Source organism: Mytilus edulis, chromosome 6 (genome assembly GCF_963676685.1).
Source record: "Mytilus edulis chromosome 6, xbMytEdul2.2, whole genome shotgun sequence".
NCBI classification, from domain to species: domain Eukaryota; kingdom Metazoa; phylum Mollusca; class Bivalvia; order Mytilida; family Mytilidae; genus Mytilus; species Mytilus edulis.
Window position 1 is genome coordinate 64523944 of NC_092349.1, and position 72089 is coordinate 64596032.

General features: G+C 31.2%; 2 protein-coding genes across 6 annotated transcripts; both read left to right on the plus strand.

The window, feature by feature from the left end:
- The first annotated feature begins 834 nt into the window (after window positions 1-834).
- LOC139528139 (unconventional myosin-Ic-like) lies at window positions 835-50585 on the plus strand. Of its 5 annotated transcripts, none has more exons than XM_071323982.1 (31): window positions 835-923; window positions 12432-12581; window positions 18224-18339; window positions 21784-21982; window positions 22534-22614; window positions 23698-23877; window positions 24804-24902; window positions 25358-25471; window positions 26344-26415; window positions 26966-27085; window positions 27610-27677; window positions 28415-28520; window positions 28995-29075; window positions 30026-30163; window positions 30527-30622; window positions 31447-31527; window positions 32305-32410; window positions 33592-33709; window positions 35975-36088; window positions 37818-37894; window positions 38711-38779; window positions 40082-40166; window positions 40510-40669; window positions 40996-41079; window positions 42304-42397; window positions 43422-43492; window positions 44731-44872; window positions 45446-45516; window positions 46139-46239; window positions 46979-47078; window positions 47998-50585. In XM_071323982.1, the coding sequence occupies exons 2-31, from the start codon at window positions 12456-12458 to the stop codon at window positions 48010-48012; spliced, it is 3084 nt and encodes a 1027-aa protein (XP_071180083.1). In that variant the 5' UTR covers window positions 835-923; window positions 12432-12455; the 3' UTR covers window positions 48013-50585. The 5 variants fall into 5 exon arrangements, with proteins under 5 accessions (XP_071180083.1, XP_071180085.1, XP_071180087.1 ...); XM_071323984.1 differs by lacking the exon at window positions 835-923 and adding an exon at window positions 1066-1224; XM_071323986.1 differs by lacking the exon at window positions 835-923 and adding an exon at window positions 3488-3660.
- Window positions 50586-56419: 5834 nt separating this feature from the next.
- Window positions 56420-67703, plus strand: LOC139528112 (uncharacterized). Its single transcript, XM_071323942.1, has 9 exons — window positions 56420-56481; window positions 57014-57068; window positions 57371-57492; window positions 59457-59565; window positions 62701-62907; window positions 63437-63532; window positions 64406-64477; window positions 66833-67446; window positions 67547-67703. The coding sequence occupies exons 1-8, from the start codon at window positions 56467-56469 to the stop codon at window positions 66880-66882; spliced, it is 726 nt and encodes a 241-aa protein (XP_071180043.1). The 5' UTR covers window positions 56420-56466; the 3' UTR covers window positions 66883-67446; window positions 67547-67703.
- Window positions 67704-72089: the final 4386 nt, after the last annotated feature.

Here is a 72089-nt window from a genome sequence, read left to right on the forward strand (position 1 = left end):
AATAAGAGATGTGGAAAAAGAGAAATCCTATCATATCTAAATTAAATAATCAGCTGTAATAATGGCTATGTCATGCAAAAAGACTACTTTAACCTTGGCTACTTTAACATTAATACCTACTTATGAGGGGCAAATTTAGTCAAAAGTATTTTACTTTATAAGGAACCCATGAAATAGTTCAGGGGACTGTAAATCAATTTCAAGTTGCTCCTAATTAAATATTCATGAATGTCCACAATCATTTCAGGACCTCCACAATTCGATTTGAATAAAGCATCATGGACCTCCTTGAATATTTAAAGATATCCTGAAATTGAATTATGGAGATCTTAGAATATATAATAATGGAGCTGAACAAATATTAAGGATATCCTGAAAATATTTCAGGACCTCATAAACCTTGATAAAATTATGTTGACGAATTATTTTTTAGGCCGCAGTTCTTGAATTATTTTTTTAGAATATCATAAAATTGAATTAATAAGAGCCTGAAAAATTTCGAAAGGTCCTCGATGATTTGAAGATTAATCCTAAAATCTATAGTAATTATGTCGGATGTTTAAAACTGAGACTACTATAACATCATATAGTAGTCTCAGTTTAAAAATACAATAATTTTGACTAAATCATCTCTCCTATTTGTAACCTCCCTTAGCCTGTGTTAAGATTAATTAAAGTATTGATACTGCATGATAAATACATTTTTTTTTATACCTATATGTGCCTTCGACCAGAGAAAAAACAAAGCCTAAATTATAATGTACCAGCTGTGACACAGAATTATCTTAATCCGGAATGTATACACATTCTTTCCGTATTGTTTTATGTTCGCGCCAAAATGTCATTCAAAATCACGTGTGATGATTTATTTACAAACTGACTGGCGGGATATTGCAAGTAAACACAGAAGACAGATTAGAAAGGTAAATTTGCCAGTTTCATGCGATGCATAATAATTTTTTTTGTATAGTGTGCAGGTTTTATACTCATGTTCTGTTGAATTCTCTGATTTATCCCATCGAGTATTTAATTCTCACTCCTAGCTTGACCCCCCCTTTTATCTGTATCCTGTAGCTACATGTCATGTATGACAATGCGTGAGTAACAAACGTTTGTGACAATGAAACCTTCATATGAGTAATAACTACAGCTGACATACTTAAGTAATGTTATGTTTAAGGAAACAGCTTAAGTCAGGAAATAAAAAAAGATGTAAAAAATAGGGTAAATGTAAAAATATAACATTTATATCAATTATGAAGTTATTATTTATTAATAGAATAGCAAAACAATAGAATGTAGCAGCTAAATTAACAATGATACAAAATGTTTGTCTGTTTTAATGTGTTTAAAAAAAATATAAAAAAATGAATAGTTTAACTTCCTATGATCCCTGCTAGTCCAAATAATTATGACGTCTAAGTAAGTAAGTAAATTTTATTTAGAGTCGGCATATATATACATAATAACAGACCAAACGTTAGCTCTGGTGAGCTCTTTAACTAACTATCACATACAAAAATCATGCAGTATCATGCAAATACTATCAAATAAAAATGAAAAAAGCATGCAAGTATATATAATGAAAGCAAATATATTAGATCTGTGAGCCTCCAGAGTCAAAGTTCATGTGGCAAGCGCCTCTATGTGTATGAAATGGAGGAGTCAGCAAATCACTTGAAAATCATAAAATAATAACAAACTAAAAGCATAAAAACAATAAATAAAAGCATATAATATAATAGCCTTTCAAGACGTCGTAAATATTTGGACTACATGTATGATCCCTGCATGACATTTTTGTGTTTCATTAACAGTTAATACATGTATAAACGATTTCAGGATTTTGTTCATTTCCGTTACTGCTAACTTTCCACAATTTCATTTCATTCAAAACTTTCTGTTTCAAATTTGGGTTTTCGATTTCTAAGAGTAATCAAGGATTTGTATAGTATAGTCTTAGGCCGAGAAAAAAAAGATCCGTGTTTCCGGTAACCCGACCGACCCTGTTTTTTTAGCCCCGACCCTAACTTTTTTATTGGATCTTCCAAAAAAAAAAAAAAAAAAAAATTATCAACCGACCCTGTTTTTGACACAGGCTTCTGATAGATGACATAATATTTTTTCTCTCTTGCTTCCTCTTGCATAGAAAGCCAGTAAAACATTTTATTAATGTCAAAAGGTATTTCAAATAGGTTAAAATCCAAGAAATTTGCACAGCAGGTGCTTCAAAAACATTGCAAATGGCACACTTCCGGTTTTTGAAACTAATTACGGATCCGGACTTGGAAAAAACATGATAATTTTCCGGATTTCATTTACGATGTAAAAAAAAAAAAAAAAAAAAAAAAAAAAAAAATTCCGACCTACCGACCCTATTTTTCAAAATGATGTTACCGGAAACATATCTTTTCTTTTTAGGCCTTACTATACAAATCCTTGGAGTAATCTAACCTAAATGATGAAGCTGACATATTCTGCTGCTCTATGATTACAACATCATCTACTGGGAACAGGGATGGATTGTGAGAAAGGCATGAAATATTCTGGCAAAGAGTAATACACTTAGTCCAAGTACGCAAATCACTGAACGTCACAAATTTGATTAATTTCTGTGATTAGAAAACCATGGATTTGTTTATGGTCTTGGCTGTTTAGAGAAGGTCATGGAGATAAAAATTTAGCTGTAGTAGGAACTGTGGAAGCTATGTATTTAGGGTGGGTCTCATTTGGGGTCTAAGTGTGACGTGGGATTGCAGATTTTTTGTAAGCGTGACACGTGAAAGTCAAATTATTGTGCAGTGAAAACGGGAAATGAATCTAGCGGGACACGGGAAATTAAAAAAAAATGAGAATTGCTTACATAACAAGACTATGTACTAACTTAAAAAAATGCTTTACATCAGCTTATCCATACAAATTTTCTACTATATTTTTTACAGGGGGGTCCAAAGAGATGGCTCTTATCTCAATGATGTCTAGTTCATGATGAAGTCATTAAAAAGAGAAGAAATTTACATCAATTTAAAAAAAAAAAATTTTTTTATATATATTTTATTACCTATAATCCAGATTCCTTAAAGATGGTGTGACAACTAATGCCTGACTGTATTTGTCCCCCCTGATTGCAATGTTGACTTGTAATAAACAGGATAAAAAAATTAATAACAGTTAACTTGAAGCTGCCAATTTTCGTGATGTTGTTACAAATAGCTTTAAAAAATTGTGAATTCAAGTTGACCCTTGAAAATATCTTTCATGTCCTTTTACATGGTTTACAGCTAATATTGACATCGGAACACCTTAAAATATAAAAACCTCAAAACAAAGCATTATAGTGTTTAACAGTACATAAAGTTACATTATATAAATTCTGTATAAAGTCAGTAGCAAAGCTTTTACATTATCACAAAACATTTTGTTTGTAACATTTTTAAAAGTGAAATCAAACATTTTAATGATAGCCGTAAAGCACTTAATCCTGATAAAACAAACTTGAGCTTCTCATAAAAGTAGGATTAATTGATAAGAGGAAGGAAGTGTTTATTGGTTTATGGGGACTATCAAGGAATTTGTTGTGGTCTCACCCATAATGTCTACCTGCGCAGGTAACAGTCTATGACAGGTTTACCTGGAAATCAGACTGATAGCTGAATTCAGGTTAGCCTTTTATATATGATATTTTTTCTGTTATAGTTAATTTTTTTTCATATTTTCCATTAATTTCAGTTATAAAATAAAAAGGATATATGTGAAGATCTAAATTAAGGCATTGATTTTTAAGTCTAAAACATATTATTAGACTTTCTTATATATCCTTGATAGATTGGTTTTTAAATTTGAATAAAAATGTAAGTTAATCGTACAACAGGATTAATGTATACTATTTTAAAATTGATCGGACATGCCATTTATCACAATACTTTAAAAGCAACAGCAAAATGTTTATGACTTAATTCTTTCTTCACCACCTATATTGAACAATCTCACTGATATAAAAATTACTCATCGTAGTATTATAGTACATGGCATGTTTCATTCATTCTTTATGTCAAGTATGTTGTTATCTTTTAACAATGTTTAAGATGAAATATAATATGATAAAATCGATATTTAAATTTAAGGCTATGATATGCACGTAGATTTGATTTGATCATTTGATATGTTTTGTTTAAAGCAAAAAGATTAAGTAGTTTTAAAAAAAATCAAGATGAAAGGATTATAAAAACACCATGAAGATCATTTGGCTAGCAGTCTTAGGTATAAAGACAAATTTCTTAAATTGTTTTTTGTAATATGCACCATGTGCACAGTGAAAGTGAATTGTATGCAATTACATGATTATTTAAACCTTGGGATCGGCTGTGATTTTACATTTGTTTAAAAAGCTTCTGATTAATTACTGTTCAGGTCAAATGTCAGTATTTTACAAGTTTAAATAGTTATAATGTATTTTCTTTGCTTCCTGGTTTAATATGTGTCTGCATAAACCCTTTAATTTCATACTTCAAAAGAGAATTTAAAGACTTTATATACAAATGTTTAATAGCTATACATCTAGGAAGAGTAGAGTCTTCATTAAAATTATGATTTTAGATCTTTTAATCTTTATAACATTCCTATGAGGAAAAACAGAAACCAGCATCTGCTGCATTGATATCAGCATTGATAGCCCTGTAAACATATCGACATGTAACATATATTTTAGTAAAAGACTTCTGGACATAGATATCTGTAGTCTGCAACAAAAATGTAAGATATATACTTTTTACTGTTCAATTATTTTGTGAGTTTCATCATGTACATACAAATGACTTTATAGTAAGAAGAATTTAATTTTTGTTATCAAATGAAATTTATCAGAAGGAGGAATCATGAGAACGTACAAATACGTAAATAAAAACAGTTGACTTCAAGAATGAGTCACAAAAAATGAATATTTCATACTATGTATTTTCACTTAAAGAACAATAAGAATTTTATTGGTTCATTCACGCCAAGCATTTTTATGCCCCACCTAGGTGCATAATGGCCTGGCATTATGTTTTTCCGTCTGTTTGTTAGTTCCTTCCTCCATCAGTTCATCCTTCCATCCATTCAGGTTAAAGGTTTTGATCAAGGTAGTTTTTGCTGAAGTTAAAGTCCAATCAATTTGAAAGTAAATTCACATGTTTCTTATGATATGATCTTTCTAATTTTAATTCAAAGATAGAGTTTTTACCCGAATTTCATAGTCCACTGAACTTAGAACATGATTGTGAACCAGTGGCGGATCCAGAACTTTTCCTAAAGGGGGAGGGGCCACTGACTGACCTAAGGGGGGGCCTGCTCCAGTCATGCTTCATTGATTCCCTATATAATCAACCAAATTTTTCCCACGAAAAGGGGGGGGGGGGCTAACCCCCCCCCCCCCCCCCCCCCTGCCCCCCCTGGATCCGCCTATGTGAACTTGTTAAGTTAGGATTGTGGGTAAAATTTCAAATTCTTTGACAAATGTGTGATGTCAGCTTAATGTGATATTGTTAGTTGAAATGTATTTGGATGTGATTAACACATTGAACATATGAAACAATTAAGTGCTCTTTTTATGCCTGTCCAAACAAAGGACAGATGATTTTAAAAATTGTTTTTGTCTTTGGAACTCTTCAGATGTGTGAAAAGGTTCCACTATCAACTATAGAATGTTTGTTTCAATAATAATTAAGTGAAAGACAATGTTTTAGGCAAGTTCAAGTCACAGTGTACCCTTTCACTGGCAGATGTAATATAGATCTATAACTGTGACAGAACAAATTCTGCTACACAATAGTCTGTATGCCAATATTACAAGGAATTGAGTCTGTAATTGGAGATCCCCTTTTCAGTTGTCTCCCTTAGGAGGGACATCAATCTTTATTGACAATGGAGAGCTAACTCAAAAAGCAAATTTATCTTTGAGTATTTTGCATATTACCTTTCTCTTTGCTACATTTTTTTGTATCTCTGATGTGTTAAAATATCCCTTTAACATTTATGTACTTATATCATCTTTTAAATCTTAAAAAAATTGAGTAGGAAGTACTTAGAAGATTTATTTAAATCTTAAATTAATCAGACCTGAAAAAGTCAAATTGTACTTTTATTTTTCATTACCTAAAGCATTTTCAAAGTTGTACGCCCCTTAACTAAGTTAACAAATTGATATTTTGTAAAGAAAAACAAAAACATAAATCTTCAAGGTTGTCCTCATAATATGATATTTTATTGAAAAAATACAATTAAAGCTTTTATTTCAACATGTTCAAAGGATATCATAGAAGCTAATAACTATTTTCTACATATAAAGCATCAGCTGGTGAAAATATAAAGATTTAGATTAAATATTGATTTTATATGAAACCTAAAGACTTAATGAGACCATACATAGGTAAAAAGATATCTACATAGAAAATATATCAAATGTTGAGAGTAGATAATTGATTTCATTGAAATCTGTTGGCTGATTATGTCATTACAATCCTTCAATGAAATAATTTGCTTTGACAGTCATGACTGTCCTTTGAAGGAATTGATTTTATATGAAAACTATATATACAAGCAGAAAACTTGAGAAAAATAGTCCTAATTAAAATCTTTTGTACCTATGAGCTGCTATGTTTGTATATCTAGTTACTGAGGTATCTGAAAAATTTCATGAATTTAAATTTGAAAATACAAGGTTAATGTTATCTGGTTAAATAGGTATTCTGGCTGAAGTAAGGTTAATTAAATGAAAGTCATCTATTTATCATTTATGTGCGTCATATTTCAGTCATCACAATAAACTTTTGTAGCACAGGCTCTTTTTGGGAATTTTTTATACTGTCTATTCTATAACAACGTATTGGCCTGTAAAAGAAATGCTTAAAAGGCTCAAAACAAATTTTTACAAGCCTTCTGCTGAGCTTGAAGGTTGCACTTTGTAAATACAGCTGTTTCTCAAAACACGCCTCTTTTGGGGAGTAATTGAATATTCATAGAAAATTCATTTTGTTTACATACTGGTTCCCAGTTATGCTCTCTGTGTTCCATATCGCAGAGACAGAACTTGGGAATGTTACCAGTAAATAAACACGTGCATATTGTTTACATTGAAATCTGTGGTAACCTTTCATTCGAGGTAGGGGTAGTTAAGAAAATTAGTGTAAGTTTAAACTCAGAGAAGTTCAGGGCATATAAACGTTGAAAATATGCCGCACAGCCCTATATTTTGACCTTTGAAAAAAATTGTGGTGCATATGAACTTTCAATTCTAGGATAAGATTTTTTTCAAAACTTCATAGTAAAAGTGGTACAGTTTTAGCCGTAAAAGGAGTTCCTATGGGAAATTGCATTGTCAATATTTACAGAAATGCAACCTGAAGACTGCATGCTGTCCACCTTTTTCTCCAAGAAAAGTAATAAAGTATAGTATCTATATTGAATGGTCTTATGGACGAATTCAGAAATAGTCATATTGGAAATATTACTATAATTTTAGACTTTCTCACTAGTCGTGCTAGTCAAGCCTACTGTTTAGTGGGTGATGAGACCGTCTTAGGTACGTGATTATAACAACAGATAATGAACGTTTGATTTGGTCCATTATATGTAATTTGAGATGCTTTTTTTTAAGAGTCCAATATTTTGGTATGATCAGATGGCATGGTCACAATAAGCTTGAAATCTTTGGTAAATTCAAATATTTCAGCTTCTTTCAAAAGCGTGATTATTATTTCAAGCTTATCAGTTTGATTTCAATTTTCTCCGTTATCTGCAAATGGACACTCAGCCACTTTGATTTAAATTTTCAGTGGCGGATTCAGAACTTTTCATAAGGGGGGCCCGCTGAATGACCTAAAGGGGGCCTGCTCCAGTCATGCTACAGTAATTCCCTATATAATCAACCAAATTATTCCCACAATGGAGGGGAGGGGAGGGGCTAGGCCCCCAGGACCCTTTTTGGATCTGCCTATTATTTTCCATGATTTATGTAAAAAAATGAAGATACTGATTGATCTTATGTTAATAACTTCATAAAACAAGAGAATAATTTGTTTTTGTAAATAATGGTCCACTCATATGTTCTCGCCCATGGTACATTTGTGATGACTTGGCTACAGTAATAAATCTGTCATATTTTAAGGATCAATACTGATAGGCTGAATCACCATCGCAGATTTTTATAACCTATAGATTTAAGTAAGTTTTATCTTACGTACATGTCTTATGGGATGATTCAGAATTTAAATAAAATACATTAAAAGTACATTAAACCTATAATTATTTAAATATGTTAAACAAGTGCAATGGATCTAACTTGCCCAATTGAATTCATTACAAATATTTGTTTTGATATATATTGATGACTAAATTTGGCCAATTGATTGTTGATGCATTTTTATGTTAAAGAATAATACAATTTTAGAGTATACATGTACATTTCATATGTTTTATACTGAGCATTCTTTAAAAAAACTAAAAAAAAAATAAGTCTTGTGAATCTGACCTTTATAACGTTAGGTTTGTTTTATAATTTTTTTTGTAATAATATTTACAAACATGTAGCTCAACAGATTAGCATGATTAGTTAGATCATTGCCCTGGATGTTTATATCACATTATCTCCTTCATTCTTTCTTTTGCATGTCATGTTATATAAGATTTTAGGGATATTAAATCATGAAAATTTAGAGTTGATGAACCATATAATTATTTTGTACTGAGCATAGACTTTAAAAAAACTTTTCAATAAGACCTGTGAATCTGACTTGCATTAATGAAGGACAGAAAGTTACAGGACAAAAAGTCACAGGAAAAAAGTCACAATTCAGTTTTGAGATTATTTTTCTTTGAAGAAAAATTAATACAATTAAAAACCAATTGTTCAGAGAACAATTGAAGGTCTTTCTACCAGTTAATATCTATTTTGATATTAAAATATTAAAAATCAGTCTAAAATGTCAGTTCATATGGCTTTATGATGTATAGATATGAATTTAAAGCAAAGGTCAAAATCTAGAACGTCAAATTAACCTATGACCTTAACCTCAATTTCAAGGTCACAAACTGAGGATCTCAAATCAAAAGACCCTAGGTCTCTAATATGTATGGTTAATAAGTTATATCACTTTACACATAATTTTAGATATGATAGGGGCAAAAACTCCCATTCATTGTCTACACACCCTTTCAACCAAAATTATTAAGTTACGACATTTCGCAACTAACAATTTAGTCAAAATAATTTGTCGATATCTTATACAGTTTCTGGAAATGAGTGGAAACAAAGCCTAATTCAAAAATTAGAATATGACCATGACCTTTGACCTTGACCTAATTTTCATTTTTTTGGACCAAGATCCTAGGTCTCTATCACTTGTGGTGTTCCAGTTTAAAATACATTTCAAAATTTCAAATACAAAAGGGGAAATAACTCTCATATGGAGCGTTCATATTGCTTCGGTTGAAATTGGACAAATCATGCGAAGGATATAACGAGCAATTCTATAAAATAAATTTGTCGTAATCTTTTACGGTTGCGAAGGAGTCGTGGACACAAGGAAAACAGTGTTTGGGGAGATAACTCCTACAAAGAAAAATATTCGGTTACGCAGGGTAAATTTCAAAAGCACATAAACTGTTCGATATCATATACCAAATATCTAAACGACTTATTGCGAAACAAATATTTATCGCAAGAACAAAATTAGGCGGGAAAAAAAAATAATCAGAAGAAAACAGAAAAGTGGAAAGACCTAATTATTTTAACAAAAATATTTTTGTATTTGTTAAGTTTTAAAAAAAAATTAATGATATTTACAAACAATATATCATTGTATATAGACCAGACATAATTGATTTTTATCAATGATCAACAGATTAGTGGGATCATTCACTCAGATCATATAGATCAGGATGTTTATATCACATTATCACATTCCTTCACCCTTTCTTAGCTTTTGTATGTCAAAGTCATTATAAAAAAGGAAATATTATAGATATACAATAAATTACAATGATATGTCATCACTCAGCTGTCTGCAGCCTCTCTCACCTGGCCAGGTATATATACAATACTAAATACCTGTATTGATTACGGCCAGGTGAGAAACACCTACATGTTTTATCAATGACTTCATCATCTTTATATTACATAGTTTGACGGTGATTTATTATTATGTACTAGTTAAAATTTATTTGTTACATGTTTTCTGTTTAAGGTAAGGTTTTGTTAAATTGTTGAATTTTTTAAATAATTTAGGATTGTTATATATAAATATTTGATATTATAACTGTTGATATTTTATTTATTGATTTGTAAATATCTTTAAATGTTAAAATTATATCACCACTGTCTTTTGTTAAACATTATATCCCCTTAATTCCACAGATGAAATGATTGATATAAACATAAGGAACTGTGGTAAAGATTTCTTAAAAAACTTATAATCCACTTGAGTTCAAAGGACATAAATATAAGCAATATAGGTCACTGTAACTCAATTTTTGGAATATTTCAATTTGAGTTGTGTTAGTTTCACTAAAAAGAGTTCTTCCAGAAAAAAGATGTGTTTTAGGGTGAAGCTTGTTTTTTTTTTGTTGCTTTTTGACCTACATGTATAAATACTATTTTGTAAACCCAACTTTTTTCATGAATAATTTTTCATAAAAGTAAAATATTAAATTATTTTAGCATTCACCATTTCTTTATGAATGTTAAAATAATGAAAATATAGCAAAAAATTGCACAGAAATCGTGCATTTATATTGTCCATTGTGGATAAGAAATGCACAAAATGTTGTATTCCTTCAAGTTGATTAATTGATCATGACAGAAAGTGTTATGCAATAAGTATTCGTCACCGTCATTTTTTGCTATATACATTGATATATTTCATTTTTACAAAAAAACAAAAATAGAGTGACAACTTTCTTAAAGGACTTTAATCGACTTTATATGCAGGTACCAGTAGAAGCAGAAGTCTCTAGGTTTGTTTATTTATTTGCTTGTTGTCAATGTTGAGAGAGGTAAATTTTACTTTCTGATGATAATTTAGTATTCATTTATTTTCGTGGGTATCAATTTTCATGGATTGAGGAAAATTTACGTTTTGTGAATATTTGATTAGGTGGTTTGGCCAATCATTGCATCGATCCAAAACCTATAGAAAATTTGTTAATTGTTGAACATTTGAATTTGTGGTTCACTAATGTACCCACGAAAAGGTATACAACGAATAATAATGAATCTATATAGTATACAGAGAATTTCAACAAAATTAAATTCTAAAAGATAACTATACATTTCTGCACATCAAGAAAACACAATAACAACTTAAGACAAGCCTTTACATCAAATAAACAAATATACCTCAGACAATCCTGTGTCTTTCAACACATGGTTTGATGAAATCTGACCATAAATGACCTTAATATAATCTTTTGAAAACACAGTTTATGTGAAATATATTTTTGGAAAAATTTTGTAGACCATGATGAATACATATTATACATGTAGCATTACAAAATTTCCAGGAAAATTAAATTAAACTAATAACGACTTTTTTTTGTGTTTGATTTATTGAGATTTTATAGGACTTAAGTGCAAATACCTGTAGGAAATTAACACCAGTCCGATTCCAGAAAATACTCATTTGATTGATTGATTAATCATTATTTACTAAGCGCTATAAATACAAATCTGTAATTTAGAAAGTAGCTGATGAGAACAATATTAAGTATTATAGAGTACTACATTGTACTAACTTAGAGTACTGTTACAATAGAATAAAGCTGTTAATATGTTTTGATGTTTTATGTACTTTTTTTTTTAAAACTATTATTTATTGTAGGTAAACATGTTCTTTTAACTTAAGGATATTAAATGTATAATTTAAGAGATTGTTCAGGATTTGAATTAATAGTTTGATATCAACATAATAAAGTTATATGCTATTAAATCTAAAAATAAGACATTTCTTCCTAAGCCTATTATTTTTTTCTGTAATAGATTAAAACCAAGTGTTTCAGACTATCAAGGTCATAAATAAACTCATCATAGATACCAGGATTGAAATTTTATATTTACACCAGACGCACATTTTGTCTACAAAAGAGTCATCATGCAGTGACGCTCGAATAAAAAAAAGTTAAAAAGGCCAAATAAAGTATGAAGTTTAAGAACATTGACAAAGTGCTAGCTATGGCTTTGAATATTCATTATGCCCATAAACCAAATGGATACTGAAATGATACAGTGCAGTCTATGCAAAACTGAATTTAGGGTTTGTCTGGACAATAAAGGAATTTTACCTTTTCTAATATATTGTCAACTAAAAAGGTTGTTGAAATTTGTCCATGATCTTGGCAGTTGCTTAGTATGTTCGTTGTTCAGTTTTTATTGTTCTAAAATTAAACTAAATTTTTTGCAGGTTATGAATTTGAAGTAATCAGCTATGGAAAATGAATTGACTAAGCGTGACCATATTGGTGTCCAGGATTTTGTCTTACTTGAGGATTATGAACACCCTGAAGCCTTCGTAGAGAACTTGAAGAAAAGATTTACAGAAAATCTTATTTATGTAAGATTGAAAGTTAGACAGTTAATTTCAAATTTCTTGATATACATACATACAGCATTTACAGCACACATGATAACTCCTTTAAAGTTCATTCATCAATGGTGCTGGTTTTACACAGTGAATGCTGGTTTATGTTGGGGATTTAGTATCATTTACTCTGAAATACCAGGACAATTTTTGTACTCATTTGTGAAAATGTCAAGAGTATTGATAATTGGCACATAAATTAAAGATTTTCTTGACATGCAATCACTTGCAAATACCCTTCTTCTAGTGAATTCACCCTTGTCAAAGTCATGACATTAACGAGGAGACTGGCATTGGTGTGTTTTTTTAGAAAGTGATTAGGCTCTGTGATTTGGGTATCAACAATGGCAAAAGCATTGTGGTGAAGCTCAATTTTAAAGTCAACACTAATGATACATCAATATTTGGTATGCAGTTGCATTGATTTTAAAACTCTAAAATAGTTTTAAAAATGTTCCTTCGGGCCAGGTGAGCTTTTCTCATCACTTGGCGTCCGTTGTCTGTCGTCCGTCTTCGTTGTCGTTAACTTTTTACATTTTGAACTTCTTCTAGAGAACAACTGAATGGATTGAAACCAAACATGGCATGAATGTTCCTTATGAGGTGCTGACCAAGTGTTGTTACTTTGTAGCCGATCCATCATCCAAGATGGCCGCCAGCGGGGGACTTAGTTTAACATAGGACCCTATGGGAAATGCATACAAATGACTTCTTCTAGAGAACCACTGAATGGAATGAAACCAAACATGGCATGAATGTTCCTTATAAGGTGCTGACCAAGTGTTGTTACTTTGTAGCCGATCCATCATCCAAGATGGCCGCCAGTGGGGGACTTAGTTTAACATAGGACCCTATGAGAAATGCATACAAATGACTTCTTCTACAGAACCACTGAATGGAATGAAACCAAACATGGCATAAATGTTCCTTATGAAGTGCTGACCAAGTGTTGTTACTTAGTAGCCGATCCATCATCCAAGATGGCAGCCAGTGGGGGACTTAGTTTAACATAGGACCCTATGGGAAATGCATACAAATGACTTCTTCTAGAGAACCACTGAATGGAATGAAACCAAACATGGCATGAATGTTCCTTATGAGGTGCTGACCAGGTGTTGTTACTTTGTAGATGATCCATCATCCAAGATTACCGCCAGTGGGGGACTTATTTAACATAGGACGCTATGGGAAATTCATACAAATGACTTCTTCTAGAGAACCACTAAATGAAATGAAACCAAACATGACATTAATGTTCCTAATTATGAGGTGCTGACCAAGTGTTGTTACTTTGTAGCTGATCCATCATCCAAGATGGCCGCCAGCGGGAGGACTTAGTTTAACATAGGACCCTATGGGAAATGCATACAAATGACATCTTTTAGAGAACCACTGAATGGAATCAAACCAAAAATAGCATGAATGTTCCTTATGAGATGCTGACCAAGTGTTGTTACTTTGTCTCCGATCCATCATCCAAGATGGATGCCAGCAGGGGGCTTAGTTTAACATAGGACCCTATGGGAAATGCATACAAAAGTCTTTTTTCTAGAGAACCACGGAATTGAATGAAATCAAACATAACATGAATAGTCCTTTCTTTATGAGTTGCTGGCCAAGTGTTGTTACTTTGTAGCCAAATTTTATCTGTTTTTATATGATTTCAAAAACCCAAGTAGAGTCAGGTGAGCGATACAGGCTCTTGAGAGCCTCTAGTTTATATTTTCATTATACTATTGAAATTACATACAGGCAAGGCATATTACTGTGTCAACAGTTAAACTGCTGAATCACCTTTTGTGTACTGTTCCATTGTCATGATGGTCATAAAATGCATTATTATATAACATTTAAGAATATTTTAGTTGGAAAAGAAGAACAATTAAAATATAGTGGATAATTGATAAATTAATAAAAAGATGCATCTAATTTATAGGTGAGAAGATGGGAGGGTTTTGTAGGAATGATTTGTATAAAATAACCTTCAAGTGTCCTTTTATTTCGCTTATCACCTTCTACAAGATATTTAAGTCAAATATATAAAATTTGATACATATACAGATATTTGTAAGTCAATCAGTTTAAGTTACACTATACATCACTATATAAGATAATAGGTTTACATTCATATTACTAAATACACTAAATATATAAACAGCACGACTACTGACAGGAAATTTGTTGTTTACATTGAAGGTGTATATAGTTACTGTTTAGTCAGGATATTTAGAACAAAAGCAGACAGTATTCACTGTGACCTCACAAACGGTGAAACTGCAATTGTGAAAAATTTGTAACTTCCTGACATCCACTTAACAATGCTAAAAGAAAATATATAAAGTTGGTTATTTTTTATAATCCTATGTATAAAATGGCAGCAGTACACATACTCTTACCTATTCTCTGTTATTATAAAACCATTTTTCTTAATTATGATCTTATGCAGATAGAAAGTAAGCTGACATTTGGTTCACTGCATATCTGAATATGGGCTAATTCAGGAAAAGATGTATGTGAGGTTTGACACCTGTAAATCTCTTTATGTGGTTTAAGGAGGTAGACCTAGGTTAAGGGTGCTATAAACAGTTTCGTACTAAAAACTAGGGGTTATTCCCCGACTAAAAATAACCATGGAGGGAAACCCCTGTTTATTTACTTACTTGGTGAAAAAGTATCATGTTTTTGGTATTTGATTGTAAAAATTAGTTAATTAGCTTGCAATTAAAACAGGTTGAATGATTGAAATAATTTTAAAAATTATATTAAATATACATGTTTCAAGGGGAGACAACACTGTAAACAGTCTGCTTTTTTAGCAGTGAAAATTGAAAACTTATTTGCAGCCACTGTAGCTCTTTTCGGAGCAGGAAACCGTACCCTGAAACAAGATTTTTTTGAAAGGCCAGGTAAAAACCTACAAAATTCATACAGTTTTGATTATGAAAAATGTGCATGGATCATGTCTTCATGGGTGTGCACATGACCTGATTTCAAGTTTTTTATGTTAAAATTATACCTTTTTTCCCCCATGTTCATTGGATGAAATTTTTATAATATATTAAAAGTACACATTATTTTTATTTCATTATAAACTAGAGAACATTCTGATTCTAGTGATATCTAGTTTTATACAAGTATCTTTATTTATCAGTCCACCAGTAAGGGTCACATATGCATGGTCCCTCAAAACATGACGTCATAGAAAAAAACTGTTGATTGCACCCTTAAAGGGACAAACATATAATATAATGATGTTTTAGCAAAGAAATGTGTTAGCAAATGGAGTAAAATTATTTTGAAAAATATTATATGACATGTATACATTAATTTAAAAGCATCAGTTTGGTACATTTAATGCAAATATTACAGATTTGTACATAGCAACCAGAAATAAGAAAACCAGACTCTGTGCGAATATTGAAGTTTTTCGTCTTTTTGCGACGTCATGATATTTTTATTCAATCTCTCATATATTTGAAACTAAAAGTTGCACATGAAAAGTGTAGATTTTTTCTACTTTGACCTGTACTACTGATCAGAGTAACATACATTTTTATTCATTATATTGTATATTTGGTACTTTTTATAGTCAAAAAGGTACAAGTGCCATTCCTAAGAAAAACACCATTTCAATATTTTTCTCAACTCAGCCTTATCTTAGTTCATATAATACTAGGTACAAAATATGCTTTAAGTACCTTTATTCATGCTTATTTCATAGTTTTTATTCTATTTATTCAAAAGAAACCCTGTTTTATGATTTATTTTCTTTGTAAAACTGATGAAAATGTGATACAGGAATTGTTTGCAATTTGCCAGTTAAACTGTTTGCCACTGGCCAAAATGCCATTACTACGCGACATAAAAAAAGAGCTGTAGTTTCACTATTCGTGGTCACAATCCTTAAAGGAAGACATCATTTTAATCGGTATAGTGTACAGATTCAGAAAAGCTGAGAAATTTTAATTTGTCGCATACAAAGTTTTGCCTTAAGGGTGCTATAAACAGTTTCGTACTAAAAACTAGGGGTTATTCCCCGACTAAAAATAACCATGGAGGGAAACCCCTGTTTATTTACTTACTTGGTGAAAAAGTATCATGTTTTTGGTATTTGATTGTAAAAATTAGTTAATTAGCTTGCAATTAAAACAGGTTGAATGATTGAAATAATTTTAAAAATTATATTAAATATACATGTTTCAAGGGGAGACAACACTGTAAACAGTCTGCTTTTTTAGCAGTGAAAATTGAAAACTTATTTGCAGCCACTGTAGCTCTTTTCGGAGCAGGAAACCGTACCCTGAAACAAGATTTTTTTGAAAGGCCAGGTAAAAACCTACAAAATTCATACAGTTTTGATTATGAAAAATGTGCATGGATCATGTCTTCATGGGTGTGCACATGACCTGATTTCAAGTTTTTTATGTTAAAATTATACCTTTTTTCCCCCATGTTCATTGGATGAAATTTTTATAATATATTAAAAGTACACATTATTTTTATTTCATTATAAACTAGAGAACATTCTGATTCTAGTGATATCTAGTTTTATACAAGTATCTTTATTTATCAGTCCACCAGTAAGGGTCACATATGCATGGTCCCTCAAAACATGACGTCATAGAAAAAAACTGTTGATTGCACCCTAAGGGAAATAACTCTTAAAATCATCAGTACGTTTGTGTCAGCCATTTTCATAAATATGTTCTAAGCTTCTTGGATACATAGATTATTTCCAATCTGTTTCAGGTAAATGCTTAAAATTCATTGACGAAACTTGACTTTTACAAACGCATAACTGATTTAAAGAGTTATCTCTCTGAACCAAGGTCTACCCCCTTAAATAGGGAGAAGCAAATACAGTTCAGCTTCAAACATACATGTCAACCTCTGACAATGGGAAATCATGTCATGACATGACATGACATGTCAAAAAGCGTGTGAAAACGCGTGACATAGATGCGGACTTGTTAATATGAATGTGGTAATGTTCATAATTTCATACAAATTTGTGAATATAAAAAAACAATATATATTCTACTGTGAATTTTTTTTGTATTAAACAGTGGTCTGTTACAATGTATGTTGCTTTTAAAGCACCACCACTAGGCACATATTCAAATCAACTGCCAGTTTCAAGTTTAGTTACATTTATTTGATAACAGCACACAATACAAATGTAACATAGTCAAGTTCTGATCAGAATTCAGTGTCAATTTCTTTATAATTGAAAAGGCTCTCCCACAGTAGGAATTGATATTTGACTGAATTAGCTTCATCAAGATTTGAAAGAATGTCATAATGTTGGGTTTTTTTTGGCAATGTATAATGTCATCTATTTTCTCTGCCATTGCTCCCATTGCTATTGCCTGATTAAAACTGGGTAGTTCATCAGAATCAAAGGAAAATAAAAATATTGGTATACATGTATTAATAAGTGTTGACTTCTCTAATTGATTCCTGTATATCCCTTTTACATTTTGCCCTGAAATAGCATTTTGAAAATTTAAATTCATGCTTGATGACAATGATGTTTCTACCTGTGCACTGTTCAGTCTGTGCATTATTGATTTTACAGACAAGATTTTTACTCTTTAAATTCCATTCTATTTCAGACTTACATTGGACCAGTCCTGGTATCAGTTAACCCATACCATCAGTTAGACATATACAACGATGAAATTATACAGACATATAGAAATGTCAACTTCTATGAGTTACCACCACATATGTAAGTTTATTAAGAGTACTACCAGTCCTGGTTTCAGTTAACCCATACCATCAGTTAGACATATACAACGATGAAATTATACAGACATATAGAAATGTCAACTTCTATCAGTTACCACCACATATGTAAGTTTACTAAGAGTACTACCAGTCCTGGTATCAGTTAACCCATACCATCAGTTAGACATATACAATGATGAAATTATACAGACATATAGAAATGTCAACTTCTATCAGTTACCACCACATATGTAAGTTTACTAAGAGTACTACCAGTCCTGGTTTCAGTTAACCCATACCATCAGTTAGACATATACAAAGATGAAATTATACAGACATATAGAAATGTCAACTTCTATGAATTACCTCGACATATGTAAGTTTACTAAGAGTACTACCAGTCCTGGTTTCAGTTAACCCATACCATCAGTTAGACATATACAATGATGAAATTATACAGACATATAGAAATCTCAACTTCTATGAATTACCTCCACATATGTAAGTTTACTAAGAGTACTACCAGTCCTGGTATCAGTTAACCCATACCATCAGTTAGACATATACAAAGATGAAATTATACAGACATATAGAAATGTCAACTTCTATGAGTTACCTCCACACATGTAAGTTACAGGAACTACTGCCAATATTTTTTTAGATTTATACCAAACTTTTACTGGTCACCTGGTTTACTGAAATTTGTCTCTCCTTGACAAAGTTGCTATATATTAAAGTCAGACTTGGGCCTGCTGGGGATTGTCAACAACTTACTAACATTTGTGTATCAGTCAGAACTTTTAGGGAATGGAAAGTCAATGATGTTCGGTATGCAGATGTTTTGGCATTATAACATCATATTAAAATGGATATGATTTGTTCCACCACCTCAGTCAATGACTTCAGTCGTGGAAATATTCAACTTTGAGCCTTTAGCATAGATAACATATGAGCTCAATGATATTTGATATTCAGGGACCAGCTAAAGTCTCGCAGCCTTCAGGTGTGGCATTTTCTCACTGTATTGAAAAGCCATTTGTGGCCTTGGGGTATTTTCTGCTATTTGGTTTGGTAGTTCCCAGTTTCCCTTCTCAATTTCATAGTACTACTTATATGACATGTATGAGCATTGTCATTTCTGTAAACCTGCACTTTTTGTCATGGATCATTGACAATGAATATTACATATTTTACATGTTTAAGTATCATATATTGCCATTTAATTAAAACATTTGCATTTGACTATATAATTACAGACCAGCCTGACATCTCTGTGTCAATAGTTGATTGTATAGTTTGTCAATTTGATTTGAATTTGATCTAGTATATATTAGTATTGTTAAAATGTTTGTTTTGGATTGAAATCAATAATACACTGATGAAACAGCTTGCTTCAATTGACTGAACCTTCAATATACCAGAGTTCCACTTCATCAGTTTGCTTTTAACATCCAGCTCAATTTGTTTATAAAAATACAAAATCTGGGTATATTGATAAAAAAAAAAGACAGGACCAATAGAGTGCAGTATGAACAATAAAAAAAAACTTGACAGAGATTACAACTAAAATAAAAATGCAGGACAAAAGTTTTCATCCTAGCACCCCCACCCCCTGGAATAGTATTAGTCCCAGCACCTCATTAATAATGCCCTATTTATGGGCATTATATTTTCTGGTCTGTGCCTCTGTCCGCTCTTACGTCTGTCCCGCTTCAGGTTAAAGTTTTGGGTCGAGGTAGTTTTTGATGAAGTTGAAGTCCAATCATTTTGAAACTTAGTACACATGTTCCTTCTGGTATAATCTTTCTAATTTTAATGCTAAATAAGAGGTTTTACTCCATTTTCACGGTCCACTGAACATAGAAAATGATAGTGTGGATGGGGCATCTGTGTACTAGGGACACATTCTTGTTGCTTATTGACTTGAGGATATAGTTTATGAATTGATGGGTTGCATTAAGTCAATGATTAAACAACTCTTATATAAGTTTTAGTGTAAAGGTTTAGATTTCCAATATTCAATTGCATGGTTAGACTTTAATTAGAATGAATTATATTTTTCAATAGCCTTGCTGAGTCAAAAATTATGCTCCATGCAAAGTATTTAAATTTGATAAATAAAAATAAAAATAAAGAGAGAAAAAAATCATAAAGGTATTATACAAGTGTTTAAAGTATTAGCAATAAGAAACTGAAACATAAAATAAGGATATAGAACTGTGGCATATATATTTAGGTTATTAATCATTCAAAATTAAGAGTCTCAAATAGCAGATGTTGTATTTTTATCCAGGTGACATGTAGATGTATAGGTAGACCTTATGGAGTTATATGATGGATCGTTCAAATTTTTAATTAAACTCACATGGAAGTAAATTTGGTGATCAATTATTTATTTGGTATCTGGGATTATAATACATAGGATATTTATAGTATTACATTATTTGAAATATGACTGAATAAATTCAAGGAATAAGTCCACATTATTTTTGGTTGTTGAAAATGTACAAAATTTCAAAATAAATTTTTGTGGTTGCAATTAATATTTTCAGGCAATACTTTTATCTCCCTTTTTTTGTGCTTACAAATTATATGTTTTGGTGATGCCTTTCTCTGTCTGTTCATCCTTCCCAAATAAGGTTAAAATTATGGTTAAGATAGCCTATCAAAATCATAGATCTGTAAACATACAACTTAGTACAAATATTCTTTCTGATGTAAATTGTGGTTTAAATGAGGTTAACGTTTTGGTTAGAGGAAGTTGTGGTCACAATAATTAGAAACTACTAAAGTACAAATATTCATTATGCTGTGAACTTTTAAAATTATTTTATGCCACCATACGGTTTGACTAATGTAATAATTTGCTGAACAATGAACTGTGATAGCTAGTGCCATTTAGGCCAAATATATGAATTTGCAATGCCTTTCTTTGTCTGCCCATTCTGTAATTATATAAGTTTCCATTTAAATCGAAACTGATTATGTCACATGTATGCGTGTGAAATATATCTGATAATTTCATTCCTCTGATGTCATATACATCAATTGGACTTGTCATTGTCATGACTTTGCACCAAAACAATGTGGGAATCCTTAGAAAAAGATATAATTCCTTGTATTTTAAAAAAAAAGCATGGTTAATTTTATCAAAAGAATGCCTTTCATTGCATTCATATATATTATTGGGAATTTTAAAGCAAGAACAAAAATACAAAACTAATTATTGCAATTCCTGGAATATTAGCATACAGATGTATGTAGCAGATATTAGAATGCAGGTTCTTGTTATTGCGATACTTATGCAGACAGTTGCTTTATTCACATAAATGAAAACCTCTCAATACAGTATTTGAAGTCTTCAATTAGTTATGCTATAAAATAAATTTGAAAATCAGATTCATTTGTAAGTTTGAGATGCATTAACTTTTTGTTTTTGATATAGATATGCTATCGCTGATGCCGCCTTTAGAACCATGCGATCAGAGACACGTGATGTTTGTGTCCTTATTTCTGGAGAATCTGGTGCAGGGAAGACAGAAGCTTCTAAGAAGATTTTACATTATATAGCAGCTAGCAGTGTTCACTCAAAAGATCTAGAGAGAGTTAAAGAACGTCTTCTGCAGTCTACACCTTTATTAGAGGTTAAGTTCTGTTCATTTTTAGTGACAACAAAACATTACATATAATAACCTTGGGTATGCTAGCATTTAGTTTTCCTGTAAATGTGCATAGAAATTGTCATTTTAATCAATTGTTGATTAATCTGACATAAGTATTAGTGTATTGGTGTAATCTTTCAGCCTTATTGATGTCACAACAGCAAAAGAAGACTTGAATCAACCTTATTCAGGTATACAACATTCCACTGGACTGGTACAGACATTTTTCTCTTTCCACATTAAGCTCTCAGGATGGGATTCAGTAGGCTAAAATTTCATTTTACCTAGCCACATTATTCCAACTCCATTCCAATCAAGTCTTTGGTTTTACATTGAATACTGCAGAAACAAAAAAACAAAACACATACAATTTTGAAGTTCATTTGGTGAATTAGCCTTAAACAAAACAATGCAAAAGGTAGAAATTACAAGTTTTACACTTATCCAACTAATAGAAAACCAGCCAAACTTAATTACTTTTATTATGAAATCCAAACTTTGTCATGAAACATGATCCTTCTTAAAATTTTCAGGCTTTTGGAAATGCCAAGACAAACAGAAATGACAACTCCAGTAGATTTGGAAAATACATGGACATTCAGTTTGATTTTAAGGTATTTATTTATTTAACTTAATGACTTATACGCTGAACAGAGTCTGATTTATACAAAACTCTATTGAAGTTAATCACATTGATAAAAAAGAAAGATTTCTTTGGAAACAATTATAATGTTGAAAGGAATAATAACCATTGCTTTCATTGTCTTTTGCAGGAGACAAATTAGAACAAACATTAAGCAGGTTCATTTTAGAAGGTCAAAATTACCTTTATCAAACAAAATCTCTACCTCAATATCTTCAATAATGTTTTTGGAAGGATAGTGACATATGTCCTAATAATCAATTATCTTGCATATTTGTCCAAATTCAAACAATCCAAATTCACAGAGTTCAGAATTTAGAATAACACTACTTGAAGTTACATAAGTCTAAGATGAAAGAATGTTTTCCTTGCATGTTATAGAAAGATCTTAATGAAAAAGCAGGAATCTGTACATGATTGATAATAAGCAGGAAATATATATTAGTTAGGATAAGCGATGTAGAATTTATTGACTGAAAATTAATTTCCTCTATAGCTGCTTGTTTCATTGATAAGATAGTATTGTATTAGTGTATTTTTGTACCTTTCATTTCCACCATGTGACACAATGCTATTGTCCTTTTTGTCATTCCATATGATTGCATGTCTATTTGAGGAAAAAATTTATAATCAGAATCTAGTATAAAAATGTGGAGTTGGGGTATGAATGCCATTGAGACAACTATCTACCAAAGTTAAAATAAAGTGGTTATGAGCTAGCATTTGTATAGTATCTTTTATCATAGTAGTTTAGCTCCAGTTGTACTGAAACTTAAAATAGTCAACCATCATTAATAGTTTCAATACCAAAATTTCCTATGTGTCCCTTAACTTTATAAGGCTTTTTGTTAACCTTTTTTAAGGTTGTATGTTTCATGGAATAAAAATATTCATAAAAAAACTACAGAAATATGTCCTTGAAGATTGACTTTTATTTTCAGAAATAAAATTTTTCATAAACATTGAACATTATTTTTAGCAGTTTGTTAAATATAGAATATTACTTGTTACTGTAATTTTATATGATCAGTTTATACTTTCATTTTTGATTTAGGGAGGTCCAGTAGGTGGACATATATTGAACTACCTCTTGGAGAAGTCCAGAGTTGTGCATCATTCAGAAGGGGAGAGGAATTTCCACATCTTCTACCAGCTGGTCCAGGGAGCCACACCCATGTTACTGAGTAAACTGAAGATTCAGAAAGATCCTGAATTGTACCATTACTTAAAACAGGTCAGTAAAACTGTATAATTAAGTTAGAAATATTGAAATTTCATATTTAGTATTTTGTTCAAATAATAAGTCAGAAATATTCATTTGATAATACTAAATAAAAATACTTTCAACATGCAGTTCAGCGTTAACACTTCATAATACCAAAATGTGTATTAAATACAGGCATGTTATATGCAGTCAAAAATAAAATATGAAATTGCATTGGTTTTTTTTAAAAACAATATTAACATTTTTTTCCATAGTTTGAAAGGGAGTGAAACTAAGAACACTATTGTTAAGGGGGTTCACGGGTCTAAATCATTTATATAGGATTTCTCTATATTTTTCTATAAATGAACTTTATCTTATAGTTAATAGAAAAATAAAATTAAAAAATGGGGTCACCGTTCATTTGCGCTCACAATCTGCCTTCGAAAGAAGCATACATCTTTGTAAAATTGTTTTTTTTTCTGTTGAACTAATAGGAGACATAAAGGTAATATCGAAATAAAAAAAGAAATTTATTACAGAAATCGCTCAAATTTTACAATTATTTAGTTTAAGTACAGCATATATCGAAATTATATTAAAAAATATAGGTCACGGATGAATTAAAAGAGATATTTCAATTTTAAAGCCAAAAAATGGCATTTTTCCACCAAAGGGAGATAATTTGGAACTTTTTCAATGATGTTTACATTTTAAAAGTCATCTAGGGCCAACGCGAATTAACTGTTTTGAATGTTTTTTGTACCATATGATAAAGTAACAACTACAAAAGGTAATAAATAAAATTTGTAATGAAAAACAAATGTTTAATTTTTTTTGAAATTTTTATACCCTCGAGCCTCCTTAACAGTATCCTATTAATATGTTTAAACCTGTGCCTCATTTTCTGTCAAATCATACGACACTAGATAATTATTTCATGTATATTTATACAGGGAAACAGTACAAAAGTAGATTCCTTGAATGACCATAAAGATTTTCATGCCATGAAAGAAGCTATGGAAGTGTGTGACTTCTCAAAACAAGACCAAGATGTAAGTCGTAATATATTATCTGTATTTATTCAGAAAATCCTAAATGTATAAAGGCTAGAATGCCTTTTATTTTTGCTGGAATTCAGGAATTACACCATTTTCAACTCAAATAAGTATTTTTACCGGCATTTATGAAGTAAATATGGTTTTTGAAAGATTGGAAAAATGGTGTTTCCAGTGATGGCCATGCTATAAGTCAATAATGAACCATTTAACCAAAGCTTTTTAAATTTTAATATGTTGTTACTGATAACAAAATGAAGGTCAAGTTTAACAGCCTCTTGTAACATTCTCAAATTCTAAATGATTAACGTCTCCCCTTAGTTATGGAAAGATTTTTCGAGAGTTATATGCTGGTTGTAATACAATCATAACTATCAATAGATTAATATTAATAGTTAATATTTTCCATAATTTAAATAAGATAAAATTATATTTTTCATTTTCTGTTATAGGCTGTGTTTTCCATAGTTGGATCAGTTTTACACTTGGGTAATGTCAAGTTTGAAGACAAGAAAGATGGTGAAGCATTCATCTGTGATAAAGCTCCAGTAGAAATCATATCACAGGTAAAATTTCTTTCCTCTTGAAAAATTAGTTGATAAAGCCTTTAAGGATGTACTTAGGTTAGGTTTTGGAATTTGTGTCAAATGTTCGGACTCCTTGGTGTTTTTCCATTCAATACAATGTAAAATATTTTGCCCCATAACACCCATTTATTTTTTCATATAAGACTAAATAGCTCATGAAAGGTCATTTACCAAAAATTTAGAAGATTCTTGATTTTCTTTCTGTTGTTTTGAGACCAAATTAAATAATACCAATGCAAATACAAGGTAAAAGTCTGAGTCAGCCTTTTCCCACCATATTTTAAATCTCAAATATCTCGAAAAGGACTTCCATGACCTATCAATATTCTTAGCTTATTTCTATCCTTAAAGGATGCTCTACCAGCTTATAGTATCAATTTTAGATTCTTAATTTTTAATTTTCATCTTACCTCACCTAAGTACATCCTTAATAGTGTAAATGTCTGCTTTCTACCTAAAAAATTCTAATCTCTTTGATTTGAGATTGCTTTCCCTAAAACATTACAGCTCAGTGTTCTCCTTAGAAATTTCTTATATCTTCCTGGCAAACAGTGAATTATGACACACAATCTTGTTTCTAGAAACTAAAGCATCACATCCATAACACTATCTATAAGAAACTCTAATTCAGGTAGCATCTCACATATCCATGATGCTAAAAGCCCCTGGGGAGCACACTTAGCTGCTATGGTTATCCTATCAACTTCATGCACTAACATGCAACATAAAATTGTGAAAAACAAAAACAAATAATATAGAATTAACAAAAATAATTTAGTTTACGGTAATTCTCATTTAAAACATGATGTTCATGAATAAAGTTTTAATTACTTATCTTATTTATTTTCTAGTTACTGGGATGTCCTGAAGAGATATTAGTGTCTGCCTTGCAAAACAAAACTATTGAAGCTATGGGAGAAAAGGTTTGTCCTATAAACATAAGATTTATTGAAACTGAGCTAAGGAACAAAACAGGAGATGATTTAAGAATAAACCTCATTTAAATTAAAATGTATTTTAACACTTGTATAACTCATGCGTCTGTATTTGAATAATGAACTAATTGAATTGCTCATTCTGCTATTATTTATTGTCATATTGTCATATGTATTGTTTTTATTTCTTCAAATAAATAAGTGAAAAAATACTGTTAATTGTGAAGCTTTTGCAATGTTTCAAAGGGGGATTGACAATTGCAAAATGCATTCACCCATTTAAATATGTGAAAGCCATATAATTGCAAATGAGACAACTCTCCCTGAGAGATCAAATGATGTAGAAGTTAAAAACTACCATTCAGCCATCAACAATGAGCATAAACCATACCGCAGTCAACTGGTTTGATAACTATTCTATTGACTTTTTTATTGTACATTGTACATTACATATGATAAATGTGTCTGTAGATTTGTGATACAATACCCAATGACAATGGATAATAATGTATTAAGGTGTCATTATTTTTGACTTCAGATGAAATCGTCATTAACTAAGGAACAAGCATTATATGCCAGAGATGCCTTGGCCAAAGGAGTGTATGACAGACTGTTTACTTGGATTGTCCAGAAAATCAACGAATCATTGAGTAGTAGGGTAAGACAGTTTACTCATTGCTTACTTTATAATTCACAAGAAAGTTTTTTTTTATATACGAAAGATAATTTAAAATAAATACTTTATTGTGGAAAGTCTTTACGAAAAACTTAAGAGAAAAAAACTTTTGTTTAGATTAAACTGAAGGAAGAAATTTCATACACACTTCTTTCAAGAAATTAGGTATACAAAATAAGATTTGGTCAGAAACAAAACTTGTTAATAATAAATTATTTTAAGATATAAACCAAACAGGGCATTAAGTGTTAGACTTGTCTGTTCGTCTACGTTCCAAATTTGGTTGCAGTTCTCTCACTTTAGTTTGCCTTAACCAAATATTATGGAGCTTGTATATAATGGTTAATACAATTGAACACATGGCTGGGGGTCACTTTTTTTTTTTTTTTTTTTTTTTTTTATTACAGTTCTCCAGTTATGTCCCTTTGTAACTTTATATGCAAAAAAAGGGGGGGGGGGGGCATCTTCTGTGTCCCATTGACTCATTCTCTATCTATTTTTTTCAGAGAAGATCAAAATGTAACCTGATGGGATTGCTGGATATTTATGGATTTGAGATTGTTGGAGTTAATAGGTGAGTGCATGGGGAAGTTTTAATGGATTTAACTAGTTCACCTGTTTTCAGTGGTATTATAAGATATCATGTAATGGAGGTTAATGATAAATTATGCTGACAAGTTGAACACTGTCACATTTAGAATAGATTTAATACCCTCACTTGACAGCTGTAGGTTCTGTATGTAGGAATCCTCATAAATCCATATGTCCTGTCCATTATTTTTGGTTTCCTGTTGATCAACAGAGAACCACATTATAAAATTTGAAATTGTTTTAGCACTTTTTAGTTTAAGTTCTGTAAGTTGTTCTCACTTTTATCTTTCCAGTGATATGGTGCTTATTGGAAAAAATCAAATTTGTTTGGTTTCTAGATGATAAAAAGGGAACAACATTTTGAAATTAATTAAAATTGTAATGGAATGTTTTGGAACTCTTTAAGTATCTGAGATCACCTTTCTAGTTAATTACAGCTTTAGTTCCTGTAAAGGAAATGAATTTGAGGGAAATTGGCTCCTATCATATGAAAAAAAAAGGATTTCGAGTTGATGTGCATGAGGTTGTAATCTTAGTTTGTACCGTGACATATTTATAACACTACTTGCAAAATATTGCCAGGCAATATATATAGTACAGGACTGATGGTGAAAATTATCCATGTCAATTTTACTACCAAATTTATTCTTTCATTCTAATTACCCTGGTAAGTGAGATAAACATGTAGTATAATAGATTGTTCTGATTGATATTTTGTAGTTTTGAACAGTTTTGTATTAACTTCTGTAATGAGAAACTACAACAGCTATTTATAGAACTGACATTAAAGTCTGAACAAGAAGAGTATCAGAGAGAAGGAATTGAGGTAAGTGAAGTAAATTTGACCTAAGTTAACCATGTTATAGTTAGGGATATTTGATTGAAATTGATGTCAAGGATATGAAGAGAAGTTTTATTTTTTGGACATGGGTTGTGGTTCATTTATGTTTGTTTGTCTATTTGATGTATGCACCATACTCTTATAAACTTAGGTTCATTGTGGATAGACTTTGAAAGTCCCTAACAACCAGCATCTATTTTATTGGAAAAAACATAAACTCATTTGAATTAATTTCAACCCTATCATTATACATAGGACTGCATATTATTTATTTGGGTCTATTTTCAATTTCAAGGGACGTGTTTTGTTTCAGCAGTAATTTTTCAACTTAACTCTAATTCAAAGAAATGCATATTTAAATTATAATTGGGGACATAGGATCTCTATCTGAAGCCTTTGTATCAACCTTGAGATAAATGTATATTTTCATGTTGATAATTACTTAATTGTTTATTTCAGTGGGAACCAGTACACTATTTTAACAACAAAATAATATGTGATCTGGTGGAAGGTAAACCTATTGGTATCATCACATTACTGGTATGTATACAAATATTTACCTCTTTTGTTAAAATCTTGTAAACTCTGTAATAATATTCTTTCATAATTTCATGAATTAAGACATCCAGGGACTTTAAGTGTAGAAATTATGGTGAAGTTTTTACATCTGTATGTAGATTTTCCTAAAATTGCAAAAAAATTATATTGCATTTTTTTCTATTTATCAAGAATCTCTATAATATATGCAAACAATATTTTTTGAATTTACAGTATTGTCGATAGTCAAAAGAATACACTGACTTAGCTTGCTACAAATTTGAAAGAAAAAAATTAAAATACACTTAAATTTGTTTTAGAATTTTTCAACCTGACCAGGTTATAACATTTTCACACTTACAAGATTATCTACATTTTATGTATTTTAAGATTACAACCCTGCATACTCTTGTATCCCCTTCTTCAGATTTTAGTTCACTCTCGTCTATGAAGATATAATGTAAAAAAAATCCAATGTTTTTAGTTTACATAGATATAAGATGTGATATGAGTGCCAATGAGACAACTCTCCATCCAAGTCGCAATTTATAAAAGTAAAATGTCTTTCTTGAATGATTTAATGTGAAAGAGACAGTGTTATAAGATGGGTAAGAACTGATGCTTATGTTGTGAAACAAACTTTATTTTCGAACGGTCTACAGTTTACACTATAATCAAATGACTGGTTTAACCTTAGCCGTATTTGGCACAACTTTTTGGAATTTTGGATCCTCACTGCTCTTCAACTTTGTACTTGTTTGGCTTTATAAATATTTTGATATGAGCGTCACTGATGAGTCTTATGAAGACAAAACGCGCGTCTGGCGTACTAAATTATAATCCTGGTACCTTTGATAACTATTAAGAATGCTATTGCAGAAAATCATGACTTTAAATCCTTAAACACCAAATTTCACATACAATTAATCATGCTGATAACATTTATTTAACAGGATGAGGAATGTTTGAGACCAGGGGATACTACTGATATAACATTCCTAGACAAGTTATCCGAGACTATTGGGACACATCCACATTTTCTGTGCCATGCAAGAGCAGATAATTCTACCAGGAAGACCATTGCCAGAGATGTAAGTACATATTTATAATGTTTGTTAACCCTCATTTAACCTTGGACAGAACTAGTGTAGTTACAATGAAACACAAGAACAAGCCAAGTGGAACAAGCTATTAAATCAGATTGGTACAAAGCACAATACAAATAACAAGATGTTTTCAATGAAGTTGAATCAAAGTGAGAAAACAGAGAAAAAAAGATAAACTTCTTGCATTTTCTACTGTGTTAAAATTAAAATTCAAAGTGATGAAAAAGGTGTCACTTATTCACAGAGCATATACTTAAAAATACTCAATGATTAACCAAACAAGACACTAGTAGAGATCTCAGTCCCCTTCAACATTTAAATTGATTATTTTATAATTCTTCATTTCAGGAGTTTAGATTGATCCATTATGCTGGGGAAGTAACATACAATGCCAAAGGTTTCTTAGATAAAAACAATGATCTACTATTTAGAGATCTGAAAGAGGTAAGTTATTTGTAGCTCAGAAGTTTTGATAAGTTATGCAACGGTTCAACAAATCAACTTTTACTTCAAAATCAGAGATGTTTTCCATGTGTTAATTATTTTAAAAAATTTTGATTTGACTGGTTTTACAAAAATAAAAAATCTTGCATTTTAATTATTGATAGTTTCAATTCTTAGCAGAATTTCTTGAAATTAAAATAAATAATCTCACAATTTTGTCAGTTATACAACAATGACAATTTATTATAATAAATGTACCAAAATTTTCCATAATTACATTTTTATGCCCCAACTACGATAGTAGAGGGGCATTATGTTTTCTGGTCTGTGGCTCCGTTCGTTTGTCCGTAGTTTTTAATGAAGCTGAAGTCCAATCAACTTGAAACTTAGTAAACTTGTTGCTTATGATATGATCTTTTTAATTTTAAAGCCAAATTAGACTTTTGACCCCAAATTTCACGGTCCACTAAACATAGAAAATGAAAGTGGGAGTTTCAGGTTAAAGTTTTTGGTCAAGGTAGTTTTTGATAAAATTGAAGTCCAATCAACTTGAAACTTAGTACATATGTTCCCTATAGTATAATCTTTCTGATTGGGGCATCCGTGTACTTTGGACACATTCTTGTTTATTCTGTAACTAAACCACAAAGGAAAGAAATTTGTGTTAATACCACAGCTACTTAAACTTAGATTATACCAATGCTTTTAAAATAACTATTAAGAGATTTAGTCTATCTGCTATAAACTTATTCTGTTTCATAATGTTTAAGATATATTATCATGTATTTATAACTAGAATATCCAGTATATGGTTTACATTGCAGGCCATGAGTGAGACGACCAATCCTATCCTGTCCAAATGTTTCCCTAAGTCAGAGCTGTACAACAAGAAGAGACCAGATACGGTAAGTGTAATTGACTGTTTCGAATTCTGAAGGTCTATGGGTAATTTTCTTGTTCCTAACTGAAAATGTGAATAATGTCAAGTAATAGATTGCATTTCCATGGTTTGGTGTACACTTTGGAAAATATGACCAAGAATGAATTTTCAAAAGGTGCATACATATTCCATTCATTCTGCATTTGTTGGTTTTATTTGTGATATTTGCTTTTACTTTCTGAACAACAACAAAAAAAACCAAGTTGCATGAGAGTTCTTTAATTAAGAGAATTAAAACATTTAGAATTTGAAAGTATTTTTGTGCCCATTTATTATGCCCATTTATGGGCATTATGTTTTTTGGTCTGTGCGTCTATTGTCTGTTCGTCCGTCCGTAGTTTTTGATGAAGTTGAAGTCCAATCAACTTAAAACTTGGTACACATGTTCAATATGATATGATCTTTAATGCCAAATTAGAGATTTTCCCTCATTTTCATGGTCCATTGAACATAGAAAATGATAGTGCGAATGGGGCATCTATGTACTTTGCACACATTTTTTTTTTTTTTCCTTTTGATTAAATCTTCCAATTTATCATAAGAAATCTTATTGTCCAATTTCATAGTCTTCAAAACTTTTATTATGTAGTGTGAAAATCAATAGTGCCTTCCATCTACCCCTACATTTATTGCTAGAACAGTTCAGGTACAGTAGCGAGAAATAAAAACGCCATGATAAGGTACGATAAGTAACATTGTCAACAAGTTTTACCTTGTTTTTTAAGTAGACTGTATATTTCAGGCAGGGACCCAGTTTAAGAATAGTTTATCACAGCTGATGGTTATATTGATGTCAAAAGAACCTTCATATGTCAGATGTATAAAACCTAATGACTTCAAAATGAGAGGTTAGTATATAATTATGATGTCAAAAGAACCTTCATATGTCAGATGTATAAAACCTAATGACTTCAAAATGAGAGGTTAGTATACAATTATGATGTCAAAAGAACCTTCATATGTCAGATGTATAAAACCTAATGACTTCAAAATGAGAGGTTAGTATACAATTATGATGTCAAAAGAACCTTCATATGTCAGATGTATAAAACCTAATGACTTCAAAATGAGAGGTTAGTATATAATTATGATGTCAAAAGAACCTTCATATGTCAGATGTATAAAACCTAATGACTTCAAAATGAGAGGTAAGTATACAATTATGATGTCAAAAGAACCTTCATATGTCAGATGTATAAAACCTAATGACTTCAAAATGAGAGGTTAGTATACAATTATGATGTCAAAAGAACCTTCATATGTCAGATGTATAAAACCTAATGACTTCAAAATGAGAGGTTAGTATATAATTATGATGTCAAAAGAACCTTCATATGTCAGATGTATAAAACCTAATGACTTCAAAATGAGAGGTTAGTATATAATTATGATGTCAAAAGAACCTTCATATGTCAGATGTATAAAACCTAATGACTTCAAAATGAGAGGTTAGTATATAATTATGATGTCAAAAGAACCTTCATATGTCAGATGTATAAAACCTAATGACTTCAAAATGAGAGATTAGTATACAATTTAAGATAGCTTTGGCGTTTATAAGTATAGATGAGATTTCCCTTTCCTACAAATAAGTCCACAATATTTAAGTTAATGCTGATATACTAGTATTCATTATTATGTCAGAATTGCCCAACATGATGCTGGTGGTCAATTACCGGAAGAAGAAGAAGTATTCCTGTTTGCCAAATTTTGTGAAATTTGTTGGTACAGGTGAACAAATTTTAATGTTTAAAAAAGTACAAATTTATAGAGGCTTAGTTTAAAAATATTTATTTATATTGGATTGGGAAACAAGTTTTGAAACTTATATTTATCCCTTTCCACTTTGCAGCTTGTATGCTATTTTTTGTAAAATCATGAAGGAATCAAATAAATATTCCTTGAAAGTATAATTTTTCTTCAATTTAAAAAATTTGGTGACCACGAAATTTAATGACTTCTATTTCCTACTAATTATAAGACAATATAATTAATAATTAAATGCTGACATAAATCCTTTTATTTCCAGGTGTTTTTGACGAGAGAATAGTAAATCATCAGGTGAAATATTTAGGTTTGATGGAGAATCTCAGAGTAAGGCGAGCAGGCTTTGCTTACAGGAGACCTTATGAAGTCTTTCTCAAAAGGTAAACACAGTATTTTTAGCTCACCTGGCCCGAAGGGCCAAGTGAGCTTTTCTCATCACTTGGCGTCCGTCGTCCGTCGTCGTCCGTCGTCGTTAACTTTTACAAAAATCTTCTCCTCTGAAACTACTGGGCCAAATCAAACCAAACTTGGCCACAATCATCTTTGGGGTATCTAGTTTAAAAAATGTGTGGCGTGACCCGGTCAACCAACCAAGATGGCCGCCACGGCTAAAAATAGAACATAGGGGTAAAATGCAGTTTTTGGCTTATAACTCAAAAACCAAAGCATTTAGAGCAAATCTGACATGGGGTAAAAATGTTTATCAGGTCAAGATCTATCTGCCCTGAAATTTTCAGATGAATCGGTCAATCGGTTGTTGGGTTGCTGCCCCTGAATTGGTAATTTTGAAGAAATTTTGCTGTTTTTGGTTATTATCTTGAATATTATTATAGTTAGAGATAAACTGTAAACAGCAATAATGTTCAGCAAAGTAAGATCTACAAATAAGTCAACATGACCAAAATGGTCAGTTGACCCGTTTAGGAGTTATTGCCCTTTATAGTCAATTTTTAACCATTTTTCGTTAATTAAAGTAATCTTTTACAAAAATCTTCTCCTCTGAAACTACTTGGCCAAATTAATCCAAACTTGGCCACAATCATCTTTGGGGTATCTAGTTTAAAAAATGTGTGGCGTGACCTGGTCAACCAACCAAGATAGCCGCCACGGCTAAAAATAGAACAAAGGGGTAAAATGCAGTTTTTGGCTTATAACTCAAAAACCAAAGCATTTTGAGGAAATCTGACAGGGGATAAAAATGTTTATCAGGTCAAGATCTATCTGCCCTAAAATTTTCAGATGAATCGGTCAATCGGTTGTTGGGTTGCTGCCCCTGAATTGGTAATTTTGAGGAAATTTTGCTGTTTTTGGTTATTATCTTGAATATTATTATAGATAGAGATAAACTGTAAACAGCAATAATGTTCAGCAAAGTAAGATCTACAAATAAGTCAACATGACCAAAATGGTCAGTTGACCCGTTTAGGAGTTATTGCCCTTTATAATCAATTTTTAACCATTTTTCGTAAATTAAAGTAATCTTTTACAAAAATCTTCTCCTCTGAAACTACTTGGCCAAATTAATCCAAACTTGGCCACAATCATCTTTGGGGTATCTAGTTTAAAAAATGTGTGGCGTGACCTGGTCAACCAACCAAGATGGCCGCCACCGCTAAAAATAGAACATAGGGGTAAAATGCAGTTTTTGGCTTATAACTCAAAAACCAAAGCATTTTGAGGAAATCTGACAGGGGATAAAAATGTTTATCAGGTCAAGAACTATCTGCCCTGAAATTTTCAGATGAATCGGTCAATCGGTTGTTGGGTTGCTGCCCCTGAATTGGTAATTTTGAAGAAATTTTGCTGTTTTTGGTTATTATCTCGAATATTATTATAGTTAGAGATAAACTGTAAACAGCAATAATGTTCAGCAAAGTAAGATCTACAAATAAGTCAACATGACCTAAATGGTCAATTGACCCCTTAAGGAGTTATTGCCCTTTATAGTCAATTTTTAACAATTTTCATTAATTTGGTAAATTTATGTAAATTTTTACCAAATATAGTTCTCTGTTACTAATGGGCAAAGTTCATGATAGATATAATTGTAAGAAGCAAAATCGTTCAGTAAAGTAAGAACTTCAAACACATCACCATCACCAAAATACAATTTTGTCATGAATCCATTTGTGTCCTTTGTTTAATATGCACATAGACCAAGGTGAGCGACACAGGCTCTTTAGAGCCTCTAGTTTTTTTAAATTTGTTTAACCTCACTTATAATTAGGAATTAAATGCAGATTTTGTAGGTTTTTTTGGGATACGATTGCTTTCAAGCAATCTGTAGACTTTTACCGTTGACTCAGGGCTCATTCCCTCACGTCAATCGTTTTATTCTAAACATTCAGCAACATCTCAGATTCTTATGATTGTCTTTCTTTAAAAGGTAAAAACAAGCAAAAGGATTGAACATAAACAACTTTCATGTAACGTTCTTCTCATAACCTTCATGTTTGATTTTTCCCTTGACTTATATGCGTGTTTTTAACAACACGGAAAATCAGAATTAAGCAGTATTTATATTTAGAGTTTTTATAAATTTAGAAACACGTCATGAATCCCATATTTTATTTCTTATTAAAAAACACGATAATGATTATTGAAACCTTAAAAATAAAAGCATTGAAATTAAATTTATTTTTAAGGTATAAATGTTTATGTCCAGAGACATGGCCTCATTACAGAGGTGCACCCAAGGATGGTGTAGAGATATTGGTACGACATCTAGACTATGACCCTGAGGAGTTCAGACTTGGCAAGTATGTATACACCTCTCTATGTTCATAACTTTAGGAATATTTATTTAAAACTAAAATTTCACTATTCAGCCCCATTGTACTATTTAGTCAGATGTCAGGTAATACCAAGATATGGACATATTCCCAATTTCCATTCTCAATTTTATACTGTAAAGTTCTGAAAGGGATTGTAATGTCTTTGATGAGTGGATCATGGCATCATGAACATGTACATTAATACTTTGATGAGTGGATCATGGCATCATGAACATGTACATTAATACTTTGATGAGTGGATCATGGCATCATGAACATGTACATTAATACTTTGATGAGTGGATCATGGCATCATGAACATGTACATTAATACTTTGTTTGCGCTATTTGAATTAATAATGTTGAGTAGTAGTCATTTAAAATAGTCAAATTCGGAATGTCCAGTATATTCCAGTTAATTGCGGACAAAAATTGTATATTCAGACTTACCATTTTGTAGGTAATTTGTTGAGGAAAATGTATTGGATAGAAAAAATGGTTGATAAATCTTGAATTTTTGCAATTTTCAATAATTTTGTCATTTACCAATTAACACAATTTAAAAAAAATTAAAACACATAATAAATTCATGATCTTTTTACTCAGGTTGTTAATTCAGATACTTTAATGACTGTTTAATTTTTTGTACTAGTAAGGCCAGGATTTTTTAATTTGTTGGTTTACGGATCCGCCGACCCGATTTTGCCGATTTCCAGAATAAAAATAAAATTGACTTTTCATGCTTTTTTTATTCCCGCCGACCCTAAGAAATGCATTATCCCTGAAAAATAATTAAAATCATTTTTTTTTATGAAATGAAATGCATTAATCACTAACAAAATTGATAACACTTGCTGTTGTGAAAAAATAAAACTTCCAGTTTACGTTTTTAAATATAGACAAATCAATTATCATAATAACTGACCTTGAAATGTCGTTTGCACAAATAATTTTGCGGAACGGAACTTGTGTTTAAAACCAATTACACAATAAGTTTGTTTCCCTTATTTGTCATCAGTCCGTAAGATGCATCATCTCATAGAAATAGACTTGTCCAAATGTGGATAGGTTGAAGGCATCAAGTTGAAGTATTGAATATTAACAAATCATTTGGAATTTTCTTGTTTCATAGATAATAAAAAAATTATCGTCCATTTGGATAAAAAACGGGATTGCGAGACAACAGATTGACCCGATAATCTCGTTTTTCCAATGGACGAGTCTATTAGGTTTTTGACACGTGTGTTGAAACTTATTTTCGTACGACGTTTTTACATTTTTTTTCTTTATCAGTTTTCGTGCTTAAAGATCATTATTCACCAAGTTTTTTGGAATTGATTAAGAGCTACGCGAATCTATTTTTCTTGTTTCTGAAATGACGACTTAATTTCATCTTTGTCCGTGCACCCCCCCCCCTTTTTTTTTACTGTAACTTATTAGACAATGTCATGCGATGTTTATAACAGCTGAGCAATAATATTTCATTGAACTAAAATTTAAGAAATGATAATAAAATGGCATAACAAACATATTGTTAGAAAGGTGAAATATATATTGATTTTGCATATTTTTCTGTCTTCAAAGATGATTTTTTTTCTTTTTTTTTCCCGACTGACCGACCCGACTTTTTCATGGGGAAAATCCGTAAACCAACAAATTAAAAAACTGTGGCCTAATGTACTAAATTAGATTTATGTTTTTCACATGCTTCTAGGACAAAGTTGTTTATAAGATTTCCTAGAGTACTGTTTGCCACAGAAGATGCCTTCCAGCACAGAAAACATGATTTAGGTAATATGAATTTATGTTTTATATTTTTCAGTTCAAATCTTTCTCTGATAATTCAAGCAAAGTAAGAAACATATACTTGTTCTGCCTCTATTGTTTTCTGGTTTCATTGAATCACAGAACAGCAAATATTTTGCACTTGTATTAAATACTAGGTTTGAATTCTGTTAGACATCAGAGTCTTGGTGACTTTTTTTTGTTCAATGTAAACCTAATAAGATTGAGAAAGGAAATGGGGAATGTGTCAAAGCGACAACAACCCGACCATAGAGAAGACAACAGCCGAAGGCTACCATTGGGTCTTCAATGTAGCGAGAATTCCCGCACCCGTAGGTGTCCTTCAGCTGGCCCCAAAAAAATATGTATACTAGTACAGTGATAATGGACGTCATACTATACTCCGAATTATACACAAGAAACTAAAATTAAAAATCATACAAGACTAACAAAGGCCAGAGGCTCCTGACTTGGGACATGTGCAAAATTGTGGCGGGGTTAAACATGTTTGTGAGATCTCAACCCTCCCCCTATACCTCTAGCCAATGCCGAAAAGTAAACATATAACAATAACTGTCAAATATTTGATTCATGGTCCATGTATAAGCCCAAACTGCATGTAAGATTTTGACCTCAACCTCACAACCTAAAAATATTAGTCTTGTTTGATCTTTATCAAGGTGGTATTTAGGTGTCCACATAAGATAATGTCTGTCAATCATTGATAATTGGTTGCAAAATTGCATTTCAAATTGAAATCAAAATGTGTTGATATGTATTAAATGTATGTTTGTATTCAGACATCTTTTGATAACATTTCAGCCACAGCAGTGCAGGCACAGTACAGAGGGTTTGCACAGAAAAAGAAATATAAAACACTGAAATTCTCAAGTAAGAATTACTCTATTCAATGCTCAAGAAAAAATATATATTAATATGACATGGGTATGGTTCACTGTGAGGTAAAGCTACAAGACATTATCTCCCTACTATTTGGTATACACAATCTTTAAAAAAAAAAATGATCATAAAAAGAAATTCTTGCATTGAAAAATAATTTTGTTATTATATTTTGTTGGTTATTCAGAGATACTTAATTTATTTAATGGTTGAACAGTCAAAGGTGTTTTGGTTAGATAAACTAGTTTGGGTGGTAAAAATTTAGAAAAATGTACTAAAATTGCGATTGACATCCATAATTTATGATTTGGCTACACATTATCTGCCCAATTTTCTGCTGGTATACAGCCAAATGCACCACAAATTTATGAGTAAATCAGTGTTTTCCATTCGGCATTTAAGCCGGGTGTGCCGACAACCTTCTTTTGAAAGCCGACCACCTTTCGATTTTAGGAGGTGGTCGGCTTTTTTTTCAAAATCCGGATTTTTTTTCGGTTCCGTACCTTTAAAATTTGAAAACTAATCCCGCCTTGTTTTCGAGTGTTTTCATTGACAAAGATGGCGCCCAATCGTCAAATTTCAATGTTTTCATTAATAAATCGGGGGGGGGGGGGGGGGGGGGGGGGAAAGAAAGCAAGATGACGATGATGATAAAGAATACTAGACCAAATAAGTTAAATAAAATTTAAAGTAATGTTGAAGTTGTGGAAATTGAACAAAAATCAACCAAACAACGGAAAAGACACGCAAGTGAAGACAAAGTATGAGCAAGACTTCAAATGACTTATAGTCACAGAGGAAGGATACTACTGTTCTGTGTGCCAAAAATACGGCACAAAAGCAAGAAACAGAACAGAAACCTGGATCGAAAGGCCTTAAATCCATGCTGATGCATAAAATTGTAAATGAAAGAAGAGATAAAAGAGATAAATTTTTGAAAAAATAAAATCAAAGAATATTTGACAATTAATATGACTACTTCTATTTATGTTTGTTCAACTCCATAAAATGTGAATATTATACTAATCTTTATTTCTGTGACCCCCACGTGCACCCACAGTAAATTAAAAAAAGGTTGGACTTTTAAAAAAAAAAACACCCGGTTGCAAGTTATTTTTTTAAAACACCCACCTTACCTTAGTGAAAAAAGGAAAACACTGTAAATGATTGAAATATTGATATCTTGAGTGCCATTTGCCCAAAGAAGAGAGATATCTAACAATCAAGTATATGTGCTGTTTGCAAATGGAAAAGACGTTTGAAGTATTTAACGATCATCTCTTGATATTTCAGCCATAATATTACAGAGTTACTGGAGGAGGTATAAAGCCAAGAAACTGATGGAGAAAAGAAAACATGCTGCACAAGTCATACGAAAGTAAGGGCTGTTTCTATGCAATTAAATATATATTGATCTTAATTGGTTAGAGGATTAATGGAGCCTAGCTAGAAAAAATCTTGTGCAAAATCAGTCAATTATCCATAACTTACAAGCATTGGAAGTGATTTGTCTCCCCTTAAACACAGCATTTAGCTTGAAAAAGATAATTTGAAAGAAAGTGAACATTACCTGGAGTAATGTAAGTTCTATGAATGTTGTCTTTAGTAAGCTGATTGGACAAAGGGTCTTGAATTTTCTTTTGGAAATCCACAATCAGATAAAAAAAATGTTAGACAAAGAAATTTTGAAGCCCGATGACTTTAGTTTTGTATATTTGTAGATTTATCAATGGATATATACACAGAAAGGAAGAAGAATGTGACGAGAACAGAGAATTTATACGATTTACCAAACACAATTATCTTTATAAAATACAACAGAATCTACCAAAAACTGTTCTAGACAAAAGTTGGCCATCTGCACCATCAATGTTACAAGAGGTAGCTTTTATCTGACTTTCTTTCAGACTATCAGAAATTATTTAAAGTTATATTTTCATTCTCATCTTAGAAATGTTTTTTTTTCAAAAATATATGTATGTAGTATGTTACTACAAGTTTTAGAATTGTGTATTTTTAAACTTTAAAATAAAAGTGGAAATACAGAATTTGTCAAAGACATGAATTTTCCTCTCAGATTTGCTTTTAGAAATGTGTAAAAAGCATTGATAATAATCTTGGCAAAGAGATTTCAGCCTTATTTCACATAATAATGATAGCCAATGAAAGGAAAATTTAAATTTTGATATATATTTTTTGTTTTTCAGGCGTCATCTTTATTGAGAAAATTGTGTATGAAAAACCTTATTTTGAAATATATGAAGAAGGTCACACCAGACTTTAAATCAAAGGTAAATAAAATAACAATCTGCTAATGCTTTAAAGATTGAGTTTTTTTTAACATCAACTTTGTCATCAGTAATGAACTTGGATGAAATAAAAGCAAGGCTTGAAACAGTGTAAATTCTGGATGGTGGAGTGATTGCACCATATTTCCCTTTAATCATACAATTTAAATCAGGATATGTATCACCGCAAATAAATACTTATTTGTTTCTGTGGGTAGTTTGTATTTACATAAAATGAGCTATAGGTGAGCAGATTATGATATGATCTTTCCTGTCTTGTGAAAAAGCGTCTGGGCTTATGAAAAAAAGAATTATATATGATGTGTGCATTAAAAGTGGTACTATACACCTTGACTAAATATTTACTTTGATCCTTTGACAGAAAGTTATAAAAATTTCAAAAATCTAGAATAACACTATCCCAAAAATTTAGTTGGAGATTTAGCAATTTGACAAGCATTTATTTTGATTGTAGAGAAACTTATTATTTGCTTATAATAGGAGGCTCGCGGGTATAAGATTTTAATTAATTACCTTAAGTAGTTGTTACTTTATCATATGGTACAAAAATAATTTCAAAAATTCAATACGTGTTGGCCTCAGGTGACTTTTAAAATGTAGAGATCATTGAAAAAGCTCCAAATTATCTCCCTTTGGTGTAAAAATGCCATTTTTTAGCGTTAAAATATCTTTTTTTACTCATCGGTGACCTATATGTTTTATTGTTGTTTTCGAATAAGCTGTACATAAACTAAATAATTGTAAAATTTAAGCAATTTCTGTTATTTAGTTCTTTTTTTATTTCGATATTACCGCTATTTCTCCTATTAGTTCAACAGAAAAAAAGGACATTAACAAAAATGTATGCTTTTTTTGAAGGCAGGTTGTGAGCGTAAATGAGCGATGACCCCATTTTTTTATTTCATTTTTCTATTAAGTATAAGATAAAGTTCATTTATAGAAAAATATAGAGAAATCCTATATTAAATAAAAAAATTGTTTTAGACCCGCGAGCCCCCTTAACAATAACAATAGATATGATTAAAATCTTCAGAGCTGATTTTAAGAGGTATCTCCCTGTAATGCTATTTACCACATTTATTTTGTTGTTATAAATGCTTGTTAAAATGTTCAGCTGATTTTTACAAAATTACCTCCCTGTAGTGTTATTTACCACATTAATATTGTTGTTTTGAAAGCTTGTTATCTTGTGCCTCTCTATTATAGATGGATGAGAAAGTAGAAGCAGAATCTCTATTTAAAGGAAAGAAATCTTTGTATGGAGACAGTGTCAAACATATGTTTGTAGACAGCAGATTAGGTACTTACATAAAATCATCCTGTGTTAGCATTTGTGAGGGAGGGTAGGAGGGGTCCTGATCACGAATTCCCAGCTTAAAACACGAAATCCTGAAGTCCCGAAATTCAAAAACAAAAATTCCCGGATCCCGAAATAGTCAATCCCGAAATCCCGAGCTTAAAAACATTGATCCCGGAGTCCCGATAAAGGTCCTATCCCCCCTCATTTGTCATAATGTTTGTCGACAGTGGTACATATAAATAAGAAGATGTGGTATGAGTGCCAATGAGACAACTCTCCATCAGTCTATAGCAGTATATTATGTTCCAGAAATATAGATTTACTTCTATGGTCTGTTGATATCATGTACAATGGGAATTTATACAATGCACTCCCAAGAATTTAGAAAACATTGTAGAAATTTTGATACATTATGTCACTCAAAAAGAAAATAAAGCACATGTAAATATTCAAGTATGATAACTATCAAAACTTGAGAAATGTCTGAACAATTGAATGGTTAATTTTCTTTACATTTTTCATATGGATTTCACATGAAACAACAAACAATTTTGAAAGTGTCATGCTTGTTAAGGAAGCTGGCTTGTCATGTTTTGGATTTTTTGTCAGATTTTCGGTATCCTCTGGTTTTATCTATTTGAATGCCTTGAAAAATTTTGCCCGGTGACTCCCATTTTTGTTTGTAAATCTTTTACATGAATAATGATAAGCCATCTGGAAAAGTCTTATAAAATTTTAATTACTTTTTATCAGTTTTTGAGAACTTTAACTTGTCAATGATAAAGCTATGAAAAGTGAAGAGAGAATATTTTCCCGCCAAAATTCCAATGGCTAATATCTCGAAAACAAGCACGGTGACCTATATAATTTTTTTGCTCTTTGGATTCCTTTATTAATTCCCTATCAATATAAACTAGTGTTTTGAAAAGTTAATAACTTTGAAACTGAGAAGCGAACTCCCTTAATACAACTAATCATATATCTTTTATGGCTTTGTATGGAATTTTTATTGTTTTATTTTCAGATGAACATCACGAAAGATTGATCTCATCAGTGTTTGATTCCAAGGTCAAGTCCATGGAAGAAAAGGTCAAGGTAAGAACCAAGGTCACAGAAAAGAAATATTTTCATTGAAGCTTGATACATGTAGGTTAAAAGATTATGTCTTTCGATTTATCCATTTCCACAAACAGTATTTTCTTTATTCTGGAACTGTTTGAACTTTTTATTATACCCCACCTCTGATAGTAGAGGGGCAATATGTTTTCTGGTCTGTGCCTCCGTTAGTTCGTTCGTTCGTCCGTTCGCCAGTCTTTAGGTTAAAGTTTTTGGTCAAGGTAGTTTTTGATGAAGCTGGAGCCCAATCAACTTGAAACTTGGTACACTTGTTGCTTATGATATGATCTTTCTAATTTTACAGCCAAATTAGACTTTTGACCCCAATTTCACGGTCCACTGAACATAGAAAATGAAAGTGGGAGTTTCAGGATAAAGTTTTTGGTCAAGGTAGTTTTTGATGAAGTTGAAGACCAAACAACTTGAAACTTAGTACACATGTTCCCTATATGGTATGATCTTTCTTATTTTAATGCCAAATTAGATTTTTATTCCCCACCACCTATGATAGTAGAGGGGCATTATGTTTTCTGGTCTGTGGGTCCGTAGTTTATTCGTTCGTTCGTCCGTCTGTCTGTCCCACTTCAGGTCAAAGTTTTTGGTCAAGGTAGTTTTTGATGAAGTTGAATTCCAATCAACTTCAAACTTAGTACACATGTTTCTTGTCATATGATCTTTCTAATTTTAATCCCAAATTAGAGTTTTTACCCCAATGTCACAGTCCACTGAACATAGAAAATGATAGTGCGAGTGGGGCATTCGTGTACTGGGGACACATTCTTGTTTACCCAATTTCTCGGTCCATTGAACATGGAAAATGATAGTGCGAGTGGGGCATTTTGTCCTTGGGACACATTCTTGTTAATTCTTTTTTTTTATGCTTTACGTCAAACTGTTCTCTTAACTTGAAAATTCCAATAAAAAAATACTGGTTTGGGTTATTTTCAATTTTACATTGTAAAAATAATTTTAACTTTAGTTTGCTGATTGAAATTGAATATGAAAGTTTATCGATAGTGATACAAGGTTATTTCTGGCGATGATTTGTCAATAAACACAGAAACTGTTGTGAAATAAAACAGCATTATCAGAACACATATCTAAATATGAAATATTTTGCAAGCTGATTCAAAAATTCTGTGCTTCTATCTTCTGAATTTTGAATTCATCATACTTGTCAATTATTCAAAATAAAAAAGTATATACATTCTTTTCAGTACTCTTCTGTAGTAACAAAGTTTGATCGTCATGGTTACAAACCCAGAAAGAGGCTGATGATATTAACAGACCAACATCTATATTTAGTAACAGATAAAGACTGTTCACTAAAAGACAAAATACCTTATGATCAGATTACAGGTATGAAGTAAAATCACAAAAATACTGAAATGAAAAATTCCTAATGAAGTGGCAAAATCAAAATCTCAACCACATCAAACAAATGGATAACAACTAGTACTGTCATATTCCTGACTTGGTACAGGCATTTTCTTATGTAGAAAATGGTGGATGAACCTGATTTTATAGCTAGCGAAACCTCTCACTTGTATGACAGTATGATACAGACATATATACTGTGAGGCTGGTTTGGGTAATGAGACATGCAATTTTCCATGAGACAATATTCTACTTATTGATACTGCTTTCCTTGTTTTCTTGCAACTTTCTGTTGTGTTCTGTTACATCATTTGAAAATTCTGGCCATTATAAAAACTTATAGCATGTCTTATTAACTTACTTAAAAGGTATATTTTGATACCTATTTTATAAGTGGATATAGCTTTGTTTGTCTTATCATTCAGCCAGATATGATTTGAATTTTCAAATATGCTGTCAAAAATTACACAAATAGGAACAAGAATTACTATTAATGTTGAATATGTAAGAATATTGATCCTGCAGCCATGAAAACAAGTTATTCTAATATTGCAGGTATACTATCCAGTTGCCACGGTGATGGATTATTTATTGTTACTGTTAAGCCTGACGAAAATGGAGTCAAGGTAGGACCAGTTTGAATTATTAGGAGTCAAACCTTAGTGCTTTTATTGCTGTTCTTTATCTTAATGAATTCTGGGACTTTTGATAAGAAGCTAAAGCTCACAACTCACTGCAAGACAAAAATGGCCTTTAACACTGGTTTGAGCGTAATTTTTTGCAATGGGAAATCAAAATTTTATAGGCACACTGTGAATTACAGAAACAATGGAAACATTAAGGCAAACCCAGGGAACTTTTGTAAGAAAACCTGGGAGAAAATAATGTATGAATAAGGTGACTGATTTGAAAGGATTACATAAAAATAATTGATTGTTGATTCATTTTTAATTTTGGAATACCATTTTTTTTTAATGATTTCTGGGGTAAGGATGACCCACCAATTTAAATGATCAACAAAGTGCAAATCTTACAGGCTTTTGTGCAGACTTTTGCAAATCCAAGAAATGAAATATCCACAATAAACGGTTTTCCATCAATTCATGAAAAATTGGTACCAACGAAAAAAAATGAATTTACAGTAGATGGAAAAAGAAAAAGTACACATAAAGAAGTAATCTCAATAATAAATGACTTATTACACCATCAGTTGATCAATTGAAATCCATATCAATGTTGTAATTTCAGGGTGATTTGATATTAAGAAGTGAGGAAGTTATTGAAGTCATAACAAAGCTTGCCATGATAGGAAAGAAATCAGATGTGGTGCAGGTCATCAGTGATCACAGGTATTATATTCATTGAAATGACAAAGCATCAAATTCGCATGCGGGAAAAAAAAGATAAAAAGGAAACATGAAATGTCAAATATAAACTCACAAGAGGCAGATTATAATGCTCAATTTATGATGTATTTTTCATGAAAATTACAGAATTTTTATTAGAAAAATATCGATGAAATTTAACGATCAAACACTGTATCTCATATTATAATTAAATAGATGTGGAAATGCTAATATTGCACCTAGTTATGAGAATATTTGGGTTGTGCATTGTCAGTGTTTTGAAAAAACAAATTTTTTACAAATGTGCCCCTGAGAAATTGACTTCCAGTGTCCCAAATTGTTTTTTTCTTCACCCAATTAACTAAACATTCCTGTATTTTTTGCAATATCACACTGACAATGTAAAGTTCTATTAAAGCAATGCCAAATTTGTCAGCAAAAGAATTTTCATAAATTTAATAGATTTGAAGCTATTTTTGGTATGCAAGATTAAAGAAATTGATATTAAGAAATACAAATGTGGTAAAGCAGTTAATAAACATCAAAAAGGTTAAAGATGTAAAAACACAGACCAGTTTATTATGCCCCACTTAAGGGCATTATGTTTTTTTCGGTCTGTGTGTCTGTCTGTTCGTGATAGTGCGGGTGGGGCATCTATGTACTAAGGACACATTCTTGTTTAGCCTGAGAACATTGGAAAAAATAAGAAGGGTTTATTTTTCATATTCTGAATTTCTTTCAGCATTAGCCATGGACTTTCTGGGGGTAAAGCAGGAACTATAGACTTTGTGAAAGGTCCAGTAGATAGTATGAAGAAAGGCAAAAACGGACATTTTTGTGTGGTAAGTATCATCTTATTAGAAAAAAACATTGGATATGGGGTATCTATCCTTGAGGTAAAATCAGTTCATGAACAGCAAAACAAAACTAAAGTCCATACACAAAAAGTAAAGGAACAGCATTTTTATTGCTGTTCATTATCTCAAAGTCACTATTGTTCATTGTAGAGGAAAATTGTATTTTATGTATAAACATGATGTTATATATATATGTTATATTTGTTATTCTCGTGGGATTTTGTCTATATGTGTTACATTTTAGTGTTATGTCGTTGTTCTCCTCTTATATTTAATGCGTTTCCCTCGGTTTTAGTTTGTTATCCCGATTTTGTTTTTTGTCTATGGATTTATGAGTTTTGAACAGCGGTATACTACTGTTGCCTTTATATATAGCTAGACCTTGGAAAGTCTCATACAAAGGTCATTTTGTTCTTGTTTGTTGTCATGTGGAAGTTCAAATCTATCTCAAGAACATATATGTTGATTACAAAGCATTGATGAATAAACTATGTATCTTTATATATAGTATGAAGAAGTAAAATAACTAGAATAAAAATAAAAACAAATGGATTACAATTTTTTATGTAGAAAATGTTGGATTATTTGGCATTTTTAACCTTTTTGGATTCGAGCGTCACTGATGAGTCTTTTGTAGACGAAATGCGCGTCTGGCGTATATATAAAATTTAGTCCTGGTATCTATGATGAGTTTATTTAAACCTGTGTTTATAGCTTGCTAAACCTCTCACTTGTACGGCAGTCACATAAAATGGATACAATACAATCTCAATTAGACATATCTATATAAAATCGTCATTGTGACCTATATTTTACACATTAATTATCATCTGTTTACTTATATTGTTATCTCAATATTTCATGACAACTCCCTCTTACAAATTTTGTGATTGTTTTTTTTCAGATTGTTGCACATTAATAGGAAGAAATAAAATATAAACAAATTCTAAAGAGGTGAATCTTAAGAATTCTATGGATAATTTCCTGACCAAAAGCATTATGAAGAATCATATTGTTTATTATTCTAGTCTAGCATTGGTGTTATACAAGACATTCATTTGTTTTTGTTCAATCAAACTATTGATAGAAATCAAATACTGTAGAAGTAATCCATATTTTCTTTCAAACCACTGAAATATATTGTTTTATGAGTAAACAATCTTGGATACCAGATTTTTAGCATGTCAAATTATAAACACTCATGAATACCAGTTTGAAGTAGTTTGTGTGCTGAAATCATTGTTAAGTTCATGGGTTTTTATTTGTTGTTCCAGGTCTATCCCATTACAAAGTTTTAGTGATTGTTCATAATTTTAGAATAATTTATCCCCAAGAAATTCATGTCTTTCATAAGATATTATTATGAATTTTTGAATTTAGAGTTTTGGATCAATTTTACACCTTGAAAATATTTCAAGTAGACATTCAAATTTCACATTTTTTGTCCATCGACCAAGTCTGAACATTTCATACACTCAACATTAAATGGAAGGACATGAAAGGATGGCAGAAATTGATTGAACATGTGAATGAAAATATTTATGCAGCACATCTTATTTTTGCTTCATTGAGGTTAAGTCTTTATTCTTTACATTTTTATATGTAAAATAATATAATGTATCAATTTCGTAAGCAAGTTTTTTCGTTGATGAACACTTGGAGCAAAAATAAGACAACTGTTGCCAATATTTCTATGTTAAAAGTATTGTAGGTGCTTGTTAATCTTTTCTTGTCACCGTATTCACACATTTGAAATCCACTAAATTGTGTTCATTAAGATTTAGGGCCTACTATATCTACTTAATAAAAACTAAAAAAATAATGAAAATCATAAAGTGATCAATGTTATCAATTACCCTTCACCTTTAAAGACAAAATATTATGTTGCACATTTTTTTTATGTTCTGGATTTCTCCATTATTTTTCAAAGATTTCAGAATTGTTTTCTAAATTTCTCCTTACTTTTTAAGATACTTAAGTTTTACTGATCAAGTCCAATCTCAAAGATTGTCTTTTCAAATCTCATAGGACATGGAGAGTGTTATCTTCAATAATATCACCTGATGATGTGGTGTGGTTTAACTGATGTAAAATTGTGTCTGTATATACATTTTTTGGATCAATACTAGTCTACAATATATTTGTTTTTATCGGTTTCCCTGCATGAATCAAAGTTTCACATTTGTTATAATTTAACAACCTTGACTTTTATGTAAATTCAGTGGTGGATCCAGTCGTTTAAAAAGGGGGGTTCATACCATATGTTTCTATAGAAAAGCATTGATCATCCATAAAAGTGGAAGTAACAACCCCTTGAATACCCTCCCACCACTGAAATTTGTTTTATATATATATATAGATTTTCATCCACTCATTTACTAAGTTTTGTATTTGAATTGGTGCATTTAAATTTCTACAGCATATTGTGCAATTAATTGTGATACTGTTATTAAACTAAATGAATATTTGTATAGAAAGCTGATGTTTGTATACAATAAGTATCTCATCAAGAGGCTGAAGAAAGTGATTGAAATGATGATCATATTTACCCTTTCACTGAACACACAGACATTTCCTTAAAATTTATAAGATAGAAAATGATAATTTTACCTACACTGTTTATGATATGCCATATGGTAAAATGTTTGGTAGCTCTATTTTCATAATATCTTCGAAAAATTACTTGTAAGTCATGCACATTTCAGTATAACTTATGATATATTTTAATCGTAAGAGTTTTGTGAACGAGTGGCAGGTTCAAATATTGAATGATGTCTAGATGATTGATTTAGCTCCTATGTTACAGCTTACCAGATATTGTTAGGAGACTGCATATAATTTCCCACATAGGTAGGACTAATTTACCCTGTGTTTGTTTCAATCATAAGGTCAAACTCTAAAAGCTATTTTGAAAAAAATTCCTGGAAATTAGACCTACCTCATTTTATTTTTTTTTTACAATAAGCCTATTCTCCTGACTTGGGAGTAATGTCCTATTTTGAAAAAAGAAAAGAAAAATAAACAATATAAAAGGAAGACTGCACTCTGCTGGTTTCAGTAGTCTTCAACTACCTTATAGGTTTTTTTTTCGTGGGTGTAAATTTTCTTTTTAATTGGCAGAATTTATTTTGGCAATTTTGTACTATCCGTGAAAATTTACACCCTGCGAAAATAACCTGCTATACTTTAATTCTTCGACCACACGATGTCCCAGATTTTCAACTTTTTACTGTGAATGGTCATTTATATAAAAATATTCTTGATCCATCCATCCTTTCAAAAGGGCAGATATGAATAGTTAAAGTAAATATTTATTTGTTTGTTTTTAAAGTGCTTTATATTTATAATTGTTATGTAATGTTCTCATGTGAAGTATGTACAACTTGATATATTATCTGTTTTCAATGTTCTTTGTGGCATTTGTATAAATTGTTTGATCTCGCAGAATATTATGTATATTTTGTGATGAATGTATTTTGTGGTGTCTAAAAATAAACGATAAGAAAAATTTAATGTATATTCTGTGATCCTTCCCATAATGTGATTTTCAATTTGAAACGAATTTTTAGTATGTGATCTGTGATTTCATTGTGGTGCTTTGTATATTTATATTGTGTTGTAAATTATGAATATATATTTACAAATATATTAATTTATTAAATCTAAAACATAAAAAACTGTCTTGTCTTTATTTTTTTATAGTTTGGAACTTGTTCAAGTCTTCCCTTTCACTATCACCTCACAAACTTTAAGCAAAATACAGTTCTCGGGATAGCAAATGTAAATAGCACATATGACGTGTAAAAAAATGGGTACTGTAAATTCAGAAAATTTTGCGAAGTTTTTATTATTGTGAAAAATGCGACTTTTTTAATCGCAATAATTTATAAACTCACATTTTGATATTATTTTACATGAAATACACAAAATTACAAAAATTTCAATCACGTTTTGGTCTTAAATGACAAAATCGAAATAATAAATGCATGCAATAATTTCTGAATTTACAGTTATATCATTTAATGTGCAGATTTAATTTGAAACTCTTCTTAATTAGGCTCTTTATTACTAAGGCGTCCATAATAGGATTTACATAAAAGTATTCTAATTGAATTAGCTTCGATCTACCTACTGTAAAACTATAACAAGATTATAATTTTCTATGCCAATTAACAGATGCATAAATATAAATATTTGTATCTGTAAAAGTTTATAAAAACCTAGCATAAAAAATTAAATATAAAATATATCATACAAATGATGTCAAGAATTATGTTGTAAGTGTTAACAACACGTAAATGAAAAGTTACTGAAAAGAGGGACAACGATTTCAGAGGGACAGTCAAACTATAGATTGAAAATAAACTGACAACGCCATGGCTAAAAATAAAATGACAAACAGGCAAATAAAAATACAGAAGTCAAAATATAGAAAACTAAAGACTTAGCAACATGAACCCAATCAAAAATTGGGGGTGATCTCAGGTTTACCGGAAGGGAAAGCAGATCCTGCTCCACATATGGCTTATGTAAGATCAAAATCATATTAAGTTGTGGTACAATGTACCATTGTCCCCATTTTAAGTATGAATAAAATATTTTGTCTGATCAAGGTTCCAATTTTATGGATTTGGATGAAATTATTTATTGGCTACAGAATGTTAGGTTTTATTTTGTTCAAACTCAAATTTAATCCTAGTGCCAGAGTCCCATTTGAAGTTTTGAAAATACTATGGTTCGGAATTAAGAAATAAAACTATAATTAAAAAGAAACGTTCAGAGACTTTAAATGAAGGCAACAGAAGTATTCCGCTGTTCAAAAGTCATATTTTGATTGAAAGAAAACAAATTACAAACTGAAACCGAGGGAAACACTTCAATTATAAGCGGAAAATGACGAAATAACATACACACTGAAGTGGAACAAAAAACAAATGACAATGCAACACAAACAGAAACGAACTATAAGATAACAATTGCCATATTCTTGACTTGGTACAGGACATTTAAAAAAAATGGTTGAACCTTGTTTTTTTCGCTAGCCAAACCTTTCGGTTTTATTGTAATGTTAAATATACCACTAAAATGACAACATTACAGGAATATAGTACACATAAATACAAGAACATTCAGGACATAGAAATACACAAATACATAATACAATAGTACATATCGACATGCTAACCATAGAAAAAAACAACCTACAGATATTAACTTCTGGAATGACAAGTTGTCCAGAGAAAGAAGTATAATTGGTTGACAACAGTTTCATTTTTTTTTACCATACATTGTTGGCAAAAAGGTTATCGAAATACTTTGTTTGATAGAAAGAGAGGGTCATATTTTTATGATCAAATCATACAAAAGAGAGACAATCAGCATACAATGAAGATAATACCGTACTGTTCTGACATGTCTCAATACAAATGTTATTGTGTGTTATATTTCTATGATCAAACCATATAATAATTATCAAATGTACCAGGATTATAATTCAGTACGCTACACGCGCGTTTCGTCTAAATAAGACTCATCAGTGACGCTCATATCAAAATATTTATAAAAGAGAGACTATCAACAGAGCGTATGTAATATCAAACTACTATCCTGACCGTGTTAATAGCTATCAAAGGTACCAGGATTATAATTTAGTACGCCAGACGCGCGTTTCGTCTAAATAAGACTCATCAGTGACGCTCATATCAAAATATTTATAAAAGAGAGACTATCACCAGAGCGTATGTAATATCAAACGACTATCCTGACCGTGTTAATATCTATCAAAAGTACCAGGATTATAATTTAGTACGCCAGACGCGTGTTTCGTTTACACAAGACTCATCAGTGACGCTCGTATCAAAATAGTTATAATGCCAAACAATACAAAGTTGAAGAGCATAGCAATTGTACAATTGTAATTTCTCACATTTAATTAAGCAAAACTTTACGAGTCTATCAATATATTGCCAATAACACCAAATAAAACGACACTTAATAATATTGCATATCATAAAGAAGATGTGAGGGCTGTTATACTGATTAAAAATATCCATCTTAAAACCCTCATAAATCTCGTTATGATAAATGAAAAATAGATTACATATTAGAAAATTGTCTTTTTGAACATATTGGTAGTGAAAAATAAATAACAAAAATACCGGGTTCTAAGGAAAATTCAAAACAGTCCCTTATCAAATGCCAAAATCAAAAGCTGAAACACATCGAATGAATGAAAACAACTCATATTCATGACTTGAAATATGCATTATCTAACAATTTTGATATGTTAAGTACGACAGAAACAGAAACTTTTAATAAATTGACAAACGTTTCATTGTTTTCACCATTAACGAAAAGGAAAGTAAATCGGAGCCCACCTTATCTTTTAGTATCAAACATGCTAAATCACGAAGATTTGTTACACATTGTAAGATATATTAACACTTCGACAAAATCAGTCTCTACCTAGAGTTGATGAATGCATGAATATTGTAATGAAGGCAAAATGTGTAAGTAAATTTGATCTACTCCAAGGTTATTTGAAATTCCTTGTTACAAAAAGGGCCATACAATTTACGATGGTTTTGAGATAAACTATTAGAATGGATATTTAAAACAAATGTGTAAAGCAGAAGGGGTGTATCGCTATTTTTTGGCCACTTGAATTCGAGAAAAAAGTATTATAAATCTACCAAATAACATTCATCAGATATTCACAAGATATATCAGTATTTATTTTTGCGTGTTTCCTTGCACACTTGCATTTAGACTTCAAACTGATAACGCCGGAAATAGCCTCATTTTGAACATTTAATATTTCTGCTAATAGAAGCAGTATTACATAAAAAAGATATATTGATAAAAAAGTTATTTATAAAGTTGTTTATGTGTGAAATATATTCTTTGGGGAAGGTTGTAGCTCGTATCAGAGACATATACGATTACCCCCAGTTTTTGGTGGAGTTCATGTTGCTTAGTCTTTAGTTTTCTATGTTGCATCTTGTGTACTATTATTTGTCTTTTTGTCTTTTTCGTTTTTAGCGATGGCGTTGTCAGTTTATTTTCGATTTATGAGTTTGACTGCCCCTCTGGTATCGTTTGCCCCTCTCTTATATATTCATGTCTCTGCTCATATCTATCTTGTCTGAAAACTATGTGTAAAATATTTTTTTTTATCAAATATTTTACTTTCGACATGCATAAGATACCATAGTGAAATCAAAAGTGACATTTTTAAATCAAAGTATCAAGATGTTAGTACCCTGTTTGTTAATCGATATGATAAGCATAATGTTTATAATCTGGCATGATTTTTCTATTATTGCTATTTCTATTATCATATACCTATTCCTTTTTTGAAAGATAAACAGAAGTAAAGCCAAAGTTTATATAGTTTTATACAACTTTGTTTCAGCAACTTCGTAAGTTAAGGTAGACTTAAATTAGCTGTAATATTTTCATATTTGATTTATAATATACTTAAACTTATATCAAAATTACTAACAGTTTGATATAAACAACTATCAATTCATGGCCTCGGTAATATTTGTCAGGATGTTTGTGTGGATTTGAGACTTGTCGCTCCCCAAATAACCACCGAGAAGACCTCCGAAGACTGTCGACGGTCATATAAAACAATATCGTGTTGAATATGAATAGATATCAAGTACGTGTAGTTGGTTTTTTTCTAGGCCTGATATCACTTTGAATAGATTTAAAAGATATGTTAATCTTGCTTACCTGCGTAAGAATGATTTGTTGTGGATCGAATCAGTCAACGGAATAGTCCTCCATTGTTTGACATTCTTTTCCTTTAAAAAGTTGAATGCATCTAGTACATGCGTATCTGATCTCAGGCTAGGGAGTTGAATTGAAGGTCACATTCATACAATTTAATTGAGGTTAAATTATTGACTTGCAAACCTATAATACAACAGTAATGTTGGATTTTAAGCTTATTTTGACAAATTGACTGTTTATGACGACATATTATTTCATGATTCTACTTTTATTAATACTTGAAACAAAGGAATCGTATTTTAAATTTTTGTCAAAATTATAGCGAATGTCCGTTTAAACCCAATACGACAAAAAAAAAATACAATTGATGATTTAAAGCGTTTATGTAGCAAGTAGGAATTTGAATATTTATTGGAATTACTCCGTATTACCAAAATAATTATTTCAACTTTTGCACATTTCGAATTGTTTTAAAACTAATCAGAAATAAATGAAGAGATCAATTTTAAAGTACACTTGAGATAATAAAGCAATTGTAATGCCCCAGTCACCTGTTATAGAAACACCTGACGTTAATGGGGAACTCATTTTCATGGGCGGGATTGAAATTCACAACCTCAGTTTTTAGTATTGACTAAGAATGTCATTTGGATTAAGATTTTCTTCTTTAAACGTAAATCAGAGGGAATATACAAATACGTCATACAAGTTTAAGATAAAATCTATAAACTGTAAATAAAGCAGACATTAGTTAACCGATTTTCAAATTTTGTTTATCGATTGAAAAGGGACCGAACAATTCAACCAACAAAATTGATGAATGAATGAAAAGGGAATGGAATTGACTCAAAACAGAACGATCAACAGAATAAATCAATCTTGTCTTATTTAACGGTTTACCCAGTATGAGTTGTTTTGTCACTGACTTATACCCCACTTCTAAGTTTTGGAGAATGGTCTTTATTTAGCTATAACAAAAGTTAAATAAAAAACAAAGAAAGATATGCCGGATAAAATGTATAATCATGAATATTTTGCGGTTTTAATGTATGTATTCTTTAAGGTGTTATTCGGTGGTCTCTTTTCCCTTTTATTTGTTATTTTGTTTACTTAAATACGTAAAATTGATTATAAAATATTTTCATAGTTTTAGATTATTTGTTTGGTGTTCTGCGCTGTTTTTTGGGTGTGTGGCGGTGTGCGGCGGTGAAAAAACTCTACTATAGAACTTAAATCATGCCATTACTAAAGCATAATTCTCTTCAACTTCGTACTCTATTTGGCCTTTTTAACATTTTTTTATTCGAACGGCACTGATGAGATTTTTGTAGACGAAACGCGCGTCTGGCGTCAATATGAAATTTTAATCCTGGTATCTATGATGAGTTTAATTATTCATTTCTGAAAATAATGATAATTTGTTCATATTTTTTCATAATTTGAAAACTGGTCAACAGTCAAAGCGATACAATAACTGTATTTGTTTTAAATGGATATTTAATAGTATATCTTTACCGATCTGTACTTGTATTCAATGCATTAGTTCATTACGACAGATATTTGGCAATCAGCTTCTATTTACATGATTACATATATACGATATAACCGGACAGAAGTTAATTTAAATACCAAAATGGTGGCAAAATTTGTAAGTAATCTTTGTATATTAGCTTGAATTTGTACTGAAATATTTTAAAAATCAAAGATTCTTCGTTCTTTTGTACCAGGCAGATTATCAGTACGATATTCCTGTAAATACACAACATCTTGTGATCTGAAAATACGAAATGCTGTAAATATTACCAATTTTGTAAATTCAAAGTCTAATGTGTGATCTATTTTCAACATAATTAATTGGAACGTTGGTATTGCACTATTTAGGAGACATATAATCTAGATTTGAAATGATTAAAATTTCAATTGAACTGGACATATTGCAGCTCTAAAGTACTATCTTTATTCAAATAATTTTCAGAGCGAAATGTAATTTTTGTATGGTTAATTCCAAAGAAGAATAAAACGTATTTATTATTCATATACGTAGGCAAATAGAGTGAAAAGTTTCAAACAGTGGTGCTGTATCGAGTAAAAGAGGACAGGCTTGAGACTACAAAAATAAAAACATTGAATGATGACGTTTTTCAAACTGTTTTGTACATTTATATATATCTGACTTTTAGATCTTTTTCTGTTATGTTGCTGCCATTTCGGAAGTAAATGGATTACAAGAAAAAAGTAAGGAACTTATATACTACAATTTCCAGAAAAAAAAACCCATATTTGATTAAAGTTTGAACATAACCTGTTTACCATTATAATCCTCCAGTTAACAGGGTCATTTCTGTTATTCAAGAAACCATAAATGGTAATGTAATACATTGTTTATCTTTAAAATTCAAAGACCAGTACCAGTAAAGATAAGAAAAAGAACATGTCCACAAAATCGAAAACTTTGTTTTAAAATGTTTATTAATCTTTATAAATTCCGATTGAATGAAATTATATGTAATGATAACATTCATTGTATTTTGTGACAGGACTCAGCAAAGAAAATGCCTTATCTTTCCTCAGCCGGAAGATTTTATCGTCGTCGAAACACGCAGAACATTTGTCATGTGCTGATAGTTATTACTGTAGCATGCACCAAATAGAATGTTCGGTACGTAATATTTTGATGACATCAACATCAACGGATTCAAACAAACTTATCATTTATACCAGGATTAACATTTGTACTGTAGACTACAAAAGATCCATCAGTGACGTTATGTTAAAAAAATGTTAAAAAAGCAAAATAAAGTAAAAGAAATCCTTGCTACATTTAGACTAATTTGACAGGACATGCTTATGAGAGGAACATACACATGACAGTGATATACCAAATAAAAAAGTAGGAACGAAAGAAAGAATGAAATGTTTCCATAGTACTCTAATTTTTAAGGCCAATGTTCATCCTAGGCTTTTATTAATACTGAAAGGAAATGGTCTATGATTCTCTTTATTTTTTTGCCTTTATGCTTTATTTATATGCCTTTTTGGGTTTCTCTGTTACATATGACGTGGCTCTGTACTTTTAAATCCCGTTATTTTGTTATTATGCCATTGTATTACTTGATCTATTTCACTTGACTGGGTGGGTTTCAATCGGTTCGCTTATGAACGACCAGTCCATCTATAGACCTGTTTTTTTTTATAAACTCATCAATGAAGTGTTCAGATATTCTTCTCATATCACACACTAAGTTCTTATATGTATCTGTTTGATGACACTAATAGGTGATTAGAAATCAATAATAATTATAACGGCAATCATCCTCATCACACACATCTTGAAATAGGCTGTCCTTATGCAAATTTAAACGTAAGCACCAATCAGTTGAAATAAATAAAGGCAACAGTAGTATACTGCTGTTCAAAATTAATAAATCGATAGAGAAAAAAACAAATTCGGGTTACAAACTAAAACTGAGGGAAACATTTCAAATATAAGAGAACTACGACACAACAGAGACACAACACCGAAACGTAACACACAGACAAACGAACTATAATATAACAATGGCCATTTTCCTGACTTGGTACAGGGCATTGTATGAAAAAATGGTGGGTTGTACCTGGTTTTGTGGCATGCCAAACCTCCTGCAAATATTGGAAATAAATGTTTGTTAATATGTTTGTTTGTTTTCAAGGTAATTGAGAAAATAACACAATGTTATCTGCTGTACACCGTATTTTTGACATTTATACCTGTTACGTCTGTTTGTGTTGTTCACACATCGTTGTCAATACAATGATTTTTTTATGCAACTGTCATACAAATGAGAGGTTTAGCTAGCTATAAAACCAGACTTAACCCTCAATTTTCTACATAAAAATTACTGTACCAAGTCAGGAATGTGACAGTTGTTATCCATTCGTTTTGATGTGTTTAAGCTTTTAATTTTTCCATTTGATAAGGGACTTTTCTTTTTCAATTTTCATAGGAGTTAATTTTTTTGGGTGATTTTAATCTGATTAAGCTTGTTTTTAAATTATGTGAAGTTATATGAATCGTATAGTTATCAAAATGATGATAGTATGCATACAACACGCTCATAACTTAAACGATTTAGATAGACCAAATATAAGTGGCAAAAAAATTATATCATATTCACAACAATAGGAGCCAGACACTGCTCATACACAAAGAATGCACACAGTTTATTCTTTGCATGTATTAACCTTTTTTTATGTTCATGCAGAACGGCCTTTATCATGATTATAGGTAATTGGTCAAAACAAAAACATTTACAAGAGAGGGACGAAAGATACCAAAGGGACAGTCAAACTCATAATCTAAAACAAACTGACAACGCCATGGCTAAAAATGATAAAAAAGACAAACAAACAACAGCACACACGACACTGGTAATAAATTAAAACAAAATTGGGACTGTAAGTGGTTTTGCGTTCAAATTTCAAATGTCAGTTTTAATAAATGGTGCTAAATTTCTAGGCAAAAATGAAGAAACATAAATTATTTTTACCGTAACCAGGATAAAAAACCATGAACTAGTCAAGTTTCATATTTATTTTGTTTTTGCAGGAAAGAATGTCAATTGTGATTTATTTGTATCTTTATAGACAGAAGAAGCCAAAGAGGATGTATGCCAAGACCAATGTTCCTATTTCCAGACTTGTTTTTTTCACTTTGATGGATATAATTGCTGGGGTCAAAATACTCACTGTAGCAGTACGTACAATACAACTGTAAAATAAGAAATGAAAACATATCTACTGTTGACGAAGGCACAAAGTATACAATTTGTATAAACCCGACAAGCTGTATGGAATCAATATAAATACGAAATGAAAATATATAGTTTTAAATGAGGCCTGCATTATAACATAAGTCTATAAACCAGACAAGCTACAGACTCAATACACAGAAATGATATTATATTTTTTTTATAAAACCTTGTATCCCTACTCAGAGCCGAAACATTTCAAGTACTAGGGATACGACTATTCAAATGATACTCATCAGGCCGGTGTTGATATTCATAAAGTATTCAATATTTTTGAAATGGGTATTTTCTTGTTAATTCGACCTGTTGATACTGTTTATAATGCTTTTTTGTTATTTAATATTAATATGGATCTTGTCTATATACCAGCTATGATATTTTGGAACGTCTACTAATTTTCACTTCTTCGTACTTTATTTGTATGAACATCAAGATTATTCTCCTTAAATCTTTACAGTGAAGTTTTAGCTAGCTCTAATTGTATAGTTTTATTGTTGACATTCACCCGAATCTGTATCTAGTGTTAAATTATGTATTTATATGACGGAACTTTCTTGGTATTCCTATAGTTATTGGAAGAATTTTATACACAAAAGTGGTTTACCTAAAACGACAAAGTTATTTTTCATTTACCTGTATATATTATTCAAACCGGTTTTTATACGCCCGTCAAAATTTTGACGTGACGTATCATGATATACAAATGTCCGTCTGTCCGTTAGTCTGCTGTCATGTCGCACCTTATCTCAAAAACGATTCTTGATTATTGCTTTTAAAACTTTACACACTACTTTCTTTATATTAATCTAAAGATCTGTTTACTTTTTGGTGATGATTCAAAATTTTATTTTTGAGTTATTGAGTATTTTGTAAAAAGGGAAGGTTTTTTTACATGTCGTGCCGTATCTCAAAAACAATTTATGATTATTGCTTAAAAACTTTGCACATTTTCTTGTTTCTATTTACTTCTATTTATCTAAAGATCTGTATACTTTTTGGTTGGTCAAATGTCCCGCCGTGGATTATTGCATAAAACTTCAACACAAGACGTCTGGCATATCATGCCCTCATGGCGCAGCGGTTTATTTTCAAAAGTGATTATTTTCGAAGGGTTAAATATTTCGCTGTGGTCTTTTGCCATGGACTTGTTTGTTTGCCTTTTGGCCTTGAATGTTTGTCCCTATATATAATATTTTATTAACTGTGCATTTTGCATTCAGGTATCGCAGATCAAATTTATTCGTTCAAAGTGTGTTAATTTACGTTTTTTGATTGAGTTAAGCCTTCCAATTGATATTTTATCGTGTGTTGTTCTATGTTGTGATGTAATGCTATTGTTTCAGAAAAAGGGAGAAGGTTTGGTACCATCAAAACGTTTAATCCCGCTGCAATTGCTTGTACCTGTCCTATGTCAGGAATCTGATGTACAGTAGTTGTCGTTTGTTTATGTACTTTGTTTGAATGGTTTTACACTAGTAATTTTTGTGCCGTTTATAGCTTGTTGTTCGGTGTGAGCCAAGGCTCTGTGTTAAAGGCCGTACATTGACCTATAAAGGTTTACTTTTATAAATTGTTATTTGGATTGAGAGTTGTCTCATTGGCACTCACACCATATCTTCCTATATCTATCGTTTCTAAAAATGCGGTTTGCCAATATAGATGTAGCTAATGTTAATAAAAATTAAGATAACAAAAAAAAAAAAAAATACAAAAAAAAGTAAAATTCAAAGCGAAATATTCGTCATAAAATGGCAAAATCAAAAGCTCAAACACATCGAACAAATGGAAACAATTGTCATTTTCTTGCCTTGATATATGCGCTTCCTTATGCAAGAAAATGGTTGATTAAATCTCGTTTTATAGCTTAATTGCTAAACTTTTCACTTGCATGACAGTGGCACACAATTCCATTAAATTGACAACAATGTGTGCGCAATTTGTGGGCAAGAGCAATACTCGCTACAATTTATCAATGTATTTTGGTTAAACTTAGCAACAGACGTACCTATAAGGATACCTAATGCTTTACTTTAAACATCTTTTATTTAAAAAAATCATGTACATGACATACACATATAAATACAGTGATACAATATTACAAAGGAATTCGGAAACAAGTTTTCCCTTATATTAATCCGTCTCCCTGTAGAAAAAAGATAAAGGGAAATATCTTCAAATGAAAAAAAATGATTTTTTTTCGTCAGATCTTTCCTATACATATATGTACCTGGCGGCGGAGTGTGTTTACAAGACTTTGTCAAGACTGTCTCACCCAAATTATGATCCTTATCATGTACGAAGGACGCTATTAGCCAAAACGCTTCGAATCTACCAAAAACTGTTGCACTTGTTTAAACACGAGTAGATTTTCCTCTTAATTGAGGTTATTGCAGCCAAATAGGAGTGTTTCTATATTGTATGGGAACGGAATTTTTTCTTTCGTACGTTTTCGAACAAGGGAGTAATTATTACACTCGAGAAGAAAATGCTTATTGCTCTCGATTCTACCACAGGTACAGTTTTTACTTTCTATAAGATTTCTCTTAAATAAATGTTCGTTCAGATTACTACAATCCATCCGAAGTCTGGCATGAAGTATTTGTCCTTTCCTGTCTCCATAAAAATAACAATTTGGTATTTTACTTACAATTTGATTAAGGTAACGTTTAAGTGTAAACTTAAATTGATTTAGTCTGATATCGTCCGGTATAGCATTCCAGGATCGAAGAACTGAGGGAAGAAAAGATTTCTGGTAAAATGCAGTTCTACATTTTATACCTAATGCTTTGGATTGATTAGACATAGTTAGTGTGGAATTCTAGCTCTTATCACAGTAGAAAAGATCACAAATGCACATAAACTAATGTAGATGTCATTTATATCAGTTAATCAGTCAAATTCACATAAACCATGCATGCTGATGTTTTTGTTTCGAATACAAAATTATTCAAAGTTGGCTTTCACTGTTGTTACATTGTTCATCACCATTTAGTACATGGACTCGTATTCTGAAATTAACACATATTAATAATTTGTTATAGAAATGTATACAATTAATCCCAATGTATATTTTCTTTCAGAAATAGAACCTTTCAAACAGGGGAAAGGAAGCTTTGCATTCTTGATGATACTTACGGTAGTGTGCATCAGCTTGATTATTGCCCTTATCGTCATGTGTGTAAAGAAATACAAGAATCGGGCAACATCTCCGATGAGATCATGGCCAACATATCAGAACAGTTATATTGGCCAGGAACAATATGTTCAATTTGTCAACCGATATCCTGGTACACCTAATTTGCTTTTCTTTGAGAAAATATGTTTCATGTATATGCCATCCAGATAGTCTCAGAAAAGTCTTAATAATTTATAAGTAAAGAAGCAAATAAACTCATCATAGATACCAGGATTAAATGTTGTATTTACTCCAGACGCGCTTTTCGTCTACAAAAGACTCATCAATGACGCTCGAATCCAAAAAATAAAGTTATAAAGGCCAAATAAAGTACAAAGTTTTAAAGAGCATTGAGAACCAAAACTCTTGAACGTTTTGTCAAATACAGCTAATGTTATCTATTCCTAAGGTAGAAAAACCTTAGTATTTCCAGAAAGTCAAAAGTTTTGTGAACAGTGAATTTATAAATATGATCATATCTTTAGATAGTTTTAATATTTTTGCCATGTCGTTGTCGTTTTTCATTGACGACATTAGTTTACTAGTAAATATTGCTTAAGATTCGTCAGTCTCCATTTTGATTCTTTTAATATGATGAAGGATGTTTATGTTGGTTATTTTAATATGTGTTACGTTTGTAGTCATCAATCAACATGGACATCGGCAATTTCCAGGAAGCAGTGGAAACAATAACAATTCAAACAGCAGAAATCTGCCTACGTATGATGAAGCAGCAGGTCAGTTGTTTTTGAAAAAAAAGTTAGATCACAAAAATACTGAACTCCGAGGAAAATTAAGAACGGAAAGTCCATAATCATATGACAAAATCAAATGATAACGCATGGACAACAAATGTCACATTCCTGACTTGGTACAGGCATTTTCAAATGTAGAAAATGGTGGATTTAACCTGGATCTATAGCGCTAAACATATGAAAATTCATACTGGATCAGCAACATTCATTTGCAGAATGTAAATAAAGGAAATGTATTTTTGCAGGTTATAAACTTGCTTGTTTCAATGTTTGTGCATATAGATATGTTCAAAACTTTAACAATCCCAATATAAGTAAGTGCAATTTGTACATATTGTTAATGAAAATGAATTTGCAAGGTTCATGTTAAAAGCCCTAAATGCCATGTAGGTACTGAACAATTCAACAGAGGCAGTATACATATACAATCAGATGAAAAAAATATTTCATTCGTTTGAATATGAAAAACTAATATCTCCCTTCAATCAAGATGCTTAATAGTGATTTTTAAGTCAATGAGAATTTCAGTTGCATTTTTTGTAAACTTTTCATTAATAAATGCGTTGTAAAAGTTCTTTTGTGAAAACCTAGTCAACCTTGTACAGAACCAAGTAAATCGTTTTTTCTTGACAAATTAAATGAATCTTATCATATGATTAAATACCGCGTTGAAGAATATTCGTATTTTCTAAAGGCAAGCACATAACCTAGATTTCTATTTACAACAACAGTACCATTTTAATGTCTATTTTTCTAGACTTTCGACATTTTTTCCAAGATTTTTTTTGTTATATATTTTTTGTTTATATGTTTAACGACATTGATGATGATATAGTATTTCTTGTTATCATTTAGGAGCAAAACGACCAGAGTTAAACGCAAGAAATAATCAACAACTAAGAGAAACTCCGACTGCACCTGGTCATGGTAAATATGAAGCAACTGATTTATCTTGTCGTCCAAGCTAGGAGCCCGTTGGTACTTGTTGGTTGCTGTCAGACATAAATTGATTTTGTTTGATGGTTTTAAGGAGATTTTTTGTCAGATTTTCAGAATCCTCTATTTTTATCCATTTGAATGCCTTAGAAAATTTTGCCCATTGACCCCATTTTTCTTTTTATAAATCTTTTACATGTATCATTTTAAGCCATCTGTAAAAGTATTATACAATCTTTGTTATTTTTTAATAGTTTTTGAGCACTTAACTTTAACTTTAAGCTAGTCAAAATCAAGACATAACATTTTCCCGCCAAAATTTCAATGGCTTATATATCGAAAACAAGCACATTAACCTATATTCTATTTTTGCTCTTTTGTTCCTTAATCAATCCCCTATCAATTTATACTAGTGTTATAAAAAGCTTGTTATTTTGAAACTGAGTAGCGAACTTCATTACGCAAAAATCAGGTCATTCTTATCTGCTTATTGTAATTGTATCATATCTATATTGGTTTTGATCATTGTTGAAGCCTTTCTTTGTCTATGTTGGATATTGATCTCATCGGCAATCCTATCACATCTTTTAATTTTCACATAAGTCATAACAAGTATTGAAAATTTTATTTTACCTAGCTGATAATGCATTTTCAAACATGATTTGATTAAGATTAAGTTGATTATATATACAGCTTAAATAATCGGAAGAGATAATAGTTGCATTATAGATGATTGTTTTGCAGAATTAAGGCCCTTGGACTTAGAAATTTTACTCAAATAATCAATTTTTGCACTTTTCTCTTAGGGATTGATTATATTGGTTTGATATTTGGTGAATTGATTTATCATGACAAGTTACAAATCAAGGTCAAATTTAATCCTGGTCTGATGCTTTTTTGATGCAGGGTTATATGGCCTTGGTCTTAGAAATTTCACTCAAATAAACAGTTTTCCGCCTTTTTTTTGTCATGCTTGAAGATATGATTTGATAATTAGTATATAGTTGTATCCTGCAAAGTTACAGATTATGATCAAATTTTAATCCGGTCTGATGATTTTATGCAGAGTTATTGTCCTATGTGCAACGCAATATTCTCAAAATGCTTGCTGTTCTGCAGTTTGCATGTTGTGTTAAAAACTATCTTATTAGTTTGTACGTTTCACTGTGATGAATGTTCTTGCATTTGTTTGTGTTGTCTTTCTGTCATGTAGTGTTGTCATTTCATCGATATGTTTTAACATTTACATAAAGCGGGAGTTTTGGCTCGACATTAAACCAGATTCAGTCTACCATTTTGTCTTAAAATATCCTGTACCGAGTCCTTACAATGCAGTTGTTATGAGATATAATGTTTCTATGTAAGTTGGCGTTTTTTTCGTTTTTTTTTGCACTTCAGTGTTCCTGTTGTTACTTTTAAAAAAAATTTTAATTGATGTAATTCCCCCGGTTTTAATTTTTAACAGCGATATACTGCTCTTGACTCTATTCCAAACAAATACTTTACAAAAATTTCCTTTAAAAATGTCCTGTACCAAGTCAGGAATATGGCCATTGTTATATTATTTTTCTTTTCTGTGTGTGTTACATTTTAACGTTGCGTCGTTGTTTTCTCTTATTTTTGAGTGTAAATTCACATTGCGATAAGACGTGTCACGGTCTATCCCAAATTCATGTATTTGGTTTTGATGTTATATTTGTTATTCTCGTGGGATTTTGTCTGATGCTTGGTCCGTTTCTGTGTGTGTGGTAGACGTTTAAGTGTTGTGTCGATGTTCTCCTCTTATATTTAATGCGTTTCCCTCGGTTTTAGTTTGTTACCCCGATTTTGTTTTTTGTCCATGGATTTATGAGTTTTGAACAGCGGTATACTACTGTTGCCTTTATTTAAATACCTTTATTTCCGATTTTTTTCAAATACCCTTATGTACTGTATTGAATAAATACGATTGAAATAAAACCCATAATCAAATTATTTCTGAACTTGATGTGAAGAGTAAAAATCATGTTTTGCAAAAGTTACCATTTTTTTACTATGAAATAATAATGGTGTTTATGGTTAAGTGTCTTTTACAAAACGTTATAACTAAATTGTCAATATTGAAAGAAAAACGTCAAAAGGTGGGTGTTTCACTGAAGTTAAAGAAAAAAAAAAAACAAAAAATATGTTTTATTAATCCAAAACCCAAAATTAGTACATAGAAAATGAAGAAGTGGTATAAACACATGGAAAAAAAAAACCCAACACCAAAGCAATTTTTTTTTCTCTCAAACGATTACAATATATTTTGATGTTCATCAAAAGAATATGGTTTATGAACTCATTCATTTATTTCATTCATTTCAGATTCAATGCAAAACATCCCACCGCTGCAGACTAATTTTACTTCATCATAAAGAAGATCTGTATGGTAAAATTCCGCGTTTTTGGAATTTCATTGAAAAATTAATTATCACTGCGTAATTGAAATGACACAACTGACGATAAATGATACAAATGTTTGTTAAGATATGTTGATATCACAGTTTCTAACATCTGTGTTTTAAAACCTTGAATTGAAAGATAAATGCATTTCAGTTTTTTTCCAATTCTGTTTAATATTTGTTTTCAATATATTTTCAAGGCCGTGACATCCATTGAGGCAAGTGAGGCAATTTCTTCAGTATTTTTGTTCTATTGATATTTTTTCATATTAATTTGTTACATATCACTGATAATTTAGTTACTGCATTTCATTTTTATGTTCTTTTCTGCTTTTGGATCATTAAATAATATTTTATCGCCAAAAAACATTAACCCGTCACCGGTAAAATGTTCATTAGTAATAAGAGAAACTATAGCGTATGTACAGTGAGAACCACAAACTACAGAAGCTGCGGATCATATTTGATTAGATTTCGTGGCAGGATTTCTTCAGATCAGAGTCAAATGATGCAAAACCAATACTTTGTTTCATTAAAGCTTGACAAATTTCAAATAACATTCTTTTGGTTATTTGACCGGATCTACCGGATAATGAAATTAAAAGACGGAAAATAAATAACAAAGATGATTTGCAAGCTACTTACAAGAAACTTTAGTTTATGCACACCCTGAATTCAACGTTCTCGGTACTGATACATCTTCGGATTCCACTTTTAATGAAATATGGACATTTTTCTTATATGTCATGTTTATTGTATGATTGTATGCTGTCTCCATATACATAGTTGATTATTTGTCTTTTATCTATAATCAGTGAACTTCAAGGGGGTTTCGAACCACAATTCCCCTAAGCAGGGCTCTGCCGTGCAATCACTGGAGACTTAAGCGTTACCTAGACCACTGGCCCCACTGTCATTGAGGCCTTCAATTTCTACAAGTTGTATATAGGAATATTGTATTTCTAATTCTAACATGCCGTCCTTCAAACGCTTTGAGTACACACCCGTGGTAAAATATGAATATATTGCCAGTGCTGTTCCGATTGTACTCCCACGTCATATGCTTTTTTATGAATGAGATACCCGACGTCATAGAACAATGACGTTAGAATGTAAGCATTTTACGGGAAAATACACGCTTGTGAATCCGAAAATCATCACAAGGAAACATACACAAATGATGCTAAAATGTGGCAAAAGCCCTTTATTGTACATCATATAAGACATATAAATAAATGAATTATTTCTTAATTCTAACATGACGTCCTTCAAACGCTTTGAGTACACACCCGTGGTAAAATATGAATATATTGCCAGTGCTGTTCCGATTGTACTCCCACGTCATATGCTTTTTTATGAATGAGATACCCGACGTCATAGAACAATGACGTTAGAATGTAAGCATTTTACGGGAAAATACACGCTTGTGAATCCGAAAATCATCACAAGGAATGAGCCATATTTTTTTCATATATACATAAAATTAAGAATGAAAATGGGGAATGTGTCAAAGAGACAACAACTCGACAATAGAGAAGACAACAGCAGAAGGTCACCAACAGGTCTTCAATGCAGTAAGAAATTCCAGCACCCGGAGGCGTCCTTCAGCTGGCCCCTCAACAAATATATATACTAGTTCAGTGATAATGAACGCCATACTAAACTCCAAATTGTACACAAGAAGCTAAAATTAAAAATAATACAAGACTAACAAAAGCCAGAGGCTCCTGACTTGGGACAGGCGCAAAAAGTGCGGCGGGGTTAAACATGTTTATGAGATCTCAACCCTCCCCTATACCTCTAGCTAATGCAGAAAAGTAAACGCATAACAATACGCACATTAAAATTCAGTTCTGATGTCAGAAGATGTAACCAAAGAGAATAAACAAATTGACAATAATACATAAATAACATCAGACTACTAGCAGTTAACTGACATGAAAGCTCCAGACTTCAATTAAACTGATTGAAAGATTATGTCTTCATCATATGAATATCAGGCACAATTCGTCCCGTGTGGGGTTTAGTATTATACCATCATAACATATATGAGAAGAACAAAACCCGTGTCATGAAAACAACTGGTTTTTAAATAAATGTGTTTAGTTCCGACGCAAAGACCCTATAAGTGAATCAATATTAACGCCAAAATATGCAATCTTTAATGACCTGACAACAGTATCGTAACTATATCCCTTCTTAATAAGTCTATTTAAAGGTTTTGTTAGCTTCTGAGGTGAATACTGACAATTTTGTGCTTTATATAGAATATTTCCATAAAATATTTGATGTGAAATACCTGAACGTATAAGAAGTCTGCATGTTGAGCTATATTTACGAATGATGTCCTTATACCGATGAAAAAATTTAGTAAATATATATATAACTCGTCTAAACATGAAGCCCAGGTGGCCGTGTAGTCTAGCGGGACGGCTACAGTGCAGGCGATTTGGTGTCACGATATCTCAGTAGCATGGGTTCAAATCCCGGCGAGGAGAGAACAAAAAATTTGCGAAAGCAAACTTACATATCTAACATTGTTGGGTTGATGTTTAGACGAGTTGTATATACATAATGTACACAGCCATGTATCACCATCACTGCTGGTGATCCGATGGATAAATATGTTGTAGAGTTGTCACTGGCTCAGACGTACTTATAAATATATATATATATATTTATATATATATATATATATGTTTTAATATACTTTTTCACTTTTTTGGTCTATTGGAAAATGTTGTTTGTGCTGTTTTTAGACCCTTCTACAACGAAATTTCTTTTACATGCACACGTATAAAAATTGCGGTTTTTATCCAACGCAATCATAGGTTTGAACGTAGTTTTCAATTTAGACTCGTATATATATATATGTCTTACAAAATCACAAAATAGATGTTTTCTTTTAAAGAGTTTTGTGAAAAAAACATTTACTACCGGAAGTTATTTGTTTACCGTGTTTATATGAAGTTTGGTCTTATATTCAAAATGGGTACCAAAAACTAACTGACCAATTAGAAAAATGACTGCTGAATTAAGGTTAGAATTCATCGACATATATAACACAGCGGGATATTAAAAGACTAATGGTGACCTATCAAGACATCGATTCGATTAATACGAGGTCTTTTATAGCAAGTTTACCTAAAATTCTACAATAACAAAGGTTTCAACTCCCTGAGGTCGTGCAAGGGCTGTGTTGCCAGTCAAGGTCGTCAAAAACTTCCATTGTCTCCTTCATGCAAAGTTGACCAAGATGGATTTTGCTATTATACGTATGCTTTTTTTATACCTAGCTCGTTGGCTATTTTGGTCTTGTTCTTCTTTTGTTATCCTCTTATAGTTCATGTGTTTCCCTGGGTTTTGGTTGTAACCTGGGTTTTTTTCTCAATCACTTAAAAAACTTTTGAACACCGGTGTACTACTGTTGTCTTTACTTATAAATCTTGTTTTTTTTTGTAAAGTCGGTTTTGATCGTTCTTGATGGAGTTAATGATTGAAATTTATACTCTATTATTTTCATTCTTGTTTTTAACTCGCTAGCATCTGAAAAGACTTAACGGTCTTTAATCTGACTAGTTTCCGATCTCTTTCAACTTTTAGAGGAGAGAAATGAATAACAGAAAAAAAAAGAATCAGTCTTAATTTTTTAAATATTTGTTTTTCTTTCATTACTGATAAATGTTAAACACATTGAATAGAAAAGAAAATATCATAGTGATGTTATTTTGTCGATCGTCTATTCTAATCTATGTTTCATAAAACACAAATGGGTTGGACTGTTATGGCCAATTTTTGTACAACTTAGCCTATTATTGGGTTGGCAGGAACAGCTGTTTACTCCATCCAGATTAAGAACTCCATCATTAATTTTATAAACAGCTCCACCGTAACTGCAAGTACCTATTTAATAAAATGCATTTACTAGTACATTTGAAATAAATAAATACAACAACAAAAATGTTTGTTTTTCCCCTAGTGTATCTGTATATTATCTAAAACACATACCTATACTTTTTTCTGATGTTTAGCTTCCTTTATTCATATTCTATCAATCTATAACAGTCTTTCAAAAACCTTGTTATTATAAAATATAGGAGCGAACATCCTTAAAAGATTTCTTTGTTGAAGATGAATCTCAGGTATTGTCTGTTAAATATATATGCAATAATTATCGACTCAGAGAATTTCGAACTGTTGTATAGATACCTATTGCCCTTCCAATTGTTGAAGACTTTATTTTATCTTATAAATCGTATTTTGCATTTGAATTGTTGAGTTGCTTTTCCAAGTACCATTTCCTTACATAATTTATAATTTTTATAGGTACGATATTGACCGGTAGTATGATCAATCTGAATTAGAATTACGTTTTATCTTACCTGGACAATATGGACATGTATCATGGCTAGCAACTATAGGTTGGTCGCATTGTGTGGCAGGACACTTAACTTCTCTACAGTACACATAGTACACAGACCCTCCCCTCATGCAATATCTGTCTCCATGCAGGAAAGGTTTGCTTTCTCCAACTGCATACTTTATACACTTTCCATATTTTACTCTTCCTAAATAAATAAAATAATTCAAAACTTAAACATTTAAAGCCATGCAACGATTTCTTATCAAATACAAAACTCATAAAACCAACAGACTTATCACCCACCTTGTTTAGTCATTGATGGGTAGTTGTCTTATTGGGTTGCACATCCTTTCCTTATTTTTCATGTATCCCATTTCGTTTTTTTTATAATTATATATCACACATTGGTCCAAATTATTGTAATACTTTCCAACTTTTGTCTTAGGAACTTTTTAAATTAATTTAACGAAAGAAATAAAACGAGGCAAAAGACACTCAATGTTTATTTTATAATCTAAAAAGTTTAGGAAAAAGTAAAGGTTGCACTTTATAAATACAGCTGTTTCTGAAGCCACGCCGCTTTTGGTGGTATATGATATTCAATGATATATTTTTTGTTTACTTATTTGATTAGGTTCACTTATTTGATCTCTATGTTTCATTTCTTAGATACATAATTGGAAAACCCACAGTAAAGGTATGGGTAGTATATGATTGAAGTATAAGTTTAAGTTCGGATCACATAAATGTTGAATAGATGCCACAAGCCCTTTAATTTTGACCTTTGAATAAAAAAGTAGTGCATATAAACTTCCCG

Coding starts and splice junctions, on each gene's coding strand:
- LOC139528139 (XM_071323982.1), top strand. CDS start 12,456: ATGGAAAATGAATTGACTAAGCGTGACCATATTGGTGTCCAGGATTTT. Junction 12,582..18,223: donor TTACAGAAAATCTTATTTAT/GTAAGATTGAAA, acceptor ATTCTATTTCAG/ACTTACATTGGACCAGTCCT. Junction 24,903..25,357: donor TCTCAAAACAAGACCAAGAT/GTAAGTCGTAAT, acceptor TTTCTGTTATAG/GCTGTGTTTTCCATAGTTGG.
- LOC139528112 (XM_071323942.1), top strand. Junction 59,566..62,700: donor TCAAAATACTCACTGTAGCA/GTACGTACAATA, acceptor ATTTTCTTTCAG/AAATAGAACCTTTCAAACAG. Junction 64,478..66,832: donor TCCGACTGCACCTGGTCATG/GTAAATATGAAG, acceptor CATTCATTTCAG/ATTCAATGCAAAACATCCCA.